This window comes from Lissotriton helveticus, chromosome 8, assembly GCF_964261635.1.
Source record: "Lissotriton helveticus chromosome 8, aLisHel1.1, whole genome shotgun sequence".
Taxonomy (NCBI): domain Eukaryota; kingdom Metazoa; phylum Chordata; class Amphibia; order Caudata; family Salamandridae; genus Lissotriton; species Lissotriton helveticus.
The window spans coordinates 638,995,241-639,067,329 of record NC_136069.1 but is presented as its reverse complement, the minus strand read 5'-3'; positions in this window follow the sequence as shown (position 1 = coordinate 639,067,329).

The following is a 72,089-nucleotide window of genomic DNA, read 5'->3' as shown; positions in this document are numbered from 1 at the left end:
GTCAAGGAACATAGCAGAGCCCAGCCCACTACCAATTTACAGTTCTATGCAGAAACATGACTGTGTATGGTGTTCACTCAGATCATTTATTTTGTAGTAGTGGATGACAAGTGTCCCAACAAGGACCAGAGTGTCCATTGTGTCAGGGATGATGCTCACTCAGTACAGTGCCTCATTTGATGTTGGCCCTCTGATATGTGTGATAGCATGTAGGGCACTTTTGATACAGACACTGAGCAGTGCTTCCCCTCTGTAAGTGGGGAATCCAAACTGAACCAGGATAACAGACATCGCTGGTGCCATAACTATTAGACTGCACATGATGTCATGTGCAACTTTCCCTCGTGTATTGTTTGTGCCTCCATTTATTCATGGTTCATTCCATGTCAATTGTGTGGGTAGGCCAATCGGTATTGGCAACTATGTTACTGTACATATAAGCATGGCACTATGACTTGTTCATCATTCCATCAAGAAGTGATATTACGTTTATGACCATTTGATTGCTGCTGAGCCTTGTGTAGAATCTATATTACTAAATTTCACTTTGAGGGCCTAATTGGAGAAAGCAGGTTACTATGGTTACTATGGTATAAAACAAATCTCAAAATGTACACGGTGTTAAGCTATCCTCCTATTTACATGAGGGTGGAGATTTTACAACTTCAGTGATGCAATTGTAGTTGTCTGGGGGTATAACTTTGCTGTGAGGACGTGTTGAAATTTGGGGTAGCAAACATGCATGTCCTCATGCTAATTTATCCACGAACATACAGGCACTTGTAGGTTGAGTCTTCTGAACATTTGATAAATGTTTTGTGATCAAAGCTGTTAGTAAAGTGTGTCCTGGCACTTGCAATAAATCAATTTTGTTTTGGATTTCAGCATCATCCCTGGCAGGTGGAGGGGGCAAGGCTAACATCAGGTGGGGAGCAGCTGGCCTTAGCGCTTGTGGTAAAGAAATATCAGAAACAGACGAAGCCAGTGGCCCAGAGGGCGAGGGGGCACCACGGAAGACAAAAGCTCAATTACATCATCTTCTTCTGAGTCATCCTCCAGTGGATGCTCCCTAGCGGTGACCACCAGCAGAGGTCAGTGGCGAGCAGAGCGGATAACGGCCAGAGGACGCCACACACCACGCTGAGAGGAACCCTGACGCGCTCTCCTCTCGAGAAAAGGTCCAGAGGCCGAGCCAAGAGAAGCTGCGCGGCTCGCGGGAGACCGCCAAACTTAGGAAGAGGGAAGGAAGAACAAAGACGGTGACCAGGGGAACGCTCTCCTGCCATTTCTTACTTGCTGCTTGCCTGCTTACCCGCCGCGGGCCGGCGGTCGGGAGTAGGTGTAGACTGGAAGAGCAGGCATAGGCAGACGCAGCGGGTGCTGGTCCCCGCCCCCCCCCCCCACCCACGGTCTATCAGCTATTGGCTTAGCCCCGCAGTTAGGGGTTACAGCTAGAGGTTCCAGCGGTTCGATCAGGCGGGCTGGTAGTGCCCTGTTCAGCGGATCGGTTTGGTTGGCCAGTGAACCTCCTGGGGACACCGGAGGCAATCGTCATCAAACCAGTCGCTGATTACTCAAGCCTCAGGACAGAGGGAGTGCGGGTGTGCAGCAGGTAGTGTGAGCGCTGGAAAGGGAATAGCGCTGTGACAACAACACTCCAGCACACACTTCCAAACACACTCCCAAAACGACGTTTTGTCAGCAGGCCTGTGGCAGCAGGCAGCGTGAGCACTGGAAGTAGAAGCAGAGGAGAAGCACTGTGACAACAACACTCCTGCACATACCCCAAACGCTCAAACGCCGCTTTCCTCAACTCAATCACCACCAATCCCCGCCACAAAAAAACCCCCAAAAAAAACAGCAGGCTAGCGGCCGCAGGTAGTGTGAGCGCTGGAAGCAGAAACAGAGGAGAAGCGCTGTGATAAAAACACTCTTGCATACACGCCAACGCCACTTCCCTCATCTTAACCACCACCACACAATCAGCGCAAACAACAACAGCGACAAGCCCTAAACAAGCCCTAAACAGCCAAAATAGAAGGACAAAGCGAACAGCAGACAGGAGAAGGTTTTGCACTGCTCCCGATCCGTATCCCGTCTGAGACAAGGCAACCAGGACAGGTAGGGACCAAGAATCCCAGTGTCGATAAAGGCACAGGCCACTACTGATTTCTGCAAGTATTCCAGCCAGCACTCGAACTAGCGGCGAGAAAACACGAGAAATAATAAATAAGTAAAACAACAACTAATTTACAAAACAATAAAGCAAACCACCAAGGGTCCAATTGAGTGGAAAGATGAGATCAGGAAGGCCGAGAGTAAACCCACCAAGAAACATCAGGAAGAAGGCCAAGGCTAGGACCAAATCGCCTGCCCACACCCAGCCAGCCGACCAACCCCCCAATCTAATATCCCCCACCTACTCAATTTTTGGATCAAAGAAACCCTGTGGGAAATTCACATTCACGAAGGACCCGATGTCAGTAATTTACTCAACGCCGACAACTCCAAACGGCTTACAGAAGCCAATGACTCCTAACATCTGTAGTATAACGATAGAGAAAAAAGAATCGTCAGTAGCCCAACCAGACCAACTAGTCATACCTACAGCATCGCACGGAACAGAGCAGGCTCACAACTGTACGGAACCAGCTTATGAGTCAACGAAACGCACAATGCAATGCCATGCCCTAGTTCACAGGAACAACAACACGCACGAACCAGTAGCAGGAACCGACGCAGAGGAAAAAATTGCAACAACGCGAGACTCAAACACAGCCTTGGTCAACTTGCTAGAGGGTCACACGTGTTATGTTACACCAAAAAACCAGGAACCCAATTGTGACGCGGTTAATAACCAGCGACCAGTTAGTAAAAGGGACAACCTTCTTAAAATTCACCTGAGCGACCCACCAGACAAGGTTTACCTCAACAATCATTCAACCCCCAGAACGGTTCCACGCTCAAACGAAAACCTAAAATTGAGGACAGCTAACATAACAGTCTCAAATCAGGTATGGAACCCTGAAACATCCACAACAGCCAACAACGACAAGTCCACAAGGTGTAGGGATTGCCCGCCCACTAATACAACTGGAAGTGGTACGGAGCAACCCAACATAAATGACAAATCACTGCTTGCTGCACTGGAGGACTCGGTAATAATGATTCACGACACACAGTCAGTAATCTTACCCCTTTCACCAATTACAGGTCCTTTGAGCACCAACCAGGCAATGACCCTCAGTGGAACAAAACCGGCACATGAACTGATACAAGAAAATGCATTAGTTACACACGCAAGCATCTGCGGCAAGGATAACTCAAAGTCAGTGTCCATATTAGAAATTTCAAGTTCCTTGACACCAGACATTGCAATCATCGAAAGAAAATCCACCATTAAACAGTTAACCCACGAATCAAAACACACAACATTGCCAAGTGGTCAGACCGACCCGGACCCGGTTACTATTTATAACAAAGAACATAGCACACAACTAGTAGTAGAAACAGATGTAAAAAGCAATCTAGAATCCATACTCACGCTACACCAGGCGCTGGGTCACATACTGGAAACATCGATAAAAACCCTGAACATGCAGTCAGACAAACTAGATGTACAAATATACTTAATGGGCACAATAGCGGAACACATAGCTGGCATAAATAAAAAAACTTGACGCAATGGCAGGCACATTTAACTTCCTAACAGAACAAGTCTGCCTAAGTAAGCCAATGCCCCCCTACACTTGTCATCCTATATTGGAAAAACTTCAGGATTTGCCACTTATTCTGAAGGACATCCTGCAGGAATGTAAGCAGACCAACTTAACCGCCGCCAGTATTCAACTGAGTAACGACTTGATTTCCTTCGATCACAAAGAGATTCAAGCATACAACGCAAGCAAGCCCATGATTATAGAGGCAGCTAACACAGCTGTCCCCTGCCAACAGCTGATAGAAGGAAACGACAAATGCATCAATCCGACCTTTACTATACTCAATCACCCAGAAAAGCTAAATCCAAAACCTGACATCGCTGCGATCAACCAGCAGAGCAGCTTTAAACTTCCTATCACTGACCAACCCCCTGATCTTGACTCCGGGACAAGACTCACCAAACGTAAAAAAAAAAAGGCTAGAAAAAATAGAAACCAACGTCACAGCAGCAAGCTTGATCATAAGCAGACGACATCAAACTTCCCTATTTTTGACCAAGCCAAAGCAAAAATTAGGAGTGCCATAACTACTGGCTCACCTCAGACGACGACGCCGAAAGACAAAAACACCATGGACCAGAGGACATCAGTAATATCTGAGGCACATGCCGTGAGAATTGACCCCCACAACACGTACCCTCAGAAAAATTCGCCAAACAGAACATCACACCCAGCATGAGTCACCCCGCCAAAAGCCTTGGGTACAGGGAATCTTCCGGGCACAGAACTCTGTGATTTAATGGGATCAAACGTCACTACCGTCCAAGAAGACACTCTTGAGGGTCAGTCTAACAATCCACCCGTAACTAATCTATCCATATCGGGAAAACCCGAATCACTCCCCAAACAGATCCCAGGTTCACAGAACAAGCAGAACCAGTTAACACGCATTGAGGAAGAACCAACTACTGATAAGTTCGGAAAATACAGGCCTAACAGAGAAGTTGCAAAAAAGACAGCCACTAATGACACAGCACCTCCAATTTTAATCACCATTTCCAGCGTGGCCGCAGAACCTGACAGACAAGTGGCAGCAAATGCGATTAGGAATAACCTTGATCTCATTAAAGTAACCTTTCCAATTGACAAAAAGGGGCCAACTTCGAAACAAGTAGAGAAGTGGGGGAAAGTCGCCGCTCGGTGAATCTGGCTAACGTAAACGACTGCTTACGAGCAACAAGGCATGCGATAAACTCAGAAAACGAAGAAAAGCCACTAAGCATTCCACACAAGCAATCCCTGAACGGCGTTCATCCCCCTCTTGGAAACAGCCATATCGTCAATGTGAAAGATTCTGGAAGCCATAATCGAATGATCCAGCGCAAAATCGTCAGTATTTGCGACAATCCACTAATGGACAAGGAGGATGCCCCCAACGTGGGGAAACTTCTTTTCATTCTTGAATATGAGCAACAAGGCCCGCAAGACTACCTAAATCGCGGGAACATACTTCGCTTAACATCAGCTGTCCCCAGCCTTGGCTATCTTACTTCAGCTGACCTCCTGTCGGTTGAGTTTATAACCACGAATGACGAGTTAAAGTGTGATGTATTCTTATAGGTTCTGTATCGATCCCCCTATTCCTGACCCTGTTCTGGTTAACAAGTTAACTAGCAGCCATCCCATGATGCAGAAACCGTTATCTGATTAAGCCACACTACGGCACAGGAACGTGTTATCTGATTAGGTCATAACGCTTGCCATCTAATTAGACAAGCGATATTCCTCCAGCCCCTGATAAGGCATATGGAGTTCTCAAAACAAATCAAATCTATGAAAACCTGGGAAAAACCCTGCGGCCATTGTTTTGATTTCATCGAGAACTTCAGCAAAAGAATGTGCTAACGACCAAGTCGTATGACATCCTTATTGACGTATCTATGTCCATCCTTACGTCAATCTCGGCACCTTACAGGTATATATATTACCGGTATTGCCTTAAGCAAACACACGCGGTGGTGACGAGATCGGAGCAGCCAGACTTGCCGAAGCCCAGAGCAGAGCAGACCCCGCTGGCGCAGCCCCGCCTTCCTGACGCGCTGAGAACGAGACGCTGCTTTCTCCGGCCGAGAAATCCAGCTCCGGCGCTTCCGGGTAGCCCTCGCAGGCAGCCTGGAATATCGAGACCAGAGACGAGAGATACCATCCCTCATTCATCCTAGATTCAAGGTACAGAACTGAATAACCCCTTGCAGAGAATTCTTGAGTCAGTCACTTGGCAAAACAAACTTAACTTAAACTGCTACTTTCTATTCCCGCCCACGTATTAGGCTTAGGTCAGGTACACCGGGGTAGGCGTAGTTAGAAACACCACTTTCGCCAGCCTGCAGTAGCGCACTGAACTGTCAGCTGCCACCACAGGCCGGAGTACCTGGGGAACAATTTGCTCTTCAGACACCCACTGACACCTAACAGATGTCACGCTGGCCCCTGTGTCTCTCAGAGCCTCCACCACCTGTCCATTGATGGTTACCTTCTGCCCGTATTTCTTAGTGTTTTGGGGCAGCAAGGTTTCCTGGGCCATCTCTCGGTCTCCTAGAGAGACAAGGGTCATCAATGCTAACCCCTCCTCCCCACTAGAAATCAAATCCCCTCCCAAAGCTACACTGGCTATCGCCGGAGCTGGAGCTGGAGCACCAGTGGGTGCAGATTTCTTCTTTGGACAGTTTGGAGCAATGTGCCCCACCTCCCTACATGCATAGCAAGTGAGGGTCTTCTTGTCCTGCGGGCCCTTATGGGGCCAGGACTTCTTAAACTTGGGGGGTTGAGACACCTTCTCTTGGGAACTACTTTGGGGCCCTTTAGAAGACTCCTTTTGATTACCCGTGTCCCCCCCACTCTTCTGCTGGGGACCCTGTCCACCTTTGGCTGGGGTACTTACCACCCCCTTGTGGACCCTGGTGCTAGTCCACCGGTCCGCCTCTTTAGCAAGCTCACTGGGATCAGTTAACTTACTGTCTAAAAGATGCTGGCGCAGCTCTGGGACACACAAACTACTTAAGTGCTCCCTACTAATCAAGTGACACAACCCCACATAATCAGTAACTTTGCTGCCCTTCATCCAACCTTCCAGTGCACGCGTGTACATACTCACACACTCCACCCAAGTACTTGAATCAAGCTTCTTGAAGTTCCTAAACTTCTGGCGGTACTGTTCAGCAGTGAGCCCATACCTGAGGCACAAAGCCTCCTTCATGGCGGAGTAGGACAAAGCATCCTTTGCTTCTAAGGGTGCCAAAACATCCCTCCCAGAGGCCTCAAAATGCTTCCACAATCCTGCTCCCCAATTCTTCTCAGGCACCTCATTCATCTTTAAGGCAAGTTCATACGCTCTGAACCACGCATAAATATCCTCAATCCTCTGATAATTCTGTACCAGATCCTTTGGTATGTATACCTTACCCGCCTGTACTGGTTGTGCGCTGCCACCATTAGAACTGGACCCCCTCTCTTTATATTTGAAATCCAATTCCTTCATGCTCCTCTCATGAGCCAATTGGAGCTTCTTCTCCTCCAAAGCGAGAGCATGCCTTCTCTCCTGTGCCGCTCTCTCCTGCGCCTCTTTCTCAACTTCCAAGCGCAGTCTCTTCTCATCGGCTTCCGCCCTGAGCTTCAAAAGCTCAATCTCATGGGCCCTAACTCGCTGATTCTCCTCTATTTCCTCTGGAGACATAACCCTACTGGAGTGGTCGCTGCCGGTCCTAGACCCTGGCTTCCTCACTGGCAATTCACTGGGCAAAAACCCGTTTTCCGGTGTGTCTCCCTCTCCAGTAGCAGCTTCCAGGGCACCATGTTTGGCCTCCCACCAGGCCCTCAGAGCTGTCCGTAGCTCTTCCTTATTTGCGCCGCCCCTTACTGGGCATTCAAGCTGTCTGCAGAATTTTCTCAGTTGCTCCTTGTTATAGGTGAGCAACTCCTGGCTTTCAAATTCCACTTCCCCTTCTGCATTCATGCTTTGCGCGGTCTGAGACATGTTACCTCCTACCCCTTTTCAACGAAAAAGGTTTCACCAAAAAGAAAAAATCCTGCGCAACCTGTTCCGCTAAACTAGACTAGTGATGTACAAGAAATCACTGCAGGTCAAGTGCAATCATTAGTTCAAAATCCCACCGCTGCCACCAATGTTAGAACCGGGAGTCTCTGGTTGGCAAAGGTAAGTACCTTGGCCCAAGTAGGGACCCCTAGCTCCGGTCAGGGCGACGGAATAACCCTCTGAGATAACCCCTGCTCACCCTCTAGGTAGCATGGCGCGAGCAGTCTAGGCTAAACTCGGAGACAATGTGGATAACATTTGCACTTAACACAACAGCAATTCCCAATCCACCACAAACTGAGACCACACAGGTAAGTATATATAAAATATAACTTTATCTAGTTTCAGCATGTAAATGAAGCAGTTGCACGATAATCACTTCAGTGTAGTAATGATGCACTTAATCTTAATTGGTGTTTCTTAATTTCAGGAAGTTCTCAAAACAAATGTCTCTAGTCTCTTCAAGTCAGCAAAAAGATATGCCAACGATTTTGTGATCAAAAACGCTCTCAAAATGAGCCAAGAATCATGCCAATGTTTTATAACGTAAACGGGACCCGGCCCCTAGCGACAGGAACCCTTCGCGCTTCTAGCGTGTCTCACCGCAATGCTGTTGGGAGGGGGGATTCCCTTCCAGGCGCACCTCGCGGCGAGCGCTCACTAGCGCTCCAGCCCGGCCGGTCTCAGGACGCTCCACCGCCCGCTCTCGGTTCTCCAGGGAGCAGCGGGGAGCAGAGACGGCAGGCCGGGGGCTGGAGCACTCTTTCAGGTCCCTCGGCGAGGTCAGGTCAGTCTTCCCCGGGCCCGGCGGTGATCGCGGTGAATTCTCGGCTCCTCCAGTCGAGCGGGCCAATCCAGACGCGGCAGAAAGGGCGAGCCTCCAAAGCACCCGGGAGTCAGCCTATGGCAGTGCGGCTCCCGGGTCAAGCCTGCGATGACGCTCCTCGCCCTAGCCAATCACCACACGACAACAGTGATGACGCTGCGCCGCACGGGCCAATCCCGTCGCGGCGTTTGGTGAGGGGGCCCGGCTCTCTCGTCCAATCGGAGAGCAGCAGGCTCGTTTTCGGTCGCGTTGGTACCAGCAAGGTACGGGGCCCTTCGTCGGGGGTTTACTGACCCCGGGTCGCGGTGGTGAAGCTGCACACAGGTTGTTTTAGTGCGCTCTGCTCGGGGAAGGCTCACAAACCTTCAGTCTGCACATAACACGTGTCGATGAACACGGCGACCTCACAGCACGGCACAGCAGCCGGTTGGGCAGACAATGCACAGCGCAGCACCCTCCAGCCAAACAGAGGGCCGACGGTCAGGCAAACAGCAGGGCTTCACGATCTCTTCAGCCCACAGCAGCTTCAGGGGGCACCGCAGAGTCTTGTTTCCTGGGGCAACCTTTATGTTCCTGGGTTGCAAACAGGGAGCCAGCTCTTCTCAGGCCCTTGGAGATTCAGTTGTAGACACAGCACACAGCAGAGTCTTGGCAGTTTCAAGTAGGCAGGGTCACAGCACACAGCAAAGTCCCTTTCCTCTCCTTAGCTTCCAGGTGGACAGCAGAACAAGTCAGCCCTTAGAGCACACAGCAAGGCAGTCTTCCTTCAGTTCTCTAGCTGTCCTCCTTCCAGCGAGGGTTCCTTCTTGCTTGCAGAATTTCAGAATCTAACTCTCTGCAGACAGGGGTCCTTTCCTTATACCCCCCAATGTCTTTGAAGTTCTTTGTGCATGGAGGCCCTGGGTCCAGTCTAAACCAGTTCTGGGGGTTGCGGAGCACTGAGGTGTCTCTGGGTTTCTTCTTCCTGTCAGCTTCAGGGCCAGTGGGGTCAGTTGACCACCAGGAGAGAGCTAATGTGGGGGAGGTAGGCAGGCACAGCCCAGCACTTATCTGGCATTCCTTCCTCCCTCCTCCCCAGCAGGCAGATGTGCCCTTTCATCCCCGGGATGGCTCCGACCCTCTCCTCTGGGGCTCTGCAGCCCCTTCCTGTCACATCCAGACCAGGCAGACATTCCACAAACCCAGGCACACAGAAAGGTTTAGACAAGAGAACAGCCACTTTCTAAAAGTGCTATTCTCCAACACAGGATTTAAAAACACCCTTCAATAAAAGATGTGTCATTAAATTCTGAGTCCAGGGATATCTTTCACTTATGTCCCATCTTGTTCCTATGGGGAGATAGGCTGGTATCACATGGGCCCAGCCCCCCTCCATGTTACTCTATGGAGCAAGATAGCCTTACAGCAGTGAGCACACAAAATGGCTGTAGCCCACTACCAGAGCATAGTACCTGCACTAGCACATGCTCTACCTTATCCATACACTGCACCCTGCCCAGGGGGGTACCTTGAGCCTCCCATAGGGGTGACTGATGTGCACAGACAGGGAAGGATTAGGCCTAGCCAGTGGGGACACTGGCCAGGCTGACATGGCAGTCATTGACTGCACACAGGCCCTGCGCTGGCAGGCCTGAGTCACCTTTTAAAAGCTACTCATGTGGGTGGCGCAATCTGCGCTGCAGGCCCACTAGTAGCATTTGTCATCACCAGCCCTGGCACACACAATGCCCTCTACTAGGGACTTCGTGGTGATACAAATATGCCAATTAGGTATACTCAATCAATATCACAATTTACAGAAGGAGCACTTACACTCTGACACTGATCAGCAGTGGCAGAGTGTCCAAAACATCTAAATCAGCAAAAACGAAATCCAGCACAGCATCAAAACACATGAGTCAGAGGCAAAAAGATGGGGGAAGAACCACGCCAAAAGGTGTCAGGTCTAACACATATGGAGTTCTCAAAACAAATCAAACCTATGAAAACCTGGGAAAAACCCTGCGGCCATTGTTTTGATTTCATCGAGAACTTCAGCAAAAGAATGTGCTAACGACCAAGTCGTATGACATCCTTATTGACGTATCTATGTCCATCCTTACGTCAATCTCGGCACCTTACAGGTATATATATTACCGGTATTGCCTTAAGCAAACACACGCGGTGGTGACGAGATCGGAGCAGCCAGACTTGCCGAAGCCCAGAGCAGAGCAGACCCCGCTGGCGCAGCCCCGCCTTCCTGACGCGCTGAGAACGAGACGCTGCTTTCTCCTGCCGAGAAATCCAGCTCCGGCGCTTCCGGGTAGCCCTCGCAGGCAGCCTGGAATATCGAGACCAGAGACGAGAGATACCATCCCTCATTCATCCTAGATTCAAGGTACAGAACTGAATAACCCCTTGCAGAGAATTCTTGAGTCAGTCACTTGGCAAAACAAACTTAACTTAAACTGCTACTTTCTATTCCCGCCCACGTATTAGGCTTAGGTCAGGTACACCGGGGTAGGCGTAGTTAGAAACACCAGTTGAGTACGATTAGTCAAATGTATATGTGTATGTATCTATTTTATCCATTTTAAACCACCTTATGGCTTAGAAACCATATAAATGTTTTTACAGTATTATTTTATACTTCTGCTTTTATTGTATGCACTTTACTTAACCATAAGTATTGCGATAATATCGATCCATTTCTCTTGTATGAGAAAAGAGACTGATCAATAAATAACATCTTTTACTGAACACGCCCGTCTCTTCCTTTTCTCTACAATCTGGTGAGACTAAGAATGCACGTACTGACTGAGTAAAATAAGTTGTCTTTTGTTTTCACACGACTCTAGAGATACACTCTTGATTAGGGGAGAGCAAAGTTGTCATGTTCTATGGTTGTCAGAAACTAAATCCCTTCTTGTCTATCCAGGGAGGTTCAACTCCTCCTTGCCTATTCGAGAAAGTTTCTAGTGAACTCTGAGCTAGCTGGCAAACCCAAAACTTTAAGTCTAATATCGACAATAGGAGACCTAGTTAACGTCTGGTCTAGGCCTATACTATTGAAGGTATTATTCCAATGCGCAGAGCCTATTGGGATAATAGGAACTACACTACATGGCGCCCAAACGTTTGGAAAGGCGATAAAACTAACGCAAGACATTAGAGTAACTCAGTCGTGCTTTTTCACTCAGACCCCTTTTTTCCCATAATACTCCAAAGACGTCTGGAGTGGGTGAAAGGTCATATCCGCCAAACCTCGCAGGAGGAAACTCCTATGTATGGTTCTTGGTTTAGTCAACATTGAAGGATACACTGTTCCAAAATATTGTGCATCTAATCTTTGTTTCCATATGAAACCTGATCTGCAAACAAACAAAAAAACCTTCCTGACAGTAGAATGTCAGACACTGAAGAAGAAAGAGAGATAGCTAGAGTAGCAGCTGAACTCGTAGCAGCTGATAATACTATGCAAGAAGCAGACCCGGATTTAATACTCATCCCGGTCAACATAAGAAAATCTATAACTATAAAACTTATAGAAAATGGACTGACACCTAGAGGTGGCACAGTCATATTCGTAATAGAGGCACACGAATATCGGCAGACAGAGGTATTCTATTCATGGATAAACTTTCCAGCAGCAAACGCTGTAACAAAGGTCTTCCACCATTACAAAACAGAGGAACCTCCTGAAGAATACACTCCTTTCGAGGAGGTGGAAGTACCACTCAAATTTCAAGAGCACCTGCTCTTGTTTAATGGCGCCCTAAAACACAACAATCACATCACCAGGCTCAGTCCATTAGGTAGACCAGGAGCAACGTGGCCGGTCCTAGCCGGATACACACCACATCCAGACATCGAAAGAATGTCTGCAGCAGATCTTCTAATACAACTAAAACAATTAATAAAAGTACATAGACAATTAGTCCAATATGTAATGCGGACTTCAACAATCCAACCAGCAATTAAAATTCCACAGCTGACCCCTCATCAGGGGAACACAAATAAAATTACACCACAGAACATACAGTCCTGCCTAGGTAAAGTACCAGCTAAAAGGGAACAAATACCATTCTGGTTAGCACAAAAAATCACCCAAATAGAGGCGGTGTTTCCAGACACCACCCCTGTGGATAAACACAGGATTCTGACTATCTGTCTTCCAATGGGAATCGCACCACACGTAGAGGACTGTGACACTTGGGGTACAGTCTTTGCTTCCATCTACACAAAAACGCATGGTGTTCCATCCATTTCGGTAATACCAGATGTGCTAAAACAAATTCAAGACGAATACGGTCCAGAACCCGCTTTAACTCTTGGTATGAAATTACTGAAAGACTTCAAGCAGGTCTCGGCTATATTACTAGCCAATATAAAGGGAGAAGCAGCAAACGTGGCGATCCGCCAAAGGTTAAAAGAAACAGATATAGCAGACCAACCAGCTGAAATTGCCAGAATTATAGAAAAATCCTATGAGGAACTAGGTAGAGATAGTTTAGGTGGAATACCAGTAAAACCCCAACTGATTGAAAGTCCTGAAAAAATATTTATTAAAAATCATCTAAACAGTCAAAAGAAGAACTGGGATGGAAACAAACAATCCAATCCAAAAGAAAAGAGATTCCAGTCCAGAGGTAGGTCTCCTCGGCGGAGAGAAAGATCTCCGGACCAAGGAACCAAGTCTCCCCAAAGTGAGCCCTCTGTGAAAAAATACAACCTTAGAAATAGGGATAATATAAAGAAACCGGATAGATATCAAGATTTTGATACACGTCCCTCTCAATCTTTTCAGACTTCCTCGCAGAAATCGGAAAGAAGAGGACGATCGGAACCCAGGGAAGGGCACGTCAAGTCCAAAGACAAGGAACCTGCTCATCCAAATAAGAAATTACAATTTCCAGAAAAGAAGGTAGCCAGTATTAAAGTAGTTAACAATGCCGAGAATACTGAGGACACAACTGAAAAACGGAGAATGGGCTCAGACAATGCTAGACAGCGCAGCAGAAGTGAGCATAGCTCGCAAAGTCCTTATGAATCATCTGGAGACAGTGGACACGAATGAATATCTTCAAGTGGAAACTGCAGACACCAGAGTTAGCAAACCTCACAAAATATATGAAATAACTTTACGTATAGAAGGGGATAAGACTAGAAAAATAAGGGGACTATTTTGGGATAATCTCTCCAAGGGCTATGACATCCTTCTAGCTGAAAAAGACTGGCCACCAGAGTTTGTCAGGGACTGCCCTCATGGCGAAGAAATAATTATGCCTGCCTTCTCAAATCATATCCCAATTCATAAAAAATACACACTTGCTAGAAAGTGGGCAGTAGCTCAAGCTCCTGCTTTATATAAAAATCACGTAGGATGGGATGAGGACTCTCCTCCTCACAAAATCCAGTTAAAATCACAACCTACTGCACAAAGACAGTACCCAATTAAGCAAGAATCTAAAAAACAGGTAAAAGAAATCCTAGATCAACTAGAATACCAGGGGGTGATTGAAACTTGCACCTCACAAATGAACAACCCTTTGTTTCCTGTCTCCAAACCAGACAATTCATATCGTCAAGTTTTGGATTACAGACACCTTAACTCATGTTGCAAAACTTTTGCAGTGCAAAACTCGCATAGTGCAGCGCTAATGAATAACATAGTGCGCAAAAAATACAAAACAACATTAGACATCTCTAATGGATTCTTTTGTCAAAATATAGCACCAGAGAGCAGATATTTGTCTGCGTTCTCAATAAATGGCGCTCAAAAACAATTCTGTCGGTTACCCCAAGGGTTCAAGAACAGCCCAGGATTATTCTCAGCAAGAGTAACAGAGTTACTACAAACATATGATGACGAAGCATTATCTTATGTCGATGACATATACCTAACAGATGATGACTTGGATACTCACTTGAAGAGAGTGAACACCATAATACTTGGGTTCGCAGCAGAGGGTTACAAATTCAACTTTAAAAAATCTAGAATTGCCCATCTAACAGTCCTGTTCTTAGGATATGAATTATCAAGTGAAGGCAAAAGCCTGGCTGACAATTTCCTAGAGAAATGTGCCGTACTCCAAGCACCTAGAACACTAAAAAACCTACAGTCAATTCTAGGCTTCCTAAATTTCGGAAGAACATACATTGCAAATTACGCAGAAAGGGTCAAACCCCTTTATGATCTAATAAAACCAGATTTTAAAAGAACCAATTGGACTCAAAAACACACAGAAATTTTGAGATCCTTACAAACAGACATGTTAATAAAAACAAAATTAGAAACACGTGATAACACACGCAATCTTGTGATTCGAGTCATCCCAGGAAGATGCGGATTCACATACCTGACCTCTAACGAGGGAGAAAAGGTACCAATTGCATTCAAATCACACTTGTACACTAAAGCTGAAATGAAATTTAGCCCAACGGAAAAAATTCTAACTGCAACACAGACAGCTATAGCAAAAGAACGAGCCCTGGCACAAGGTAAACGAATAATAATCGTGACACCGATACCAGCCTTGGAGGCGGTAACAAAGGCAAGCATTCCGAATGCTAAAGCACTACATCCGAGGTGGATACAGTGGGCTAATTCTCTTGCTGCAACAGACGTGGTATACAAATTTGATCCCAATTTAAAAACACAAGAATTTCTCCAATACGAATTCGAATGCCCTCCGCCGACCGAAATTCTGCCTCTTGATCATTACGGCTGTATAATATATACAGACGGATCAGCACAACCCGCAGTGGGGGGTAAACAAGCTTACAGTGCTGCGTGCGCGATTGTTAAAGGTCGCTGGCATGAAGGAAAATTTAAACCAGCTATCACCAAAACACAATCTCTGGGAGACTGTACAGCTCAGCGAGCTGAACTGCCAGCATTCAAGATGGCGCTTGAAAATACCGATCGAGAATTCCCCACACTCATAGTGTGCGATTCGTATTATTGCGTCCAGTCTTACAATGAATACTTACAGATCTGGCTTCAGAATGGTTTTAAGGATGCAAAAGGAGGCACAATAAAGCATAAAATGCTCTGGGAACAAGTAGTTCTTTTACAGAAAGAACTACCAAAGACTCACGTGATACATACACTGAGTCATCAACGTGATGGCGTTCACGTTGCAGGGAATTCATTGGCTGATGAGGCCGCGAAGGCAGCTGTGCAAACGGCTTCCGTAGCTGCCATCACACGGTCAAAAACAAAAATAGACAGCGAAATATTACAGGCTGTCAGCGCTACAGAAAAGGATTCGATAGAAACACTCCCGAAAGGCTTTCCAGTAAAATACTCATACATAACTGATGCAAACAATGTTCCTTTTGCTTGAATCCCTGGAGTGGGGGATAGGGCAATTCCAAACATGGAACATAGGTTAGGACTCATAATAGCGGCACACGAAGGGCTCGCTTCTGTACATGCCGGCGTCTCAGCCACAGTATCATTGTTAAAACAGAGATACTGGTGGCCACAAATGAGAAGACAAACAAGGAACTATGTTTTAGAATGTGAAATATGTCAAAGAATGAAAGTATCAACGGTGAGACGACCAGCGCAGACGCCCCTTCTAATCTCAGATAAACCATTAGCCTGTGTCTATCTGGATCACTGTGGTCCCTTACAAAGGGATGGTAACTATAAATATATCCTGGTCGCAGTGGATTCATGCACGAGATTCATATGGATGTGGCCCCAGCGCTCGGCTGACGCCAGAACTGTTATAAAAGATTTGCGGGTCTTTATCGGCACATACGCAATTGGCATGCTGCATTCTGACCAGGGTCCTGCTTTTAGCTCTCGAGCTTATAAGGAGGCCATGACCAGCATGGGCATTGCATTGCGGTACTCTTGTCCATTTCACCCTGAGGGGAACGGAATTGTAGAAAGAAAAAACCGTGACATAAAGCAATCTATAACAGCAAAGGTATTAGGTTCGGGAGCTGGGTGGGTCAAACATCTAATAAGTGTCCAACGTAGTCTAAATAACCTGCCAAGAAATTCTCTGAAGGGATTCAGTCCGTACGAATTATTGTTTGGAACTAGGATGTTAGTCTTAGATCTTGACAGTCAGACTTCAGTGGTAAAGGAAAAAAGCTTTGATATCAAAGATCGTTTGGCTATTTTGCAGGACTTAAACAAAACAAGAAAAGACCTGAGCAACATAAAGTTGAAACAGCAGCCAACAACCACTGAAGAACCACCACCTGTCCCAGCAAGACCTGTCTGGATTCCAAAAGTCGGGGATCTAGTCAGAGAAAAGATCGCGGTAAAGAAGGAATTTGGGCCTTCTTACAGAAAAGCAGTTCCTGTCTTGTCTATCAACGGGACAAGATCAGTTGTACTACCGCCGCTTGCTGGTAAAAAGGAGAACCGAGTTGTATCCATCGACCTGGTAAAACCACAATCATGTGGCCGATAACAAACAGTAGGCCAAGTGGACTCCCGATAAGTAGTAGAACACCAAGATTTGCTACCAATACAGAGGTCCTAACTAAGAGGCTAATCACATTCGAAACGCCTACAAAAGAACAACAAGGACTATGCAACAATGCATTGGAACTTAAACCTCTGAAAACCCAAATAAAAACATTTAGTAGAGACACACCAACCTACAATGAAGTAACAAACGAATATGCAAGAAACAGTAATCCTGAAGCAATTGGAACAATTGACAGAACTGCATCCGGCTACTTCATAAACTTCGATGATTCCTCTGAAGACCTAAGTGAATCAAAAACACAGCCATCAACAAAAACCTTTAAAGATAAAGCTAAAGAACTTTTGAAACAGCTGAAAGAAACATATCTGATTTCTCCATGGATTGAATTTTGGGTGGGCTTTGGTGCATTTATCCTCATACTTTGGCTCATCATGGTACTAACTTTGGGACGCTTCATTGAGGGAAAATACGCTAAAATGGACACAGCAAGTCAGAAAATCAACTTGATCCTCAAGCCACACACATCTTCACACGTCGAGAAAAGAGAACTTTCTTCAGTCAACTTCACAGCCAATCCTATACCGGGTGGGGTAGCATGGGACAATACTGACTACGAAATTTATGGTCCGGTTGAGATCCTGAAATATCCACACCAAATTAAGATCTCGTTGAGTGACTTTGTAAAAACAAGCTCATTTGCTGATGATTGGGACTTTGAAAGTATAAATAATATGATGTCTGACTTAGTGATATCTGCTAAATTTACCAAACATGATTATTTGCAGGGTTTGACTAATTATGATAGTATTTACTGTTACAAGCACTATGGTAACCATTTTCTACATAAATCTGCACAACCTAGAAATGTTTTAAATTATAATCAATGGGAACATTGTGCAACCCCTCCAAAAGGAAGCTCAAGAACCTTTTACGACAAATATTCATACTTTTCAGGGTTCAACACAAGTAATGCTGAAACATTTTATTTTAAATTGTCGAATAAGACAGGGACAAAGACCATGCTAACAAACACAAAATTGATATATTCAGACTCATTTTTTGAACACATGAATACTTTTGGGTTTGATTATTGGGACAAAAATGTTGAAGTTAAAAGTGTTTGGGGTACAAAAGAATGGCAAGTACAAGGTAAAGAATCATTGTTTAGAGCCTGCATGATCCCAGAACAAATTATATTTTTAAATGACACTGTTCAACAAACCACCTGTCTTGGCTTAGCCAAAATCAAAGACTTAAATAAACCGTCTATTCCAAAGCCAACAATGGACAGCAATAGCTCCACAGATGAAGAGATAGACGTAAACTATATATTAAACCAAAACAGAACACATCCTGATTGGAAACAGTGGTTGATCTGGCCCAAAGATACTAATAACTGTCAAGACAGATTCCTGAACAAAAACAGGGGTTCAAATTGACCAGGCCAGACCCTAGATATTCCCAAAGACAACACCCAGGCATAATAACCACCTGCAGTGTGGGCAAATTATGCCTTCAATGGCTACAAACTTCCACACTGACAGAAATTAAGCAACACCTAACTTTACTTACTGATGGTGCTGACTTGCGTGATTTCATTATGGGACCGCGCAAACAGCGTCAAAAACGCTTCATAGCAGCCTCTGTATATGCAGCTTACAATGAGGCCTGGAAGGTAACTCAAATTGAGACAGCAGAAAGTATACGGGAAATTGACCGTATTAATTTGGAAAAATCACTTTCTGTAGTGGACAATGGGTTAATGACTCTGTCCTCCAGAATTTTTTCTTTGGACAGCATTGTGTCTTCAGCAATCGACATAATATCGCAAGACTTACTGTTGTTACAACACGGTCAGTCTCAATTGCGTTCTATTGTACAGCTTGGCTGGACGTTACAAAATCTGCGTTCAGGCTATGTGCCTTGGCGTTTAATCAACACAACGTCACTATTCAATATCTTTAACCTTACTGATAAACAAATCAGTATGGCACAAAAGGGTGCTGATTATACAATCCTGAGCATTGAGAAACTCGAGAGATTACCAGTGACAATGTCAGAACGACCTATCAGTGAATGGATAATACATGGGATAATTAATATTCCAATATCAACCTTCAGGTTTCAATACTGCCAAAAATATATACAGGCTGGCATGTATGAAAAATTGGGAAAGGGGTACATTAAGACAACATGGAACTTGCCCTATTCACATGCATGTGTCAGTAATAAAGGACAGAAAGTGTTTCTTAGTGGCAATAATTGTGCGATGTCACTAAGCGGTACACTTCTGTGTAATGGAATTAGTTTGCATGGAGCCTGTGAAGGGAACTCAAATAACCTTTCATGTCACCAGCTAGGCGCACCTGCAACAGAGATAGAACCATTCCTTAAAAGACTCTATAACGGGAGTTACATTCTAATTGTGGATCGCAGATGTTGTAGTCTTATGCCCGGGACTCCTTATCTCGTAACTACGACTGCGAAGGTCATGTGCTGTGGACACTCATTGTTCCCCAGCTCCTTTCCAGACAGGGAGGCAAGGGCATGGCCTAACTTGAAAATTACTTCTATTCGAATAGATACTTTAAGCAGAATGAAAACAGTGCTTCTTCAGACGCCAACCAGACTCACGTCATCAAAAGAAACGTATGATCTCCTAGTCGCAAGGACGACTGCAGAGATTCACTCATTGTTATCAACTAATTCCCCCATACATTTCGCAGAAATCCTGAATGAAATCTTAAATATTTCTGATACCAGTGGAGTCTCAAAAGTATTTAAGACAGTATTTTCAATGGCATTAACACCATTCAAAGCCATACTGGGTATTTTTCCAGACTTCGTCCATTCGATTTTTGGCGGACTTCCCCTCATTTTAGGACTAATTGCAGGAATCCTATTCCTGGTCCTGATATTTCGTTATGGCAAACCATGTCACAGACAAAACACCTGCGACAAGGGAAGAAACAATCCGAGCCATTGGATACCGGGACCGGATATAAAAAATCCTGGGACTATCCCGGCTTAGAGACCTGAACATGACTTGGTTTCTTTCATTTCGACCAATGTGGCATCGATGTGTTTTACCTGTATTAAGGTGCTTGCTGTGCGGAGAAGAATGCGTGTTGGACACCTGTCTGACGCTACAATCGGATGCGCCTATGGATGCAGAAACATTGTTGGGTCCGATAAAGGCTCATGCTTTGTGCTGCCCTCAACGGCTGCCAATCCTGATGACGGCATTCGTGGAAACTTCACCACTACGATTAAGGGGTAGTGGAGTTCAAGATGAAAGCAGCATCGATCAGGTACGACCTTCTGTCAGCAATACTAATCAAAACGTCAATGGAGACAATCATGCGCACGAATGCATGGTTACACCTTTTTCCGAGTTAGTGGAACTCTCCCAGGAAGCTGTTGACAGCTTTTTCGACAGTCTAAATGATATGATGTTCTCACCAGAACAGAAATAGAGACTTTTAAGCAAGCTAGCACACGGCGTTCCCAACACCCTGAATTTGGCCTTCAACTTAATAGCAAAATAACATGGACAATTTTCCCTCCAGTTCACGGACAGCGATTTTTTCAGCAGCCCCAAAATATTTTTACGATTTTTCGGGACACTTATCTTCTGCTTAAAGTAAGAACGATTCTTAGAGAACTAGAATTTTCTATTTTTTAGAAACTTTATAGACATTAGCTGCCCGCTGGTATGTTCATAATTATTTTTATTCTGTGATGAAATGGTCTCGAACCTTTTTCTTCTGTATTAAGAGCCATTTCATGCGTAAATTCTCATATACCAATTAGCAATAATGTATACGTGATTACTTTAGCATTATTCTACAGCTTGAGTGCATATAGTACATGTGAATATTTTTTCCGTATATTACATTATTCGAAATGCATTATATGTATTTTGGGGTGGTAAGGTATACACGATACTCTACAGTATGTTTTACTATGCCTAGATTCGTAAACATGGCCATAGTTAGCGTGGAGTGGGTGTGATGTATTCTTATAGGTTCTGTATCGATCCCCCTATTCCTGACCCTGTTCTGGTTAACAAGTTAACTAGCAGCCATCCCATGATGCAGAAACCGTTATCTGATTAAGCCACACTACGGCACAGGAACGTGTTATCTGATTAGGTCATAACGCTTGCCATCTAATTAGACAAGCGATATTCCTCCAGCCCCTGATAAGGCATATGGAGTTCTCAAAACAAATCAAACCTATGACAACCTGGGAAAAACCCTGCGGCCATTGTTTTGATTTCATCGAGAACTTCAGCAAAAGAATGTGCTAACGACCAAGTCGTATGACATCCTTATTGACGTATCTATGTCCATCCTTACGTCAATCTCGGCACCTTACAGGTATAAATATTACCGGTATTGCCTTAAGCAAACACACGCGGTGGTGACGAGATCGGAGCAGCCAGACTTGCCGAAGCCCAGAGCAGAGCAGACCCCGCTGGCGCAGCCCCGCCTTCCTGACGCGCTGAGAACGAGACGCTGCTTTCTCCTGCCGAGAAATCCAGCTCCGGCGCTTCCGGGTAGCCCTCGCAGGCAGCCTGGAATATCGAGACCAGAGACGAGAGATACCATCCCTCATTCATCCTAGATTCAAGGTACAGAACTGAATAACCCCTTGCAGAGAATTCTTGAGTCAGTCACTTGGCAAAACAAACTTAACTTAAACTGCTACTTTCTATTCCCGCCCACGTATTAGGCTTAGGTCAGGTACACCGGGGTAGGCGTAGTTAGAAACACCAGTTGAGTACGATTAGTCAAATGTATATGTGTATGTATCTATTTTATCCATTTTAAACCACCTTATGGCTTAGAAACCATATAAATGTTTTTACAGTATTATTTTATACTTCTGCTTTTATTGTATGCACTTTACTTAACCATAAGTATTGCGATAATATCGATCCATTTCTCTTGTATGAGAAAATAGACTGATCAATAAATAACATCTTTTATTGAACACGCCCGTCTCTTCCTTTTCTCTACAATCTGGTGAGACTAAGAATGCACGTACTGACTGAGTAAAATAAGTTGTCTTTTGTTTTCACACGACTCTAGAGATACACTCTTGATTAGGGGAGAGCAAAGTTGTCATGTTCTATGGTTGTCAGAAACTAAATCCCTTCTTGTCTATCCAGGGAGGTTCAACTCCTCCTTGCCTATTCGAGAAAGTTTCTAGTGAACTCTGAGCTAGCTGGCAAACCCAAAACTTTAAGTCTAATATCGACAATAGGAGACCTAGTTAACGTCTGGTCTAGGCCTATACTATTGAAGGTATTATTCCAATGCGCAGAGCCTATTGGGATAATAGGAACTACACTACAAAAGAAAGAGTGCACAGTCACGACATGGAGGGAGATGGGAATAGCGACCCACATCCTCTCAGAAACTGCCAAATTTAAGGAATGGGGAATTCTTTTGATGGAAATGGTCAAGCCAGCATACCCGTCCCCGCTCCTAAGAAGGCACACCAAGAGTGCAAACTTAGTACTGAGGAACCAACCAGCGCGCTCGGTCCTTCAAGGAGCTAGAGGAGCTGAAATCTCAGCCTATGAGCCCCTACAGCCGCAAATGTCACTTCCAAATTGAACCCCCGACAGATGATCAGTCAACACTGAAAGCCAGGTCATAAAAATCCTCTCCTGGAACATTGCGGGCGCTAAAGACATTGTGAACAAAAACGGCAAAGCCGCCACTTGGGACCCATACGCAATAATAGCGTTACAGGAAACGTGGCTAATTGATCCAATCGACATCCCAGGCCGTTTGTGCTATCATGTAAGTGCGACTCGCTTACAGTGTTTTGGGCGAGCCCGTGGGGGCCTTTCCGTCTACATATCAACAGCCCTAAAAATGAGAACAATACAAGTTTCTGACTCAAACACGGACATGCAAATCTTAAAATTAGAGAGCACAACAATGGTCACCACCAGAACGCTGATCCTAATAAACATATACGCAAACCCAAAAAAATCTCTCAAAAAAGTCCTGTTCCAACGTATTATTTCTGTGATCTCAAATACGCGTTTGGAACACCCAGACTGGGAGATAATTCTTACGGGTGACTTCAATTCAAACCTTCTGCAAGAACCGGAGGATGAGGTCAATATCAATGCCGCAAATGAAATCTGGAAAGTTTTGCCGCAGGTGATCCCTCAGGTAAGGAAGAACGACAAGGAGGGCAAACAACTCATGCGGGACCTTGAAAACCTTGGCCTAAGAGCATTAAACGGAAGAACCAACCAAGACAACCCCCCTTCCACGACCTACATAGGCCACAACTCCTGCTCTGTACTGGACTACACATTTGTCACACTACCCCTGGTTATCCGAATACAAGACTTCCACATTATCTGCTCCTTGGACAGCGACCATTCTAAACAATATTTTGAGATCATGACGGACATACCTAAACTCGCACCTGCTTCTATGCTACCAGGTAATGTCACAACCATCAACCTGAAGCGGCTCAAGTGGACAAGTGAATCTCTCCCTCGTATAGCAAACAACGCTAAAAACTTACTAGAAGAGTTCCTGACAGAGAACGCCCTGAGTCCAGACGCCTGGAATAACTATTGGAAGCAACTTCCAAGGACAAACTTAACCAATAAAACAAAATTACCTTTTAAATCTAACATCGTACTCAATAGATAAGTACTACTATTAAAAAGGCATCTGAATAAATTAAAACACCAAGCACATGGCCAAACCCAACATGCCAGTGTCTGGGCAGCAGTACGCAAGGCCAGGACTCAATATAAGAAATTAATATGGATCGAAAAACAAAAACTCCAAAATGAGTTCTGGTCCAAACTACTGCATAATATAAAGAGAGCGGACTCGCGGGCCTTCTGGCTACAAATTATCTCCGTAAATCGGACAGCCCAACCAACAAGTTTAGCCTGCATAACCGAGTCTGTATGGTCCAAACATATAACGGAAACATTCACCAAGAAACTGTGCAAAGGCTTCCGGAACAACTGCATTATGCCTCAGGCAAGTTGACGTACAAAGCATTACAAAAATAATCAGAAAAAGTCGACAAGACAGCGCCCCAGGTCCAAACGGCGTTCCGCAAACCATCTATAAGGAGGATCCACAGTACTGGGCTAACAAATTTAACTTACTGTTTCGATCGGTAACCAACACAGGCGGCATCCCCGAGAGCTGGAGGGGGGCGATCATAACTCCTATCTACCAAGGAGGAGACCACAAGGATCCGAACAACTACCGTCTGATCACCCTCCTCGACGCAGAATCGATACTAGCAGATCTGATCGAATGGTCTGAAACGAACAGTAAAATACCACCAAACCAGACCGGATTTCGCCGCGGCATGAGTACAATGACGAACGCCATGGCCCTATGCCTGATCGCTGAGAAAAGTCTACAGAATTCCCAGGAGCTTCACACGTGTTTCGTGGACTTCAAGGCGGCCTTTGACCGAGTCAACAGGCAAACGCTTTGGGCAAAACTAAAACATCAGGGCCTACCGGACTCAATTCTCTTGCCCATTATCAATTTACATACCGGAACGTGGATGCAGGTAAAAATAGACAACGGGCGCCACTTGACCAGGAAGATCTATACCGATGATGGACTAAAGCAAGGCTGCGTCTTGGTTCCACACTTATTTAACTTATTTATGAGTGATCTGACAGAATGCTTAGACAAGGTCAATGCACATCCTCCCAGGCTAGGTACCCTTCGTCTAACGCACTTATCATACGCGGACGACGTGGTACTGTTGAGCCAGACAAGAATCGGCCTTCCACGCCTGCTACACGACCTGTCCAGCTATACAAAAAGGAACCTGCTAACAATAAACATCAGGAAAACAAAGACATTGCTCATAACACGACGTCGCAAAAATCAGCCAATTTTCCAAATAAATAATGATCATCTGGAAGCCGTGAACAGCTATAAATACTTGGGGGTATACCTAGATAAGCGCCTAAACTTCCAAGAGCATTTTAAAGCCGTAGAAAATAAGGGGGCAACCCTACTGCACGCCTTCGCCAGACTGGCAACCGAGCTAAAGGGTCCTCTCGTATCCCCTTTGCTAATCGCAATGAAAGCAAAATTACTGCCCACAATAGCATACGGCAGCGTCTTGCACCACGGAAAAAGTGCCACCCTCCTGAACAAAATACAAACTAAAGTCTTCAAACGGGTTTTTGTGTTACCAAATAGTTCTTCTCCAGCTCAAGTTAGACTTCAGTTCGGACTACAATCTCAAGTTCTACTCTACTGAAAAAATATGAAGCCATCAAATTCTGGTACAATGTCTGGAGGAACAAGGAGAATATAATGAACGACGCACTCTGGGAAGCAATCCAGACTAGTCCGAACTCTGACTATTCAAAGTACCTAAAACTTTCACTAGAGGCAACCGAGCTGGGAACCTTGTGGGAAACAAAACTGCCAGTTCCTTCGTTTAACCAGGTGGTTAAAAGGATTGCTAGGAAACACTGGTTTCTTATTGACAAAATAACTTTTAGCACCCGAACCCACGCCTGGATGACTATTAAATCGTACACAAGGCTCGCTCCAGCAGTTTACCTAGACACCGCATTCTCGCTGACACTTAAACGTAAATTCCTCCATTTACGGATGGGCATTCTGCCCACAAAACTAGACCAACCTAAATGGAGACCGCAATAAACAACGGAATGCGATCTTTGTGGTGCAGGTAAACAAGACATTATGCACATAGTTTGTATCTGTCCTGCCATGTATCAAGGTCGGAGGCACTGGCTGAAAGACAAATTTAACGAGCAAGGAGTCCGCACCTGTCGATCCGCGATAGTCCAGATTCTATGTTCAGCGGAACCACAACTGATCTGCCGATCAGTAACATTTTTGGACAGCTTTGTGAAAAAAACGAGGCCCATAGCCATCGAACCGATCCTCGTTGAGACCTAAGAACACTGTTTGAATGACAAATTTGTGCTTCAGCAAAGCTCACTGGAACCAGTGACAGCCTTTTTGTAACATAGTTTTTATACTCGTCTTTTAAATTCTCTTCCCCTCCCCTTTTACTACTTATTATTCCTTCCCTATTCCTTAAAAGTTGTTTTAAATGTCACAGAATGTTATACATTGTAATGGTTTTAATTAACCGAACAATAAAGAATTTACTAGTGGTGGAGTGGTGGAGTGCCCAGTAGGACACCATGTTGCTCCCCACCCAGTTGTCCAGCCCCGCTCGCTTCATAGGGTAGCAGTATCCTTTGCACCAGGCACCTCTGCCCCAGTCCCCCATGCTGCCCTGAGTGAGGAGGATATTTACCTCCTGAGAACCATCTCTGTAGGTGAGATGGCACTACAGAGCACCATCCAGGGGCTATGCATCCATCTGCAGCAGATGGTGGCCTACCTGGAAGGCATCCATAGTGCTCAGTCTGCCCTACAGGCTCTGATGTCCTCCCTCACAGCAGCCTTCCACCCGCCCCATTCTTCCACACCCCCTCCTTACTCTGACCTATTCCTATCCACATGCCCTATTCTACATCCTATTCCAAGCACACTCACACCTTAGAATCTACACCAACAGACACAAGTACAACGTGCAAACATAAATGCCACAAGTGATACAGGCATGCATCTAAACATTACACACTCACTGCCCTCACCACACCACTACCCTCAGCATACTCACGAACACCACACCTGCAAACACAGACCCATCCACCACACCAAGCATTCCCCCAAGCTCCCATCTGCACACACAGGCACATTCACCACACCCAGCATTCCCCCAATCACCACACCTACATGCACAGACATCTACCACACCCAGAATTCCCACAAGCACCACACCCGTACACACAGACCCATCCACTATACCCACATTGCCCCAGACACCACACCCGCACACATGGACCCATCAACCACACCCAGCATTGTCACAGACCCATCCTCCATACAAACATTCCCTGAGCACCATACCTGCACACACAGACCCATGTACAACACCCACTATACCCTGTCCATCCACCTCACACACCCAGAAAGAAAGCACACCCACATACTCACCCACCCAACACACATCTTCACCAACAACACTACCACCCACAACTGGCACTTTCACTCCCTTTGCCTCCCAAGCCCAATACAATATCCTAAACCCAGTTCACGTCTCGCATACTTCTTTGCCCATGGGCTTATGCCTGTGAGCCACAAAACCCCCCCTCCCAAAAGATGAAAGCCACCAATTCCTCAAAGAACAACCCCACCAAAATCCCAATCCATCACAACCCAAGAAAAAACCAACCCCTCCTAAATCCGAACCCACGACTCCCAAGAAAAAATCGACCCCTCCCAAATCCGAAACCACCACTCCCCTGAAAAAACGACCCCCCCTAAATCCCAAACCACCACCCCCAAGAAAAAATTAACCCCTCCTAAATCCAAACACACCACTGCCAAGAAAAAATGGACCCGTCCTAAAGCCCAACCCACCAGTGCCAAGAAAATAACAACCCCTCCAAAATCCCAACCCACTACTCCTGCAACCCAGTACACCCCCAACCCACATCCTCCCCAGCCAAACCAAGCCCTCACTCCCAAGTGATATCTAAAAGGTGCCTGGATTGCCAACTCGATTCCCCTTCCCGGGGAGGTTCCCCCGGCAGTGTTTTGGTAGGCAAGTTATGTCGCATAGCACTGTGCTTGTCCATAACAGGACACATTTGGACTAGCCAGTGGCCTTTTTTTGCAACTATTCTATCAGTTATGGGACAGTAAAAATTAGTGTTTGATTTGGAAGGCAGTTGTCCTATCATTACTTTTTTGCTACTTAATGTTCAAGTATACTTGGGAAAGTGTAACTATAGTTGTGCTTCTTTAACCCTGATTGGAGAGGATTGTATATTCTGGCCTTGCAAACTGTGTTGGAGTCACACAGGACAAGAGGACAGGTTCAATGGTTGGATAAGTGGGGTGGATTAAAATAGGGCCTGACATTGAATTGTATGGGATATCGTGTGGTAAGCGCTTATGGATGTTTGTCAATGTGGAAATCATTAAAGTTGAAGTTTTTCCAATGAAGTATATTGTATATGTTTTTGATGTGTGCAAGCTAGTAATTTGTTTCACTGCATCTGGGTTTCTTTTTTTGGCGTTGGCATTAGTATTGTGGAATTACTTCTTTCTCAGAAAAGTAAGAAACATTTATGATGTTTTATTGGGTTTAGGAGATCACAATGACAGGCCAGAATATAGTCAATAATAGTTGAACTGAATTCTCCATGTTTTCACAAATGGTTAAAGAGGAAATCATTGAGGTGGCAAGCTCACTGAAATCCGGTTCTCCGCCTGACCCTACAGTATAATAGTTATTTTTGAAAAAGTGGAGATGTTGTATTTTCTGCTTTGACAGATATATATGATTTGTCTCTAGGAAATTTTAGTGTACCAGAAGAATGGAAACATGCCATTATTTGCCCCATACCTAAGAAACCCACACTGGACTCTGAATTGGTAGAAAACTGAAGACCCATATCATTTCTACCTGGAGTCAGCAAGCTCTTGGAGAACATAATAAATAGGCACCTCACAGAACACCTGGAAACTAACAACATCCTTCATCCACCCAAACATGTTTTCGTTCTGGCTGCAGCACAGAAACAGTGCTGTTAAAGGCAACAGAAGATCTTAAAATGGTCTTGTACCAAGGTGGCTCAGCGGCTCTGATCCTCCTTGATATAAGTGCTGCATTACACACGGTTTCCAATCTGATTCTACTTCACAAGCTGACAGAAGCAGGCTTTACAGGGCTTGCCTTAGATTAGCTTACTTCTTTCCTGGAGAAGCGTAGTTTTCAAGTAACTGAGGGGCCTTTCCGCTCAACCAGTCATTATTTAAACTGTGGGGTACCACAGGGCTCATCTTTCAGCCCTATGTTTTTTTTTAAATATATTTCTTTTTATTAAAGCAAGGCATCAAAAATAAAGACAGGACATGGAGGAGACACTCTCCCATATTGCACACCATCACATAAGGGGGGGGAAATAGGGAACATGGTAAACAATTATAAAACAATCACGGAGAGGTAGGAACATCAATAGAAAAAATCAATAGGTGGCACACAGATGTCTCCCCTATAACGGTTCCACAGTTCCCACACCGATGCCCACTTACGAGGGCGGCCTCTCGCCATATAAACAGTCTTTTCATGGAACATTCACCAATCCATGTTCCCTTTCCATTCTTCGATGGTCGGTAGCCTCTCTGATCCCCACCGCTGTGCTATATTCCTTTTCTCTATCATATCACCTTGAGTTACCCATTTGGTCTGCGCTGTATTAAGATCAGTGGGTTCCCATATATTTAAGAGGCATCTCCTCGCCTCTGGTAACACAGCTACTCCCAAAACCTCCTGCGTGACAACATGGATCCCACTCCAATACTCAGCTACAGAGCGACACTCCCAAATAATATGGAGGAATGTACCCACAAGACCACACTCCCGTCTGCACAAATCTGTATCCGACAACCTCATCCGGACCAGGCGAGGTCCTGTGACATAAACTCTGTGCAATACCTTCAATTGAACAAGCCGCAATCGTGTTGGGATCGCAACTACCTTCGGCGAAGATACAGCAGACTGCCAGTCCTCATCATCTAATTCAACACCATCATGCGACCATTTTTCCCTCAATTCAACCAGGAGATCAGCCCTATGATTAACCAACTTTTTGTAAATCAGGGAAATAGTTTTTTTCTGGCAGATTGGCAGCTAAAATTCTGTCTTCAAGAGGTGACGGCTCGGGCAGGTCCGCCACCGCCAGCAGAGCTGCCGTCAACGCATGCCTGATCTGAGCATATCGAAAGTACTCAGTCCTTCCCAATGTGTATTCAGTTTGCAATTCTTCAAACGTTTTAATCCTCCCCTTAACCCAAACATCACCGATAGTCGAAATCCCAATCAGGTCCCATTTGTCAAAACCCCTCGTATTCCAAAGCTTGCCCAACTTTTCAGAGTCAAATTGTGGGGTAGCCTGGGTCAGATGGCCCTCCATCCCAAAGAGCTAGTGGCATCATGCCAGATCCGCACCGCATGCCTAGTTGACCCGTCAAATTTTTCCCGGCCGACCTAGCATATAGTGCCCTATTATAGTTGCCTCCAGGAAGAAGCCATCTATCCATCGCATATCCAGGTTCGGAGGGCGGTCCATAAGTATCCAGGTTAATAGCAGCCAACTGAGAGGCCCAATAATATCGCCTAATATCGGGAAGTGCAATCCCGCTGTCATACCATGGAAGCGTCAGTTTGGCCAATGCGATCCGGGGTCTACCATCCCATAACAGACTACGTTGTAACCCTTCAACCTCACGAAAATAACTAGCTGGCACTACATCTAATGTATTTTGAAGGGCATACAGAAAACAAGGTAAAGACATCATTTTAAAAAGGGTTGCATGCCCCAAGAGGGAGAGAGGGAGCCTCTTCCAGTCGGCCACATCGCTTCTGAGTCTGACCAAGGGGGGAAGGAGATTCCTCGCATAATGGACTGTGGGGTCCAATGAAACAAATATCCCTAAATACTTAAACCCGTCTGTAGCTATTTGAATCGGACAATTTCGCGGGAGAAGCGGAGTTTCCCCACTGAGAACGAACAAGAGCGATTTTCCCCAATTTATAGATAACCTCGAGTTCCTACCAAAAGAGGCCAATACATCGCAAACAGCATCCAGGGATTTCCTAGTTGAGGCCAAATAAAGTAAAATATCATTCGCATACAGGGAGCTCCTGTCCTCCCACTGTGGTGACCACCTGAGACCTCGAACAGAGGACTCCCAGCAGATCCAGGCGGCCAGCGGTTCCATAGCTAATGAGAACAAAAGGGGACAACCCTGTTGGGTGCTCCGTCCAAGACAAAATGGCGACGAGACCCGTCCATTCACCACTACCTGGGCAAGGGGTTCAGTATATAACAAGCAAACCCAGCGGATAAAATTAGAGCCAAAGTCGAATTTAGCCAGGACAGCCCACAAATAAGGCCATTCTACAGTATCAAAGGCCATTGTCGCATTGAGCGATGCTATTATGGTGGGTTCCAGCAGGGTGTGGGCCCTAGCGATCACATCATGCAACCTACGCAGATTGAGGGCCGTGTTCCTATGAGGGATAAAACCCGATTGATCGGGGTGTATCAATCCGCTGATCACCTTAAGCATGGAAAGGATCTTAGCAAGGATATTGGGTTCAGCATTTAATAATGAGATAGGCCTATATGAAGCGCAACTCGATTTGGGTTTGCCCTCCTTATGAATAACCACTATAGAAGCTACTCTATGATCAAAGGGCAGTATCCCCTTCTCCCGGGCTTCAATGAACATACGTCTAAGGTAGGGAGCAATCTTATCAGGCCGAATCTTGTTCAGCTCAATTGGGATTCCGTTAGGACCCAACGCCTTACCCGAATTCAATGAGCGCACCGTCTGGGCTACCTCGTCTACGGTGAGGGCACTGTCCATAAGCTCACGGTCCTCCCTGGTCAGGCACGGGAGCTGCAAGTCTTGCAGCATCGACCGGGAGTCCTCCTCTGGAAGGTCCGAGTCCGAAGTTTATACAGTGTAAAAATAACCCGCAAAGCTATCTACAATATTCTGGGGGTCTGTGAGGTGTAGTCCGCTGTTCGTCACAATCTCTGGGACAACCCAATCCGCCCTATCCTTCTTATCCAACCAAGCGATAAGCTTTCCCGCTTTATCCCCGACGTCATACAGCCGACCCTGCTGCTCTGTACTCAAGGCTTTAGCACTATCTGTGACCAACGATCTATACTCATGCTGTTTAAGATTAAGGACATGTAGCTTAGCACAAGTCACCTCCCGCTCCAGTTCCACCTCCAGGCACCCTATCTCAGCCTCCACCTCAACAATTTCCTTATTGCGGTCTCTTTTAGCTCCTGCGATCAACGAGAGTGCCTGACCCCTAAGAACCGTCTTAAAGGCTTCCCAGAGTGTGATCGACGAGGACACCGACCCCTCATTTTCTAAGAAATAGTGATGAAGCGACTTGATCAGGTCCCCCCTGATTTTGGGGTTACGCAGATGCCAGGGATTAATGGGGGCCACCCTACCCCCAGACCGCAATACAACACCGAAGCAGAACCAGAGCGGCGAATGGTCAGAGATACCCCTAGCAAGATGTGTCGCCTCCACTACATAAGATGCGTGAGCTGCAGGCACAAGACAGTAATCTAATCTAGACAGACTACCATGAGCCCCCGAGTGGAAGGTGTACTGTTTTTGGTCCGGATGGAGCAGTCTCCAGCCATCGACCAAACCCATGGCTTCGAGGAAGTCAGGTAACCATCTCTGAACTCATCCCATATCCCGCGGAGGGTGCCTGTCCATAACTCCAGAGGCCACATCGAAAAAGTTTCCTCCCAAAATCAATAGGCCGCGTGGGAGATCTATTAGAGCTTTCCCCAAATCGGCAAAAGTGAGAGCTTGCATGCCTGGAGGCACATAAACCGACAACAAGGCGAGAACATGTCCCTCCCAGCGACCGGTCGCTACAACATATCTGCCTCTGTCATCCTCGGAGACAGAGTCAACCACCAAAGGAAGCGCCTTACGTGCAAGGATTCCCACACCCCTGGAGCTCGAAGTAAAGCCCGCATGCGCCACCAATCTGTATCCCATTGTAAGCATTACCTTACACGTATTCCCAACCAGATGAGTTTCCTGTAATAGAACAACATCGGGAGCGTACCGTCTAAGATACTGAAGAACCACACTACGCTTAATTTTGTCACCCAACCCATTCACATTCCAACTCAAGACCTTTAGTTCCCTACCCCCATCATCAAAGATGCAGAAGGAGTGGCTGCCCCCCAACCACTGACCACTTTCCAATCCGATACCTTGATATACAATAACAAACAATACAAAAATATAACAAAAAACGCCACCCCCAAACAAACCCCACTCACCACCCCCCTCCCTGCACCTCTGCTCACGGTGTTCATCCGCCCCCAACTCGCAGTGTGCCTGTCGCCCCATAATCTAACTACTGAACTATCGAAAAGTAACTCTGAGGAGGAGTACGACCCCCGATTACCCGCCTGACCCCAAAATTATCATCGGACTTGTTTAAGTCATTTCTACAACTAACTTGTCTGCGAATTCTTTTCAGCCGGATTCCACCCCCCAACTCGGTCCAACACCACCTGCAACAATGTTAGTCCTTATTCTTGCTCTTGCGCGCCTTCATCTTCATCTCCGCTCCGTCACCGCTGCTCATCCCGAGAGGAAAGAGTCTCCAAGCAGTCCGAGGCAATTTCGGGATTGTCAAAGGAAAACACCTTGCCCGCATGTTCAACTCGCAACTTGGCAGGGTACATCATGGCATACTTCAGCCCTTTATCCCGAAGTTTCGTTTTGACACCCATGAAGGTTTGCCGTTGTTTCTGTACCGCCTGCGTAAAGTCAGGAAAAAACTTAGGGTGGAGTTTTCATACTTCAGAGGTCCCCCGGTCCTGGAGGCCTGCAGGATAGCGTCTCTGTCCCTGAAGTTAAGCACTCTCGCAGTCATCTGCATAGGATACCATTGGTATCCTATGCAGATGACACTGAGATGATTGTGTCCTTGCCACCAGACATAGAGTCTACCTCCTATGCAGATAACACTGAGATGATTGTGTCCTTGCCACCAGACATAGAGTCTACCTCCATGAGAATAAACAGCTGTCTAGAGAAGTTCTCTAAATTTGTGGTCACCAATTGCCTAAAGCTTAATGGAGAAAAAACTGAGGCCCTGATGGTTGGCAATAACCCAACACTCTGAGACCAGATAAGTTGGCCTCATTCCTTAGGAGTACACCCACCCTCCAAGCTCGAGATCAAGGGCTCAGGGAGTACTTTGGATAAACACCTCTCCATGGTATCCCAAGTAAAGAGGGTGGATGGCAGCTGCTTTGGTCTTTTGAGTGCCTTAAGGAAAACTCTGAAATGGCTCCCGATGGAATCAACTGTGACCCAAGGACTGATTCTCTCGCTCCTTGATTACGGCAACTCACTCTACTTGGACAGTGCTCTGTTGGGTATCAACAAACTTCAAGTCATCTAAAACGCTGCATCTCAGATTCTGTTAGGCATCCCTAAAACAGTGTAAGCTGTGCAGCGCTGAAAAGTCAACCCTGGTTGCCTATAAGATGTTAAGTACAATTCAAGGCACTATGCATCACACATAGGGCAAAACATAAAATGGACCCTCATGTTCTCCATCAGCCGGTCACCTCCCATCAGATCAGCAGGTATTTCAGGTCCAGCAATCTTGAGCTTCTTGCTGATCCCAGAGTTCAGAAAGCTAGGCATGGAGGGCATCCCTTTGCTTTTCTGGCACCTAAACTCTGGAACTCTCCGCTGATTAGCCTGAGAAAGGAAGACAATGTTATGAGGTTTATAAAGAAACTAAAAACTTACCTGTTTCCTTATCTCGTGAATTTTTAACTACCCTCACTCCTGCATTTATTGAAAGCACAGGGAAGCCTGATGTCGGGTAGCAAGGTGCTCTACAAATCAGGTGAATAGAATAGAGCAAGATATGGAGTCTAAAAGCATGTGAATTAGAGGGTATTTTTCAAAATGACTGATTATTTACACACTGTCTTACATTTGGAAGGCAGAAACGCATAGAAAGACAATTGGTAACACCACTGGTTTTAATATTCTGTCTTCCCCTCAATGTGAGTAAAATTAGATCTTTTAGCTAAATTTGAGGTTTGCAGGAGATTCTGGGTAAGAAAACATTGGGGGATCCATGCAAGACACACATCCCTGGACTCTCCTGGGTATTTATTTTTCAGAAATATCTGAGTTTAGTAGGTTTCCCTAGCTAGCTGCCGAGCCCCTGAATCAAAAATGCAGGTGACTTGCTTGCAAAACCAGATCTTTTTGTGATAAATTTGATGTCTCTACAATAGGTTTTGGGCCCTTCCCTGTCGTGGGTACTTGGCCCACCCACACAAGTGAGATAGCATTTTTACCACGAGACATGGAGGAGTGCTACATGGTAGGAAATTTGTGTCAGTCCGGTGATCCCACAAATCTCCCACACATAATGTGAGGAAAATTACTTTTTTTGCTAAATCAGAGGTTTGCATGGGATTCTAGTTAAGAAAACATTGAGTGATCCACGCAGTGTTCCCTGGACTCCCCCAGGTGTCTAGTTTTCAGAAATATATGGGTTTGGTAGGTTTCCCTAGATGCCTTGTATGGATCCCCAACATTTTCTTACACAGAATCCGCTCCAAACCACAAATTTAGCAAAAAAGTCACATTATCCTCACATTTTTGTGTGGGAAGGTTGTGAGATCACCTCGTCGGTACAAATTTACCATCACTCAGCATTCCCCTCAGTCTCCCGATAGAAATGTTATTTCAATTTGATTCCCAAAGCAGAGTCAGCCTAAAAACGTATGAAAAAAACTGGCCTGTTGGACCCACTTTGGTTCCCCCTCAATTTTTCATTTTATGCGTTTTAGGTTCTCTGCTTTGGGCACCCACACAAGTGAGGTATTATTTTTATCAAGAGACTGAGGGGAACGCTGGGTGGTGTGAAATTTGTTCTGGCGTGGTGATCCCCAACTTTTCCACACAGAAATGTGAGGAATGAGTGACTTTTTTGATAGATTTGAGGTTCGCTGGGGATTCTGCGTAATGAAACACTGGAAGACCCACACAAGCCACACCTCCAGCCAAGCACCATGCATTCACACCACCAGCCAAGCACCATCCATGCACACCACCGTCCAAGTGCTATCCACGCACACTGCCAGCCAAGTACCATCCAAGTAAATGGCCAGCGAAGCAACAGTCCATGAACACCACCAGCCAAGCGACAGTCCATGCACACCCTCAGACATACGCCAACCACTTAGACCTCTAACCAAGTGACAGTCCACGCACACTGCCAGCCAAGCGCTAGTCCACACACACAGCCAGCTAAGCACAAGTCCATACTCACCACCAGCAAAATGCAGGTTTACACACAGCTAGCCAAATGCCAGAACACACAGACCATCAGCCGAACTCCAGTTCACTCACACACACACAGAAACTTCAGCTAGTGTCCAATGCTTTTCTAAAAATATTGCTGATCTGCCCCTGAGCATGGAAGAAACAGTCAAAATGTGACTTCAAAAAAAGGGGCACAACCCTTGCCTAATAGGCCTCTCTCTGACATGCAGATAAACATATCTCTTGTGCCTATTGAGCTTTCTGCCACCCGAGGTGGGGGGGGGGCCAGATTGGTGGCTATTGCCCCATCTGCCCTATGGGGGGCAGAAAGAATGTGGATATTTGTTTGGGGGCTGGGGGCAATGGCATCCCCATTCTAGGCAGCCCCCATCCCTGAACTACAAACTAGTTGTCCCTGGCTTCCTAGTCGGTATTCTGACCCACCCTGGGGTGCATATGGGGGGCTATTGCACCCATATGCCCTTGGGGAGAAAGACTGTCCATTTGTTTTTGACTGGGTGGAGGCATTGGCATACCCATTTTGAGCAGCCCCCACCCCTGCTCTGGCTAAAGGAAATATTCCCTGGTGCTTAGTTGGCTTTCTGCCCCCACCAGGATATATCAGGGGTAATTTAAAATGCTATTGCCCCACCCGCCTCCTGGAGGGGCATCAAGATGTAATCCCTGGTTCCAATACTGTGCCTATATATGGGTGGGATGGGGACATTAAAATGCCTATTCAGGGCAGCCCCACCCCTAAATTTACATTTTAAGAAATCCCCAGTTCCAAGTGAGCTTTCTGGCCACCAGGGGCAGATCGGGGGCTATTGTCCCATCTTCCCCCCCATGGAGGTAAAAGACTGTCCCTTTTGTTTTTGGAGGGTGGGTGCATTGGCATGCCCATTTTGGGCAGCCCCCACCCCTACATATTCAAATAAAAAGAATCCCTGGTGCCTAGTGTGCATTTTGCCCCCAGTGGGGCAGAAATACTGAAAGTGTCCAAAATAGTGGAGGGGAAACAAAGGCCCTTGCTCAAGGGGCCGCTCCCCCCTCCTTTGTGTTTAGTGATCGATCCCTGCTTGGGGGGTGGTCTCCTGTGGTGATCCCCAAGCAGAGATCCACTAGGGAAGTATACCATTGGGAAGGAGAGAGTAGTCCCTTTCCAACAATTACTCTCACGTATTTTTCAGTGCTCAGGGCTGAGAAAGCCCCAGGAGCACCGGAGCAGTAAAACTAAAATGAGCCAATAGGCTCATTTAAATTTCAATGTATTGACTTCAGCACTCCAGGCACGCAATCGTCATTACACTAAAAAAACATTACATGCCTCGGGAGATGGGGGAATCTCCTCTCTACCTCTCGAGGCTGAAAAAATGAAAATGAAATCCCTTTGCTGTTTACAGCAGGAGGATTTCTGAGTGGTGTACCGAGGACATAACGGTATCTCCTCGGCACACCAGCGCCACAGTCAAGGACGTAACCCTTATGTCCTCCACACAGAAGGGGTTAATTTATTAACTGAAAATATTAAACTTGAACATATATATAATTTTGATATATTTTTATAAACTAATAAAAATGGTAAATTATAAGTTGCAATGAATTTAATATAAAACCTTTACAAAATGTATTCATTCATGATAAATAATAAACCTAAATATGAACATCTATAATTATTTTAAAATATATACATACATTTTACTTAAAGTAAACCATAGTGAACATTTTTGAAAATATGTAACAAAAATGAATGTTTTTAAAATTCTAAAAAACATAGTGAAAATAATAAACAAAAAAACAATAAAACAATAGCAAGATATCAAAAATATGATCTAACAAAACTCATTTTAAATTAAATATGCTTAAAACATCTTTAATACATCTAGGACAATGCAACATGTAGTAACCTAAGAAACTAATACAATTCAAAAACTCTATTTTAACTACAATCCTACAAACATTGGGAAAAATGCATACACCTTTGGCAGGGGAGGTCAGATTTATTATTCTACCTCCAGACGAATGTTGGGGAAATTGCATATATTCGGGGGCAGACTTATTATTCCAAGTCCAGCTTTAACAAATATTGGGGAAGTGCATAAATTGGGCAGGATCAGGCTTATTTTTCTAACTGCAGTCTAACAAACACGGGGGTAAGTGCATACATTGGGGCAGGGGTCAAATATACTATTCTAACTCTAGTCTAACAAACATTCGTCAGGCAGACCTTGACTTTGTGCTTAGTGCTAACGCTGCTCTAGCGCTGCGCGCATATCGCTCCTTGCTTGTAGAATTTTAAGCTTCACTTGCCTTGTTTTATGCAAATTGCGCCGAGCGCTTCGCGCTTTTAACTAGTATTCTTCTACCGCTTAGGGGGAAATAAGGGAGTCTTACCCGCACCATAATTCGACACACACCCACATTTGTGGGCTAGAAGGGACTCGGGGGCTCTGCAGCATCATCGCGCCGGTTGTGAGCGCCATCTTGGAGTGGGGAGAAGTCCTTCCACTCTCAGCGCCATCTTGGTGAGGGAGAGACACTCGCCCTGCCAGGACCCACGCATTGGAGGAGGAGGTATTATCAGTAGGACCTCCTACCTCGTTCAGGCAGACCTTGACTTTGTGCTTAGTGCTAACGCTGCTCTAGCGCTGCGCGCATATCGCTCCTTGCTTGTAGAATTTTAAGCTTCACTTGCCTTGTTTTATGCAAATTGCGCCGAGCGCTTCGCGCTTTTAACTAGTATTCTTCTACCGCTTAGGGGGAAATAAGGGAGTCTTACCCGCACCATAATTCGCCACACACCCACATTTGTGGGCTAGAAGGGACTCGGGGGCTCTGCAGCATCATCGCGCCGGTTGTGAGCGCCATCTTGGAGTGGGGAGAAGTCCTTCCACTCTCAGCGCCATCTTGGTGAGGGAGAGACACTCGCCCTGCCAGGACCCACGTGACACCCTGCTGGCCATTTAAGATGGCCGCTAGACAAGTGCGCAGCGACGGTGCGCAGCGGGGGCGCCGTAGGGGCGCCGGAGGTGCGCCAGAGGTAAGCCCGTTTGCGCCCGTTCGCGCTACGGACGCGCTTAGGGCCGCTGCCTCTGGCCCCTCCGGTCTAAACCGTATAGCTTACACTCGGAGTGAGCTTATCGAACTCAGACCTGGGCAGGACCCGGTCAGACCTTCTACCTCCAAGCCAATCACCTGTGGTTTGCTTAATGTCAGATCTCTCTGTAAGCACCACACGGAAATAGCCTTCCTCATTGAGTCTGAACAGCTCGATGTCCTCTTTCTCACAGAAACGTGGACTCGGGAGGACTGTGAGGTCGAGCTGGGCTTAGCTTGCCCTTCAGGATATAAAATTAGTCACTCACCGCGCCCACTTAACCGAGGAGGGGGAATCGGATTCATTCATAGAGACTCGCTCACCCTCTCCCAGTTAAAGATTCGAGAGGTACCGGGATTTGAACTGATGGGTTTCTCAGTCAAACAGCAGGAGTCGATCTGCTGCTCGGGTGTTCTTTGTTACCGTCCCCCGGGACCAGCACCATCCATTCCTCTTCTCATTGACCTGATCTATGAACTTGCCAGCTCCCACTCCAGGTTATTAGTTCTTGGAGATTTCAATCTGTGGGCAGGCAGCTCGCTGGACAATGCATTTTTCTCTCTTAGCCAAGCCTGTACAGATATCAACTTAGTACAGCTGGTGAATGCCTCCACGCATCGGAAAGGCCACACTTTGGACCTGGTGTTTGCGGATCCTCAATGGGCATCATTCGTGGACATCAAGTGCCAATATTGGACGGACCACTTTCTGATCAGGTTTTCCCTTTGGTCGGAGGACCCTTCTTCGCGTAAGGCTGGACTACCTCTAGCTAAGCTAGAGAGACCTTGGTCCCGCATCCTAAACACTGTCCCATTGCCGAACATCTTAGATGAGGACTTCAAACTTGGCAATACAGTCGAAGATAGTTATACCCTTTTCTGTCAGTCCATAGCTAGCTCGCTGGATAAGTTAGCGCCCCTTCGGAAGTCGCGAGGGAGAGTGAACCGAGCTAGTCCTTGGTACACGAGCGAACTTCGCCAGCTCAAACTCGACTGTAAACGCGCGGAAAGGGTCTGGAGGAAGCAGTACCTAGACTCCGAGAAAATTGCATTTAGGTCTGCTATGCATAAATATAAAGCTCAAATTAAGATAGCGAAAGCGACCTTTCTTGAACTCACTCTGAATCAGGCCCAAACAAGGCTCAGGCCCTTTTTAAAATCGTTAAGGACCTGGCTCACCCTACGTGTGTGGCTAGTGCCGTTCCCTCGTCGCAAGCTCTCTGTGACTCTCTTGCGGATGCCTTTGAGGAAAAAATCCGTAAAATCCTAGCAGGTCTGCAGGACCCACGGAACTCCACCACTGAGGAGGGAGCTCCGGAGGAAATGGCCAGTCGACCCCTGCAGAGGGCTACTAATCTCTGTCAGGAAGCTCCGGTCACGCCCTCCAGTCGACCCCGACTAGATGAGCAGCCCCCCAGCTCGGGAGCTCCGGCGGCGGAAGCCAGTCGACCCCAGCTGAGTAGCCCTCCTTTCTTTTTTTTGGATCAGGCCCTCAGCTTGGGAGCTCCGGCGACTGCGGCCAGTCGACCCCAGCTGAACTGCTCTTCCCTTGCAGCCCCTGATTCGGCTCCCTGCTTGGGAGCTCCGGCAATTGTAGCCAGTCGACCTCAGCAGGGCAGCCTTCTCCTTCTTCCTGTGGAGTCAGCTCTCAGTCTGGGAGCTCCGGCGAGCGAGGCCAGTCGACCCCAGCTGAGCGGCCCCTCTGTCCCCACTTTGGATCAGGCTCTCTGCTTGGGAGCTCCGGAGACCGTAGCCAGTCGACCCCAGCAGAGAAGTCACTTTTCTCCTTCCTTGGAGCCGGCCCTCAGTTTGGGAGCTCCGGCGAGCGAGGCCAGTCGACCCCAGCTGAGCGGCCCCTCTGTCCCCACTTTGGATCAGGCTCTCTGCTTGGGAGCTCCGGAGACCGTAGCCAGTCGACCCCAGCAGAGAAGTCACTTTTCTCCTTCCTTGGAGCCGGCCCTCAGTTTGGGAGCTCCGGCGAGCGAGGCCAGTCGACCCCTGCTGAGTAGTTTTCCCCTTCCATCCTTGAAGGAGTTCGGCGACTTAGCCCTGACGATTTCTTCTGGCTCGCCTTTGGATCCTCTCCCTCCAAGACTATGGAGGGTGTTTCAAGAGGACCTCTTCCAGCCCCTGCATGCCATCTGCTGTCAGTCATTCGAGACAGCTACTGTTCCAAGCTGCTGGAAGAAGGCAGTGGTATCCCCGCTTTTAAAAAAACCTACGCTCGACCCTGCCTGCCTCTCTAACTATCGGCCAATTTCCCTGCTCCCTTTTCCGGTTAAAATTATGGAAAAGCTGGTCACCCGTGCTCTGTCCAGTTTCCTAGAAGGGAACAGCTGGTTGGATGAGACACAATTCGGCTTCCGCCCAGCGCATGGGACGGAATCCGCGTTGGTGACCGTGCTAGACAATCTGCGGGCGCGAGTCGACAGTGGTCGGGCAGCATTCCTGGTGCTGCTCGACATGTCGGCCGCGTTCGACACGGTCAGCCATCCCACCCTGATTTCTAGACTGGAGGAATGCGGGGTCAGGGACAAGGCCAGGGATTGGTTAATCTCCTACTTGGACTGCCGTCAGCAACGGGTGTCGTTACCCCCCTTCAGTTCAGAGGAGCGGAGAGTGGGACAAGGAGTACCTCAGGGCTCGGCCATCAGCCCCATACTCTTTAATGTCTACCTCCGCCCCCTAGTCCAGCTCATTAAAACCTTCGGTATCTCTGCATTTAATTATGCAGATGATACCCAGCTGGTCTTCTCTCTGGAGGGACAGGATGCAGTCACACTGGAGACCTTTCATCGGTGCATGCAGGCGACAGCGGAATGGCTCCGGTTGAACTCGTTACAGTTCAACGGAACAAAGACGGAGGTTTTACACTGTTCCACTGATCGAGTTCCTCGCGACCTCCCAGTAGACTTCTGGCCTCCGTCCTTCTCAGAGACGGTGCCTGCGGCACAATCAGCGCGCAATTTAGGCGTCACTTTTGGGCCTAACCTGCAGTTGGATCTACATGTGAATAAGATCTCTTCAACATGTATGATGCTGATTCGTATGCTGCGCAAGGTCCTTCCTCTCCTCCCTGCGCAAGCCAGACCAGAAGTAGTGCGTTGTACCATCCTAAGTCGACTTGACTATTGTAACGCACTACTTCTGGAGGCCCCGGTAACACTCTTGGGCAAGTTGCAAAGGGTGCAAAATATCGCTGCTAAACTCGCCCTTTCTCGCCCCTATCACAGTTCTTCTACGGCAGCACTGCAAGAACTTCATTGGCTGCCAGTTCATCTACGGGTGCGCTACAAAGCAGCGTGTATTGTGTTTAGGGCTATTCATGACCTGGGCCCCATTCCTTTGCGGCGAATGTTTGCCTGGTATTGTCCATCTAGAGCTTTACGCTCCTCGTCTTCCAGGCTACTGGTAGTCCCACGATTCCAGAGAGTGAGGATGGGGGGCCGCTCTTTCAGAGTAGCGGCAGCCAAACTCTGGAACTCTCTGCCTATATCCTTGAGAAGCCTTGGAGATCTTTTATCTTTTAGAAAGGCTCTAAAAACTCATCTTTTTCCCAGGATAGGCTGAGCTACTGTTTTCATTGAGTACGGGTCAAAGCGCCAGGATGCCCTTGGTGGTGACAGGTTGCGCTATATAAGTATGCCACAATACAAACATTGGAATAGGTTATATATTGAGTGGGGTTAGATTCACATTATAACTCCAATCCCATGAATACTGCGGAAAGTGACTACATCGGGGGAGAGGGTTTGATTTACTAATCTAACTTTGGTCTTATAAATATTAGGTAAAATAAATACATTTGAAAGGTCAAATGTACTGTTTTAACTCAGTCTAATGAACCATGGTGAACATTCATATGCTGGGGTAGATGGTATAGGATTTACTATTTTAACTCAGGCAGAAAACAAATACTGGGAAAATGTCATACAATGAGAGGAGTCAAATGTACTTTTCTAACATCAGTCACAACAGTATTGAAGATAATGCATATATGGTGGGAGAAAAAATGATTATAACTATTCTAAAATTCATTAGGAAATGCATAAATTGGTGGGGAGGCTGGAGGGTGGAGGATCACATTTACTATTTGTACTATTCTAGCTGCAATCTAATCAAGAATGGGAAAAGTGCCTACATTGAGGGTGGTGGGGGGGCTGAGATTGACTGATATAATCCAGAAAATACAGGAGAAATTGCATACATTGGAGATTCAGGTTTGCTATTCTATCTCCAGTCTATCAAATATTGTGGAAAGACTTTTTGTTAGGGTGGGGGGGTCACACAAATTTACTATTTTCACTCCAGTCTGACAAAAATTTTAGAAGTTACAAAATTTGGAAAGAGGGAGCCGGATTCAATACACCCAAGTAATATAAGTACCCTTTAAAAAAGATTTAAAATTTAAATAAACTCTTTAAAAAAATGATATTTCAATTAAATATCTGAAAAATTATTAAAATAATTTTAAAGGTTTTACAAATGTATAAGCATTTTAAAGCAAAATTATCAAATGCTTAAATAAATCATTTTTAAAATGAACCTTATCCCTCAGACTTTTCCAAATACACACAAACCTAAAATCAAAAGTAATCAAATATGTTATGATATTGAAAACTTCCTTTAGCAACCAAATAATAATGTACACGTTTTAAGGTTGTCCTATTTCACTTTTTAATTAATTATATGTTAGTAATATTTAAAAGAAACATTGTATGGCAATTTTCTTTTTTAAATAAGGATAATAGGACATAATTAAAAAAACATGTTAAAACAAGAAGAGTTAAAATGAATCTAATTACAACATTGATCATTTAATATACATGAATATGTATGATAATTAAAAAACTATGCACCCCATCCCCTCCCACAAAAACATTTAAAATTCAAATACAGGTAAGCAAATAAATAACAATGGCAAAAAACATATTATAAACAATTCACAATAATAATATACTACCCATTCAATACACCCGTCCCCATAACAAAATATATGAAATAAATATATATACATATATGTGTGTAGAAAAAAAATATATATATATACACATCTATTTGTTTACTATAGCTCCATCAGAGCTGCTGCTCTCACTGCAGCGGGTGCCATGGCTCGTGAGGACGGAACTCACGTATATATTTACATTTTCAAAACAAACTTACATTGTGCACTCTCGTGCTCTTGTTAATTGATTAATTAACAAGAGCCTGAGACGGCATGGCGTACTTTCGTGGGAAAATTTAAATATAAACATATATTATATATAACATGAAATGTGGAATCAGCACCCATCAAAAAAAGTCTCTTCCAAAATCTTTTAGTGTCCTTTAGTAAATTTGACAGAATTTACTCCAAATGAACAGGTCCGAACTTGAGTGTAGTTACTTTTCAATTCTTTATTGTGGTATTCAAACAGTAGAAAAATGATCCGATATCATAGCAGATTTTTCTCTTTTTAGCCTCTTTTTTAGCCAACGCGTTTCGTCTCAAGAATGAGACTTCTTCAGGGCTAAAGATAAAACACATAAAATATTACAAATCCACATATATATGTACAAACATAAACTATTTACAGAAACAAACAGAAAGATTTTTTTAATTAATATAATATGTATATGCATAATTAAAACTGAGTTGGATCCATCCGAGTTATTTCAGGATAAGGATGAGTTATATTCTACTTCATTGAAACAAAATCAGTATTCATATATCTATAAATCAACATTTTAAAAGTTGAGAAGTTTTCTACACTAAACTTCATTTTCAACTAGACATTGAGCATCAGAGAAGAGATTTTTAATTCACACAAATAGCGATTCCTTTCCACTTAGCATATAATGTGAGGGTTCAAAATGGCGTCTATATTTGACTTTAAATATAAGGAGAGAAATAATATCCCTGCATACATACTTGAATTTTTTCGACTCTTTAGATGTTCCAAGATGGCGACCAGAAGTGATTTGGGACATAATTTACGAACGACGGTCTTCTTAAACTATTAGGATTATATGACTCTATGTCTTTTACTATTATTTCCCCCATAATACTTAATGGTGAATTCCTTTGATACTTAATTCTTGTTTAACAAACCATATACATAACTATTATGTGTCTAAAAGACTTTCCAATAAGGCCGATCTTTGTCTGCTTACGACCTCATGTCCTTACACTCTTCTAAGGAACACAGTTTTTGACCAATTTTAGGTCTATCATGTCTGTAATTCTGGTCAAATGGGATTAATATTTTTTATTAGTGCAAATATGAATCTTATTACAATTAGATAAGTACATGTTTTTTCCTGTTTTTTACAGATTTATTTATTAGAATAACACACTTTCATTTATACTTCTTTGTTTATTAAAATCACTACGAAGGAGAAATGTTTGACTAATAATATATGAATTACGCATTAGAGAATGGACAGTGTAAAATGGCCGCCGAATTAGCTAAGGTTTTCAGATACTAAGACCTACTTCCGGTTACGGGATCGAGGCATAGTCGAGTACACAGGTTACACTAATTATTCAATTAAGCCATGTATATAAGTTAGTGGCTTTTTTGTCTTTTTTCTGTTGCTGCACCGCGTTTGTCGATCGAGGTTCTCTGGCTACCATGCCGTTTCTCCGGTGAGTTTGGCCGCAGGCTCTGTTGAAATATTGTCAGAACAGACTTGTATTCTTTGTCCTGTTCTGGTCTTACATAGTATGTAATTCAAGGATATTTTTTCACCATATTGCTTTTTCTATCAACTAGTGTTATACTTTATTGAGTTCATATAATAAGATCCAAATATGTCACTCTGAACGATATTTCAAGATGTCTGACAGCTAAGTCAGTTTTCCGGTGACTTACACACGATCTGGATTTTCCTGACGATCTGTGGAAAAAAATCTAACTAGGACATTAGCACCTTGTGTCACTTTATTTATTCTATATTATTTATGTTAAAAAGAAAAGCTCATAGGAATAGGTCATGAATTTTAGTCAATTTTCAAATTTAGAGATTCAACTTGAAACGCAACAATTTTGTCTTCTTTTTCCAATAGTCTCTTCAGGAATCACATCTAAATTGACAGGTACCCTTTTGATATAGTCTTCAAATACATTATTTAATTCTATTTTTCTTTTCGACAATTAGGGCTATTTTTCTTTATTTTTTAGTAAAAATAGATGTGCTATGACCGTTTTGGAATTGTTATGATTATGGAATTGTGTTTATATATACAATTTTACATTTATGTTCATATTTAAGCAGTATCTTTTTATACTGAACCACTGTATTATTGTCTGTCAATTTAAGGATAATTTTTGGATTCATAACTAGAAATTAGTGTCATCTTGAGACATTCTCTCAACATGCTCAGTTTATTTTTAGTTTATGTGATTAATAAAAGAGGCAAAGATTTTCATCTGGATAGCAATCGATATTTTACATTAAATCGGAGGAATTCTCTTCTTCGACTGAATTGTCTTCCAATATACCTGCTTAGATAAATATATCATCAAAGGTTTTGCTTTGATTTCAATATGTGCAGTATCATTACTAGCTTAATATTATTTATGTATATTTCAGATTTTCTAAATTGTGCTCGAATTATGGAACTTTCCTGTCTGTATTAGGTTCATAAAGACAGTTCTTTAAGGTATGGTTGTATTTATGTTTTGGATTTGTGTCATTTTCATGAATTTCTTGAATTGTTTACATAATTTGACTATTCTCTATGGAAATCTCTTCTCTGATGCTCAATGTCTAGTTGAAAATGAAGTTTAGTGTAGAAAACTTCTCAACTTTTGAATGTTGATTTATAGATATATGAATACTGATTTTGTTTCAATGAAGTAGAATATAACTCATCCTTATCCTGAAATAACTCGGATTGATCCAACTCAGTTTTAATTATGCATATACATATTATATTAATTAAAAAAATCTTTCTGTTTGTTTCTGTAAATAGTCTATGTTTGTACATATATATGTGGATTTGTAATATTTTATGTGTTTTATCTTTAGCCCTGAAGAAGTCTCATTCTTGAGACGAAACGCGTTGGCTAAAAAAAGAGGCTAAAAAGAGAAAAAATCTGCTATGATATCGAATCATTTTTCTACTGTTTGAATACCACAATAAAGAATTGAAAAGTAACTACACTCAAGTTCGGACCTGTTCATTTGGAGTGAATTCTGTCAAATTTACTAAAGGACACTAAAAGATTTTGGAAGAGACTTTTTTTGATGGGTGCTGATTCCACATTTCATGTTTTGCATTTTTGGGTTTTCCCTTAAAGTTATAGACAGGGTTGTATTCCTTGGTTTCTTGGGCACCATCGCCACATTACAAAGTCACGGACTGTAACAGGTGCAGGTCTTATTGCCTCAACCCTTGTGTATATGTTTATATATTATATATATATTCACTGAAAAAATCATAGGTTTCAAGTACCTTATAGTTAGGAATTAGCATTTAAAAAACCTTAGATATTCACTGAAAAATCTATAGGTTTCAGGGGCGTTATAGTGAGCTGGACACTTCACTCATACAAAACCATTGAAATTCCTTAGATATAGTTAGTTCTACTAACTATCACTCACGTGCCCGCAATCCACTGCTGATGATGTCACATATTACATCATTCATGACATGGTTAGTGACATCACTGATGACATCTCAAATGACATCACTGATGACATGATCCAGTGAATGTGTTTGGTTCGATATTGAAATATGTATTATATATATATATAGCACTCTGCATTGAAGAATGAGTGGATGTATAAGTGTCTGGATGGAGGATTTAGGGCCATATGTATCAACATCCTGATTTGCGATTCTCAAATAGCGATTTTTTAGAAATCGCTGTTTGAGAAATGCAAATAGGGATGTATGTAAAAAATCGTGATTTTTTTGCGATTTCTTAATATTCCATAATTGCGATTTGCAGATTGCGAATCGCAATTAAGTCATACTTTCCCATACATTTCTATGGGCCAGGAGGCCCATAGGAATGAATGAGAAGTTATTCTCAATTTGCGATTCGCAATTTGAGAATCGCAAATAGAGAATAATTTCAAGGGTGCACGGGTGTCAAAAGGACACCCTGATGCACCCCTGAAATAAGCATGGGTGCACATGTGGCACACATACATGCCCTAAGGGCATGTATGTGCTTCACATTGCACTTTGAAAAATGCAAAGAAGTGCATTTTTCAAAGAAATCGAAAATTACCACCAACTTGAAGTTGGTGGTAATTTGCGATTCCTTAAGGCCAAATTGCAAGTTTTGTGGTGCTTCTTACATTGCATTTAAGGAATCACAAAATGTATGAATCCTTAAAAGCAATCGCAAAATAAGGAATCGCAAATTTTGCGATTCCTTATTTTGCCTTAATACATACCATTTGGCAAAATTGCATTCGCAAACGCCGAAATTCTGCGAATTTCGGCGTTTGCAAATGCAATTTTGCTTGATACATATGGCCCTTTGTAGCAGTGTGATTGACTGTTTAAGTGACTAATTTAAAGTGTTTCATTAAATATATGGAATAGTGATTAAACTGAGTGACTATCTGTATCACTGTCTCTTGTTGTGTAAACTACTGCATAAGTTGGTTACTAGCTACGTGAAAGTCTATATTAGTTATTGATTAGTTAACTGAGTATTTGTATGGGAGAGTGAAAATGTGTGTAGTTGGGTGCGGGGTGTGTGACTGTCCAAAGATGTGTAAATAGTTGATTTAGTAGGTATATGAGGTTAAGACTGCATGTGGAAACATTTTTTTGTGTGAGTGAATGTCTTTATGGGTGTGGTGATGAGCAAATATATCTCTCAATGATACATGTCCAACAAAGTAGAAAAATAAAAGGCAGTGCATGTGTCAGTTGTTGTATAAAAATAAGTATACATAAGAGTTAGTGGTTGTATGAGTGACTGTATGGATAACTGTATACTTGTAATAGTGATTTTATAAGACATTAAGTATGAGTCATTATCTAAATGAATAATAAAAGTGGTGTTTGTATAAGTGTGTAGCTGAGTAAATGTAAGTATGATCAATTGTTTGCATAAGTGAGTAGGATGACTGCATAAGTGAATAGGATGTGTGCTGGTGTGTAATGTCTATATAGGTGTATAAGTATATTTGATAGTTGTGAGAAAGTGCCATCTTTCTTGCATTGGTATGCCCCCACTTTTTTCTGAACTGTTGATGCGCTTTGACTGAGTGTGCCCTGGGCTCCTGCCAACCAGGTACCCAGGGCCTGTGTTCCTTTCTAAAACTGTATTGAAACTAAAACCCAATTGGCAGCTCTGGCCACCTGTCAGCCCCTAGTAAATAGTACCCTAGGTACCCAGGGCATGGTGACAAGAGAAGACCCCTGAGGGCTGCAGCACTTATTATGCCACCCTCAGGGGCCCTGTACCCTGACACCCACACACTGCCTTTGCAGGCTGAATGTCTAAGTACAGAACTAAACAAAGAGTCAACATGGCACACATCCCTGTGTGCCATGCCCACAGAACCAACTGCCCTGGCATACTTCAGTCCCCCTCTAACTGGGTGCCCTATGCCAGAGGTGTGGGTGCAGGTGCATGAGCCCTGTGCCCCTACAGTACCCAGGGCCATTCCTGGGCACTGTAAGTGCAGTGATGCCATTAAGAGTATATGGTGCTGGGAGGTTGTCATTACGAATTCCACAGCACCATCTTAGAGATGCCCCCTGAAAACCTAACCTACAATCCACGTCTGGGATGAGTGGCTGTAGAGGCTGCCACACAGCAGACACGTTGCTGGACCCCTGGGTGGATAGTCTCCCGCTCTCCTGGGCCTGCAACAATGCACATCCTGGGCGAGGTGCTAGGTCTCCTCCCACCGGATGGGCAGAGGGAAGCTTCAAAGGCATGCCACCTCTGTGAGTTTCTCCAGACCATTTGCTGTACTCAGCAACTGGCCCCCACCGGTTCTAACCCCCACTCTGGTGGGAAGATGGGCGGGAAACCCTACATCAGGAAGGGGGGTGTGCAAGCCTGTGCCAACCCCGCCCCTCAGGTGGGAGAGGTGAGGTGAAGCACAACCCCAGGCTCCTTCCATCTTGAAGATGGGGAGCCCTGCCCAATCACAGCTAGGCTCCTGCCCACCTCCCCTAGTAGAGGAGCAGGTTAGGGAGTATACCCACCCCAGGACAGGGACCTATTGGTCCCTGCCCTTGCCCTACCTGTAACACCCCTAAATTTAGTATTTAGGGGCACCCTGAACCTTCCTTCCTCAGATCCCGATAAGAAAAGAAGAAAGAAGATCAAGAACAAGAAGACCCGCCTTTAAGCTGCTAACAACAGGACGACACCCACTGACTTGGCCCAGCCCTACCAGCCTCTCGACCCTGCAACTTGCTAATGCTTAATCTCGGCGACACCTGCGGACAGAAACCTTGGGACACCCGGAGGACCTGCCTGCCTTGACCCTCTTAAAGACTGGGACTCCCATAAGCAGGATCTGCTTCAACAAACAACCCCTGGTGCCAGCCTGTAAGCTCAAGACCTGATCACTCTGCACCCGCCGAGCCCTGCCCGTGCCCGTGCCTGAGTGATCTAAGACCACGAGGACATCCCCCTGGCAACTGGGACCTGAAGTGCAGTGCCCAAAGACCCTCCTCGATGAACCAGATGACGCCTGCAGCCTCAGAACCAGAGACCCCTCCAACCGCGACCAGCCGAGGGTAAGATTTCCCGACACCCAAAGACACCCCAGCACCCAACGCCCTGCGACCCCCAGTGCCTCCCTTTGGGGTACCTACCTCTTCTTCAGGATCCCAACTTACTTCTCGAAGTGGTGGTCGCACCTGAAGAATCACTGTCCCCGAGTCTGCAGCCTTTGTTCCCTTTTTACCTTTCCGATGGAATAACATTGAGCGCCCGACGGCTCAAAGGCACCCTGCACCAGCCGCCTGAGTGCCCCTGGCAGTGCAACCTGTGCCCTATCCTACTAACCCATCTGCCCTGCGCAAGTGACCAGGAGTCCAGCTCCCACAGCCGCATGGCCTGCTAGCCAGCAGCCACCAACTCTCCAGTTCTCCTCCTGCCCCTCATTGGATAACATTGGGCCTAACTACCTCTGCACCCGGCCGCTCCTGTGCCGCTGAGGGTGAACCAACTGTACCTACCTGACCCAGGGAGACCCCTGAGTCTATGCCCAGAACCTTAACTTCACCAGTCGGTTACTCACCTGGAAACCGGTAACTCACTTACCTGCCATTGGATAACATTGACTGGTTTGATTCGAAAAATCTTTTAAGTGTGAAGTTTTGGAAACTTAAAATATTCATATAAAATCAACCGAATTCCGAATTCCGAAGTACTCATCTGTGATCAGGAGCAAAGCCAGTACTGTACCTTGTGGCCCAGTACTGAACTACAAAAGTAATCCTCACCGGGTTTACTAGTAACCTGTATTTTCTCCATAGGAATCCATTGTCTGCTTTTCTATAAAATTTCTTGTGTCTACTTTTGAAAAGTTTAAATATTCTTTAAAATTCATACGAAACACTGAAATGTTATTACTTACATGTTTTAAGTTGAGACCCCAGTGCTGGACCTAGGAGTCGAGTACTGGATTACAAAAGTAACTAGATCGTACTTTACCTGCAACCTGAATTTTCTTCCATTGGATAACATTGCCAGATTTCTGTTGAAAAGTTTCTAAGTGTAAACTTTTAAAATAGCTTTATATTCCTGAAAAATCACTGCAATAACAAACAATTTTACTAAATTGTTTTCAGCTTAGACCCCAGTACTGAATCTAGGATCCAGTCCTGGAACTACCAAAGTAATATACAAAGTATTCAACTGTGTTTATATAGAAAAACCCATTGAGCTCAATGCTAAATTGTGTGTAGAATTGTGTTGCCCACTGCAACACCTGTACCTATTGTGTTTACAAAGTTTATTGCCTTCCTGCAAAGTACTCATCTGAGACCTCTCAGATTGAGAACAGTATATTTTGATACCTGTTGGTTCTAAAAATAAAACAAGTATATCTTTGATATAAAAACAATTGACCTGGAGTTCAGTCTTTGAATGTGTGAAACCCTTTGCTGACTGAGTGTGTACAACAACTGCTTTACACTGTCCTCTGGTACTGCCTTACTGCTCGACCAAGCTACCACTTTAGAGACTAAGGTCACACCTGGATTTAAACCTCTGTTATACCTCTGGGGTTTGTGGACTCTTTACACTGTACCTTATTCTGTTCCAGTATATATAGAGCCACTTTCTCACAATAGTGTTCTATTGATCTTTGTCAGCATGCATGAGTGAATCTATAGGTAAGTGTTTAGATGTGTGTGTAGATCTAGGAATCACTGAGTGGGTTTTTAGAAACTAGTGTTGCTGTGTCAATGGTTTCCAATATGGTACTCTTTATTTTATGGTGAGTGATGAAAGGTTATTCTATTGTATGATGAGGTGTATCAGATGGTCACGTGGATGATGTAATCAGTGATGCCATTTGAGATATCATCAGTGATGTCACTGACCATGTTATGAATGATGTAAAATGTGACATCATCAGCAGTGGATTGCGGGCACGTGAGTTATAGTTAGTAGAACTAACTATAACAGAGGAATTTCAATGGTTTTGTACGAGTGAAATGTCCAGCTAACTATAACGCCCCTGAAACCTATGTTTTTTTCAGTGAATTTCTAAGGTTTTTTTAAATGCTAACTCTTAACTATAACGTTCCTGAAACCTATGGTTTTTTCAGTGAATTTCAAAGGTTTTTCAAATGTTCATTTCTAACTATGCCTACAGAGATAGGACATGTGAAGAAAGAAGAAAAAATGCAGAGAAAGAAAAAAAGAAATGCAGAGAGAAGCAACAGAAGTCAACAAAGAGGAAGAAAAGTGCAGGAAGAAAGAAAACATGCAGAAAGAACAAACAGAAGAGCAGAAAGAAGCCTTATTGCAAAATCATCCTGTACCCTCAACTTTTTCAGACGGGTACTGGTGGTAACTGACTCTGACTAACCAGTCCTAGAGCCAGTGCTATGTTAAAGGACACTTAGAATACAGTGAAAACACCTACATACACTAGGGAACACTATGCGTTGGGATCTCCCTGTAATTAGCATGACCTCCTCTGTAAGCCCCTAGTATATAATAGGGCAGGGGGATTAAAACTACCTCTTAAAATGCGCCATAGGGCGTGTTTGCACACGTCACCTCAGGCCCTGTCCCCTCCCTTTCCCACTGGGTAAACACTCCCTGTGGCCGTTTTAAGTTGGAAGATTGAGTCCCCTTGAATCCTGAGGGTCCCTAGGGTCCAACTAGCCCACTAGAGACCTCCAGTAAGCGCCACAGTGCTGCGTTGCAGAGAGATGTAAAATGGGGCACGGCCTAGACACCTCTCTGCAACGCAGTGCAGTGTCGCTTACTGTAGGCACCCGGTGGACTAGTTGGCCCATAGGGTCCCTCAGGATTGAAGGGGAATTATTTCTCCAACTCAAAACACGCCACAGGGCGTTAGCACCCGTCACCTCAGGCCCCGTCCCCTCCCTTGCCCACTGTGTAAACACGCCCTGTGGCCGTTTTAAGTTGGAAGATTAAGTCCCCTTGAATCCTGAGGGTCCCTAGGGTCCAACTAGCCCACTAGGTACCTCCAGTTAGCGCCACAGAGCTGTGCTGCAGAGAGGTGTAAAAAGGGGCACGGCCTAGACCACCTCTCTGCAATGCAGCGCAGTGGTGCTTACTGGAAGCACCTGGTGGGCTAGTTGGCCCCCCAGAGCCCTCCAGATTGAAGGGAAATTATTTCCCCAACTTAAAACGTGCCACAGGGGTGCTTGCACATGTCACCTCAGGCCCCGTCCCCTCCCTTCACCACTGTGTAAACACGTACTGTGACCATTTTAACTCGGGAGATTAAGTTCATATGAATCCTGAGGGTCCCTAGGGTCGAACTAGCCCACTAGGTACCTCCAGTAAGCGCCACAGAGCTGCTTTGCAGAGAGGTATAAAAAGTGTAACAGCCTGGACCACCTCTGCAACGCAGTACAGCGGCACTTACTGGAAGCACCTGGTGGGCTAGTTAGCCCCCAGGGTCCCTCAGGATTGAAGGGAAATTATTTCCCCAACTTAACTGTTGTCGCTCTCGACGCCGCTAAGGCGTTCGATCGTGTGAATTGGGAGTTTTTGAAGGCTTTGATAGTACATTTAAGATTGGGGGTCAACTTTGGTGGGGTTTTGGCCCGAATATATCAGTCACCTACATCGAGAGTCTTAGTTAACGAGGTACTAACAGAGTCAATAAAAGTAATGAGAGACACAAGGCAGGGATGCCCCCTGTCCCCCCTGTTATTTGATTTGTATATAGAGCCTTTAGCCTGTAAAATCAGAGAGGCAGGTGGGATCCCCCCATTTGAATGTCAGGGTTGGGTTAGAAAGATCGGGTTATATGCAGATGATATCGTTATCCTAACATCAAATTTACATCAAACATTGGACACCATAGGCTCCTTAACGAAGAAATTTGGCGAAGTTTCGGGATATCAGCTAAATGCTGATAAGACAGAAATTATGTTGTGGAATATGGTAGCGGAGGGTTTAGTTTGTAAATAAGAAATAAGGTACTTAGGTGTCCAAATTACTCAAGATATAAAAGATATCACTAAGGTCAACTTTGCTAAAGTCAGGAAGGAAATATCTCTGGCCTTGAGGGGGTGGGCCCATCTGCCTCTAACGCTTTATGGACGGGTTAATCTTGTGAAAATAATGGCGCTGCCTAAGATAACCTTCTTATTTGATACGTTACCTCTTATGTTTGAGAAAGAGGGTTTATCACGATTGCAGAGTGAGATTGGGTCTTTTATTTGGGCGGCCAAGGGATCACGCTTGTCCTGGAAGAAAATCAGGAGAAGACTTTTGAAAGGAGGATTAGCTGCACCGGATTTTCAGATATATGCTTGGGCTTTTGGGCTTAAAAACTGCAGAATGCTTTTGGGAATTCCTGAAAGCTTGGTGATCGGGGAACTATTATCTGTGATGCTAAGAGCTGAGAGCATTAAACAAGATGGGTTTATGTACAAATTCTCGGACCCAAAATACTTCAAAAAAGTGAGATTGAAAATTTTGAAGGATTTGGCAATGCTCCGGTATAGAATCAGGAGGGCCACAAAAATACCATACTTTAGCGCAAGAGCACCGATCTGGGAGTCACCAGGTGCTCCAAGTTGGACAAAAGATGCGTTGGCAAGAGGGTTAAGAGTAGAGGGTCCTCAGTGCTGGGGGGATCTCTTTTTGGACCGGAGTTTATTGCCGTGGTCATATTGCGAACAAAAATGGGGGCACCACTTTTCGAAATTTAAATACCTCCAGATACAAAGCTGGGCGGTGGGGAAAGACAATCTAATAGTGGTTTACAATGAATTCGAAGAGAAGCTTGCTGAAGAGGCCCCGATAAAGAAAGAAGTGGCGAGCTGGTACTGGGCAATTATTGAGATGGAGGACGGACCATTTACACTGCCGGATCACCTGTGGGGAGAGTGCTTGCCAAGGATCGCTACAGAAGACTACTGGAAAGTAACTATGTTGATACTTTATAAGGTGGTAAAACCTGCGAATTTAAGAAGGAACCACTTGTTCACTCTCCACAGGGCGTATTGGTCTCCAAAGAAGCTGGCTAAATTCAAAAACGGTGGGTTGGTATGATGTCCTAAATGTACCAGCCCAAATGAGGACGATATGCACATGTTTGTTACATGCCCGGCGATAAAAGGCTTCTGGGGAGATGTGAGTATATGCTTGTCCACGGTACTGGCCCAGGATTTTGAGGTAAGCCCTGAACTTGTCATTACTGGCAGGCTAGATATTCAAACCAGGGATGTGGACGATAAAGCTAAGTTGGTATTCTATGCTATTCTGTTGGCCCGAAGGGAAATATGTAAGCTATGGGTCTCTGCTGACTCCCCGACATGCTTAGCTTGGATTAGGGCTATGAGGGCGGTGGCAAAGTTGGATATGAGTGGTCGGCATGAGAAGAGATACAAATTTTGGACTCTCTTTTTAAATCATTATGGGTGAAGGGTATAGGTGAAAATTTAAGGCAAGGGTGTTAGTAAGTCCCATGATTAAGCTTCTCTGAAATCTCGGTGGAAATTTTGCTCTACGAAGGATAGTTAAGGGAGTGTTCTCCCCCCCAAAAGGGTAAAAGAATTTCCTATTATATGAGATGAAAACACCCTGTGGCGCAACCGTAAGAGAGAAGGGTGAAGAGGGGCAAATGAGGACAAAAAAAAAAAAAAGAAAGAAATTAAAAAAAAAGTGTAACAGCCTGGACCACCTCTGCAACGCAGTACAGCGGCACTTACTGGAAGCACCTGGTGGGCTAGTTAGCCCCCAGGGTCCCTCAATATTGAAGGGAAATTATTTCCCCAACTTAAAATGCACCACAGGGCATGTTTGCACACGTCACCTCAGGCCCCGTCCCCTCCCTTTACCACTGTGTAAACGTGCTCTGTGGCCGTTCTAAGTTGAGAGATTAAGTCCTCTTGAATCCTAAGGGTCCCTAGGGTCAAACTAGCCCACTAGGTACCTCCAGTAAGCGCCACAGAAGTGCATTGCAGAGAGGTGTAAAAAAGGGGCGTGGCCTCTGAACACCTGTCTGCAACGCAGCTCTCTGGCGCATACTGGAGATACCTGTTGGGCTAGTTGACCCTCAGGGACCCTCAGTATTGAAAGAGAATAAATTGCCCAACTTACAACTCGTCACGGGGCCCGTTTGCACAATGGTGAAGAAATGGTGTGCAATGTCTGCAAACACGCCCTGTGGCGCCTTTTAAGTGGGAGAATTAATTCCTCCTCAATCCTGAGAGTCCCTGTGGGCCAACTAGCCTACTAGGTACCTCCAGTATGCGCCAGAGAGTTGCGTTGCAGAGAGGTGTTCAAAGGCCATGCCCCTTTTTACAACACTCTGCAACACAGCTCCATGGCGCTTACTGGAGGTAACTGTTGGGCTACTGACATCTATACTGCTGCTCAGCGCTTCGCGCGCACGCTGCTAATTGATATTTTAAAACGACCTTGTTTGTTTAGAATATTTGTTTTTTAGTCATTTGTATTGTTTTTAAACCAGCCCTCTTACCTGCAGCCTAATTGTCAAACCACCGCTATTAGAGCCGGTCCGGTTCTCGGGGTAGGCTCAAATCGCGGCAGACATCTTGGATTGGGGTAGTTTGGTGTTGTTGCTGTTTGCTGGGCGCCATCTTTTAGGAAGCGCTTTAGGGCGCTTTAGTGCGCAGAAGCACACGGGGGACGCCTATTTAAGGCGAGCTGCCCCAGGGTCAGTTCTACTGACATCTATACTGCTGCTCAGCGCTTCGCGCGCACGCTGCTAATTGATATTTTAAAACGACCTTGTTTGTTTAGAATATTTGTTTTTTAGTCATTTGTATTGTTTTTAAACCAGCCCTCTTACCTGCAGGCTAATTGTCGAACCACCGCTATTAGAGCGGGTCCGGTTCTCGGGGTGGGCTCAAATCGCGGCAGACATCTTGGAGTGGGGTAGTTTGGTGTTGTTGCTGTTTGCTGGGCGCCATCTTTTAGGAAGCGCTTTAGGGCGCTTTAGTGCGCAGAAGCACGCGGGGGACGCCTATTTAAGGCGAGCTGCCCCAGGGTCAGTTCTACTGACATCTATACTGCTGCTCAGCGCTTCGCGCGCACGCTGCTAATTGATATTTTAAAACGACCTTGTTTGTTTAGAATATTTGTTTTTTAGTCATTTGTATTGTTTTTAAACCAGCCCTCTTACCTGCAGCCTAATTGTCAAACCACCGCTATTAGAGCGGGTCCGGTTCTCGGGGTGGGCTCAAATCGCGGCAGACATCTTGGAGTGGGGTCGTTTGGTGTTGTTGCTGTTTGCTGGGCGCCATCTTTTAGGAAGCGCTTTAGGGCGCTTTAGTGCGCAGAAGCACACGGGGGATGCCAATTTAAGGCGAGCTGCCCCAGGGTCAGTTCTACTGACATCTATACTGCTGCTCAGCGCTTCGCGCGCACGCTGCTAATTGATATTTTAAAACGACCTTGTTTGTTTAGAATATTTGTTTTTTAGTCATTTGTATTGTTTTTAAACCAGCCCTCTTACCTGCAGCCTAATTGTCAAACCACCGCTATTAGAGCGGGTCCGGTTCTCGGGGTGGGCTCAAATCGCGGCAGACATCTTGGAGTGGGGTAGTTTGGTGTTGTTGCTATTTGCTGGGCACCATCTTTTAGGAAGCGCTTTAGGGCGCTTTAGTGCGCAGAAGCACACGGGGGACGCCTATTTAAAGCTCCCTGCCTAGCGCAGCGGGATCGTGCAGCGGGAACGCCTCTCACTTAGCCTGAGTCGTGCCAGAGTCCTGCCCGTCTGCGCCCGTCCGCGCCAGACCGGGCCTGACTGGGCATAAGGACTCGGTTTACAGTTATGTCTACTTCTGCACTTCAGGCTGCACCTATAAGATCTTATACGGGTGAGTTTTTGCGATCTCTACGCCCTCCCTCCTATGACTCATGCTCATGTTGCGTCTTACCGATCCACAATTTCATCTGTGGAGGCTGTAAATTCCGTACTGGTAAAATGTCCACTTGTAGGGCCATGAAACCGGTCCATTCGCGTGGTCGAAGAAGGACTAAGGCACCTCCTGTTAAACACTCTGTTCTCCAGTTCTGGAATATTAATTGCCGGTCCCTACCCAAACATAAATCAAACATTTTTGATTTTTTGGTCACTGAGCAACCCGACGCCTTGTTCCTAACGGAAACTTGGCTACATGGTAGCTCTGGACCGGATATTGCGTGTGCTGTCCCCAATAATTATGTCATCCTGAGACAGGACCGAAACTCTGGTAAAGGAGGGGGTATTGCAATAATTTTTAAGTCTTGCTATGTCTGCAAACTCGAAACTTTTCCTCTTCCTGGATGTGAGGCGGCACTTTTTAAAATTGCTATTAACCCTCAATTTACTCTATCTGGCCTTTTAATATACCGCCCTCCCGGGAATGCTCAAACCTGGATATCTGCGCTCACCGACTCCATAGCCCCTTTACTTCTCAAAGCTGCAAACTTTACCATTCTTGGCGATTTAAACTTACATCTCGATGATACTTCTTGCGCCATCAGTAAGAGTTTCTTAAATGACCTTGAGGTGTTGAGTCTGATGTTGCGCAACTCGGGTCGCACTCACTCTGCGGGGCATCAATTGGACCCAATCCTTTCCAATCTTTCCTTTGACTGCTCACAGAGTGCTCGTCCTTTGGACTGGACTGATCATTATGCAGTTCACTTCGCCCTATCTGACATCAAATTGCCTATCTGGAATAGACAGGGTAAGGGCGAATTAGTCCACAGATGGGGTAAATTAGATATTTTAAAGTTCAATCAGTATCTTTTTGATACTCGTCCTCTGAACGACGAAGCCCCTCTTAAAGATCTGAACTCGGCAGTTGCATCATGGCTCACGAATGCTGTAAATATCGTGCTTCCCCCTACTCCGAGACTATCCAAACTCCATCGTTGTCCGGCCCCATGGTTCTCGCCCGATTTAAAGGTTCTGAGGACTCACTGCAAGGTCTTGGAAAGGAAATGGAGGCGCACCTATTCTGCTTCTCGGAAAACCGTTTACAAAGAAGCATTGAAGGGATACCACTCTAAGTGCAAAGAGGCAAGAGCTACTTACACGACAAACATAGTGTCGCAAGCTCAGAATTGCCCTCGCACTCTTTTTGCAGTGGTCAAAAAACTGACAGGTGCCGACACATTACCGACCCCCCCAGTCTTGGAAGAAGCCCAATGTAATTCCATTGCGGAATTTTTTATCGCTAAAGTTGAGCGTATTAACAATTCCATGAGTGCTTCTAACATAGCAACTCAGTCTCAACTGGGGTGTGTGACTACGACCGCCCCTTTGTCCTCGACGTCATCGATAACTAATTGGCTCTTGTTTGACGATGACTCGTTTTTCACCTGCTTGAACAGTGTGAGATCTGGTTCACCGCGCGATCCGGTGCCTGCTAAAATTTTAAAGTTGCTTGATCTTGAGTGCCGGCGCCTTCTCATGAGACTCCTAAATACTTCTTTAAGTGAGTCCAGTGTGCCACAAGACTGGAAGCATGCGATGGTGATCCCACTCCTGAAGAAGGCTGGTGCGGATACTTCTAACCTCTCCAATTTTAGACCCATTTCTCTATTGCCTATCTTCTCAAAGATACTGGAGAGGCATGTCAATACGCAGCTTACTCTGTTTATTGAAAATCAGGGCTTTTTACATCCATCTCAGTCCGGTTTTCGGGCCCACTATTCAACTGAGACCGCATTACTAGGGGTGACGGAGAGACTTCGGCACGGCATCGATCGCGGTGAAACTTCTGCTCTCATCCTTCTGGATTTGAGCGCAGCGTTCGATACCGTGTCCCACTCCATCTTACTAAATTCTCTCCGCTCCCTTGGAATAGCTGGCCCCGCACTTGCTTGGTTTGCCTCCTATTTAAGTGAGCGCACATTCCAAGTCTTCTCTCAGAAAGCTGCATCTACGATTTGCTCTTCGGCGTATGGTGTCCCTCAGGGGTCCATTCTCAGCCCGTTGCTTTTTAATATTTACATCAAACCTCTCGCTACCATCGCAGAGGAAGCCGGGCTGAGCATTTTTTCGTACGCCGATGACACGCAAATCGTCTTTTCCCTCTCCAGTGCCGAAGATGGCAACGTGTCTGGTCTAAAAATTGGTTTGTCACTTGTGGCTGAGTGGATGCAGAGGCATCTCCTCAAGCTTAACGGTGACAAAACCGAGATCATCATCTTGGGGAAGCAGAAGGATCTTTGGGGCCCTCAACATTGGCCGAGCACCATGGGTCCTACTCCTCTTCCAGCCCAGGTGGTACGTAACCTGGGTTTCCTTATTGATGACAGACTGTCTATGAGGCAACAAGCCACCAAGGTGGCAGCCATCTGTTTTACCACCTTAAGATGGCTCCAAAAAATTCTCTGGATGCTGCCCCTTGCCACGAGAAGAACAGTAGTCCAGGCTTTAGTAACATCTCGCCTGGACTACGGAAATGTTCTTTATCTTGGTGCAGATGCTGCGACTGTAAGGAAACTACAGGTCATACAAAATTCATCAGCCCGTCTCCTCTGTAACATCCCGAGGAGGTCTTCGGCTGCGCAGGCTCTTCGAGATCTCCACTGGCTCAAGATCTCGAGTCGAATTAAATTTAAAGCTTTATGCTATATTTTCAAAATCAAGCAGGGTTCTGCCCCATTATATCTTCAAAGCTTGGTTCAACCCTACAGGCCCTGTCGTACTTTGAGATCATCGGCCAACTGCGATTATGTCATCCCCAGATTTAAGCTAGTGAAGATGGGTGGAAGATCTTTCTCCCATCTTGGCCCCAAACTCTGGAATGCCTTGCCCATTGCCTTAAAGACTGAGACCAACATGCTCAGTTTTCGGAAAAAATTGAAAACCCTACTTTTTTTAAACTTACTTCTTATAGCTGTGATTGATATCAGTTTTCTTCTTCAGTCTATCCCTTGCGCCGGGAAACCCACTGCGGGTAGCTGTTGCGCACTATAAATTTTAAATAAATAAATAAAAATACTTGGCCCCCAGGGACCCTCAGGATTGAAGAGGAATTAATTCCCCAACTTAAACCACGCCACAGGGTGTGTTTGCACACATGTCAACTCAGGCCCCACCCCCTCCCTTCACCACTGTGCAAACACGCCCCGTGGTGCGTTTTAAGTTGGGGATTAACTTCCCTTGAATCCTGAGGGTCCCTGGGGTGCAACTAGCCCTATGGGAAATTGCATGGGGAAAACACGTTTTGGGACACCACTTTTTTCTCGGCCCCCGCTTGACGAATCACCCCGAGACTTTCAGGATAGGAGCAGACCAGAGCCACCCACAAGTTTTTAAAATTTCCCAAAGATTCTTCAACCGGGGCCAAAGTTATTGGAAATAGAATGTCGCGGATTTCCTATGGAAAATAGGTCCTAACTATAACTACCTACTGGCGACCGCCAGTAGGTAATATATATATATATATATATATATGCAAAGAATCCTCGGATAATTTTACCAAAGAAACCGAGCCCATATCCGTCAGCGTGGTTGCAAGTTAATTATTTAGTTAAATGGCAAAACTGCCCGAAGCGTTTCGGAGCAATGCTCCTTTCTCACTGGTCCATATACATAAATATAACAACTAATAGTTGTGCAATGTAAAATCAATTAAACATATGCAATGTATCACATAATTTAAAAAGAGTAAACGTAAACAAATAAATAATTTAAAAAATAGTCAAGTTAATCAATTTTCTTAGATTGATATATATAGTTAAAAGCATTCACTCAATCAAAATAACTACAAATAAAATATACAATTACATGGTGAAATAAAAACATAATATAATCCAATAAAACAACATCATTTTTTAAAAGAAAACAATTTATTCAGCTTTAATAATTTTGGCCACAATATTTCTGAAGTCACAAGGTTTGGACCATGATAATATAATACTTTGGAGTCGATATGTATATGGAATATTTTATTAATGATAGTGGAAATCCCAAAAATACTTTGAATATGTAAATATGTATTTGGGCTGGATAAAGAAAATGTAGAAGCGTAAATGGGATTAATGACCTGGTCCTAAATGTGCCAGAATTTACATATTACTATAGATGGAAGTTGTAACCTCTTTTAACAATTTCTGCTGAAAAAAACTGTGCCAGAATAGATTTTTTTCAGGAACGTGAGTCCATTAACATTGCTCAAAACTAGACAGGATTCTATACACCACATTGCATAAGTGGCATCCACCAAGGAATATTTCCATAATTGTTTATTAGCAACAGGCTGAGATGTAGCATTGAATGAACTATACTTAGGATTTAAATATAATTTGAGAGAATGGGTTCAGAATCTTTTGTGTTGTACATCTTTGGAAAATAGTCGTAAAATTGTGTATTTTCTAAACCAAAAAATTTGTCAAAACCTCAACAGATTTAAATACCCCTTTATATGAGAAATTAGGATTTAGATCCAATGGTCATCATACTTGATATTACCAAATTTCACAATGCCCAGAAATGTGATATTGACACTTTACACAGTGCCCCTGGGTTTGTGAAATTGTATATTTTGTCATTGCACAATAAACAATTATTGCTGTTTTCCACAGTGCTCAATTATGCAAACAGTGGCTTTTTCCACAGTACTTCAATGTATTGATGTTGTTAGCTTCCGCTAACCAATATGCTGATCTACCATACTGCCCCACTATGAAGACAGTGACTTTTTTTGCTGTGGCTCCTTTTCCCTGATAGCATTTGTGTCCTTTGTGTCTCAGTATGAAGATAACGGCAGTTTCACATTAATATTACTTTATACATTTAACATATTATGAGTTGAACATTTGAAGAATAGAAAACAAAAATAGAATCTACATGGCCAAAAGATAAAGTGATAAAAGCAATAAACTCAGAATAAACATGCAAAGAAAATGACAACAGGACAATAATGAGAAGAAAGAGTTTATGTAATAATGCAGTAAGAACTGGCAACATCTCATAAAATCATATGTGGAGTGTAGGAAACTGTGATTTTGTTGTAGTACCCCCCCACACGCACACTTTTTATCTGATATGTGATGCAACTTTGACTGAAGTGTACCGGCTTCCTTTTAACCAGGGCCCCAGTATCAGTGTTCTTTCCCTGAAAATGTTCAATTGTTTCTCCCAATTGGAAATACATTTAATACCCTCTATGTCCCTAGTAAATGGTACCCATGGTAGATAGGGCCTGAGGTACTAAAGAGGGTCCCTAAGGACAGCAGCAGGAAATGTGCCATCCTAAGGGGTCCGTCACCATGCACAGGCAGGGCTGCTATCACAGGCTACGTGTCTTTTTTCAGACAATAGTGAAAACTCGACATGTCACACATCCCGACATGCCATGTCCCACAACACTGCATGTAATATTTGTAAGTCACCCCTACTGCATGCCTGATAACGCTAAGGCAGTGTGCTGAATATTACATGTGAGGGCATACCTGCACTTGAGTAGTTATGCCCCTGTGCTGCTCAGTCATATTACTGCCAGTTCAAGTGACCTGGGAAGCCATTTTAAAATAAACGAGTTACCCAGCTACATAATGGCTTCACTGAAAGCTGTAAGGGGTAATTTAATGCAACCTTTTCTAGACACTATCATCTGTGTTAATTTTATGGCTTTCTGACAAGGGCTACTAATTAATCCCTGCACTAGAATACGTGATTTTTAGCCTCCTTTTGTGGTCAGTAAATCCTTCCTGAAACCCGCACATTTTCTAAATGTCCTAATTTTTCCTAGTTATGATTTATAGTGGAATAATCAAGACTACACCTCCCAGAATTTATTTAAAAAAACATGGACTGGAGCCGCACATCACACATGGACCTGGGAAACTTGCCAGTGCTGAACAAAAGCTGCCTGAAAGTCACTTTCATGACATTGCCACGTGGAAGCTATGCCTTGCAGTAAAGCCTGATACAAAGACATTTATGCACAAACATAAAACTGAATTGATTCACACTCTGAGCGGCCTGAGTGTATGCTGGAAGGGAAGTAATATCACATGACTTGCCTCCGATGCGTTCCATGGATCAATTAAATAATTGTAATACGGAAATAAATGACTATTAAAGCTTTTGGATGAACTTCGCCATTTGTGTAAGTGCCTCGGCCTTTTCACATTTCTGCGGCATTGACTGGCAGGCGAAATCCGTGCCTGCTGGGGAAACAACATCCCTCACTGCTGATTGCCTCCGGTCCGACAGCAGCCAGACTATCGGCAGTAACATCTGCTGCTGTCCATAGGAAAGCTTTTTGCTTCATAATTGCATCTAGGTAGGAAGTGAAGCACGTTAAATCATTACAGAAATTGCTGCTGTCTTGTTGAATGCATGCAGTGTCCTAGTCTTTCCCTGTTGATTATTTGTGTGACAGCAGGGCAGCATTAGCACACATCCACATCAATCATAACCCTTTACATGTCCTCCTAATTAAAACAAACAAGCATTTTTCTTGAAAAAACACAGATATACGTCCTTATTTTCCTACTGTAATTCCTGCAATGTTCACCTGTGGTTTTAGAAGCCTGAGTATAGAACAGCAATTTGAACAACGTGAGAAAAAGCAACCAAGTTCGTAAACAGATTTTCTGAACCAAATGTAATTATGAGATAAATCAAAGCCACCATATATCATTTCAGTACGCAATAGAGTTTATTTTACACTCAAATATATGTTTTAGTGGCGTACAGTGCAGTGGTGCAGAGTAGAATAGAGTGGCTTAGCATGCAGTGGTGTAGAGTGAAGTGGCATAGAGTATTGCAGAGTAGAGTATAGTGGCATAGCGTGCAGTGGTGAAGAGTAATTGACGGAGAGTGCATTGATTTTTTTTTGTACAGTGGTGCATTGGCGCAGAGTACAGTGGTTTAGAGTAGAGTGGTGCAGTAGTCGGTGGCATAGACCAGAGTGGTGCAGAGTAGCGTAGAGTGGCGCAGTGTAGAGTCTAGTGGTAGAGAGTGCAGTGATGCAGAGTAGACTGTCGTAGGCAGAAGTGTATAGTAGAGTGACGTAGAGTGCAGTGGCATAGAGCAGTAAAGAGTGGAGTGGCGTAGAGAGCAGTCACGCGGAGTACAACGGCATAGAGTGCAGTGGCGTAAAGTGGTGCAGAGTACAGTATAGTGGCGAAAAGTGCAGAGGTACAGCGTAGAGTGGTGTAGTGCGTAGTGGTGTCGAGTGCATTGGTTTTGTGTAAAGTGGTGTAGTGTGTATTGGCATAGAGTGCAGTGATGCAGAGTAGAGTGCAGTGGCGAAGAGTAGAGTGGAGTGGTGCAGAGTAGAGTGGAGTGGCGCAGAGTAGAGTCGTGCTGAGTGCAATGGCGTCAAGTGAAGTGGCACAGAGCGCAGTGGCATAGAGTAGATTATTTCAGAGTAGAGTGTTGCACAGTAGAGTACAGTGGTGTAGAGTGGAAAGTAGATTAGAGTGGCGTAGAGTGGATTAGCACAGAGTGAACTGATGTAGAGTGAAGTGGTGTAGTGTTGAGTGGTGCAGAGTAAAGTGAAGTGGCGTAGAGTGGAATATGCATGGTGTGGTAGCACACTGCATTACAGACAACACTGCTTCAATTGAAATGGCAGTTACATATGCACAGACATACAGTTTTACTGATAAAAGTGTACAGCACACAAATAATATTGTGTGGAAACGTCATCACTTAAGGCCCGCAACCTCACCGCCAAAGCCATGGTCAAACCAACTGCCAGATTAGGAGTTTCCTCCTGTCTGGCGGGCTGGTTTTTGGCATTCCACAGTCGTGCCTCAGAAAATGGCAACAGCAATTGGAACGCCAAAAACACCTCCTGCATGGCATGGACTGAAAATGTCATGCTGTGCAGGAACTGGGGTGCAAGCACACAGGGGGACACATGTAGTGCCCCCCTACATGCATCCCCAAGCAGAGGTGGCACAGGGGCCCTGCAGGGCCCCCATTATTTTGTCTCCGCAATGGTGTTCATGGAGTAGGAACCTCCATGACACTGCCGTTGGAGAGAAAACTCATAATATGCTTGGCGGGAGCCACAGGGTCCCGCCAGGCATATTGAGGCTTCCTGACCGCCACAACACCAACAGGGAATGGTGGTTCCCTGGCGGCTGTGGTGGGGTAATGGCAGTTTAACCGCCCTATTCATAATAGGGTGGTAATAAGACAACCGCCGCTGCGCCCCTGTTGAGAGTCTGGTGGTCTATGGACTGCCAGACTCATAATCGGCCCCAAAGTGTCCTGCTCTTTTTTGATTTTATTAAATATTTCTGTACACCACGCTTCTGAATTACCATAAAATGGCTTAATTTGTACTTTCCTTATTCTGATATAATCTGACATTTCTGCATAGTTCATTTACAGACATTTACATTTTGTTATGTGCTAGAAAAAATAGATAACATCATGCAAGCCCTTCCCTAGTAGCCAGCATGATTGTCACATAAATCCTCTCACTTTGAAGTTTGAGAAAGAAAAGCAAACACCAAGCTCCATGGAAGGCAGAGCTTGACATTTGGCCTCTGTCTTTAAATGTTTAGCAAATTTAACAAGATAAGAACAAGAAATAAAGACCTGTTTACAGAAATAGAGTACTGGTAGTAAAATACAGTAAACAGAATTTGGGCAAGGAAGAGATGAACTTAAGCTGGACAGCCTAAAACAAATAGAGTTAGCAAACAGAAAACAAGCAAATTAAATCACAAACCCAATGGTTATAAAGGTTGGAAGGCATTCCTATGAAAGACTTCCGAATGTACCCAAGATGTAATTAGCCGGTAGGCTTGGCCTAAAAAAGCTGTCCAGGCTCTTGTCATCTCCAGACTTGATTCTGAAAATCAATTCTTCACTGGGTTTCCATCCAGATAGGACTGGTCCACTAAAAACCAATCTTTATACAGCTGATAGACTCATCACAACACAACAAAATGTGACCACATTTCCTCACTAATTAAAACACTCAAATAGCTACCACAAGAGCTTACCCACACCTTCCCAATGACATTCATAATCTACACGGCTCTGAAACTGATTAAGTGAACACCGTTTGTGAGCTTCTAAAATGACTGGTGTTTTCTCTGATGTCTGTTTGTATGAAAATAAATTAAAAAATAGTTCACTAAGCAATACGTAACCTTAATTTTTGAGGCAAAGCATTTGAGGTAATTGAATGCAAGCCAAAATTGTCACATCAGCACCTTTTACTTTGTGCTCACCCATGCCAAAAAGCCAAAGCACAAGTTGAGTCCTCAAAATTTGTCTTATCACCCTAACTTAGGGGTCGATTAGGATCGCGGACGGACTTGAGTCCGTCCGCAACCCCTGAGGAGGAGGGAACGTCCGCATGGGCTGCGGCGTTCCCTCCGATCAAATTAGGATGTGACCGCCAGGGTGGCGGTCACATCCTCTATCTCTAACATTGCGGCGGGTGCAGCTTCAAGCTGCACCCGCCGCAATGTAAAAAATCCATGCACAGCATTTGCGTGCACAAAGCGGCAGGCACCGCGCGGTGCCTGCTGCATTGTGCACGCAAATGCAGGGGGGTACCATAGGTACCCCCCATGTGCACCCCCCACCCCACCTTCACCCAGGGGGCCCGCAACGGGCCCCCGAAGTGAAGGTCCGTATGCTTTTCCACGGCGGTAAAGCCGCCGCGGAAAAGCATATATTTTCAGACATCCTAATATGCCTGGCGGTGTCTGATAGACACCACCAGACATGTTAGTGCTTTTCCGCCGCGGTCGCCTTCCGACCGCGGCGGAAAAGCGGCGGACAGATTATGAGACCCACCAGCCATCCTAATTTGGCGGTGGGTCTTTGGAGTCTCCGCCGCGGTTTTTCCGCATCCTCCAGGCCGGCGGACACTTCCGCCGGCCCGGAGGATGCGGAAAAACCGCCATCCTAATCAGCCCCTTAATGTTTTCATGAATTTCTTTAACTGCATGCTACCTCTCTGTTGATGTAGACTGTGGTAGGAAAACATGCTAAGTGTAAAAAGGAGCCTGGCTTAGCCTCTTATACAAAATATAAACAAATCCAAATAACAAAGAGCTGAAAATGCATTCTGAAGTTGTGTGTTTTACTGGTAGTTCAATAAAATATTGCAATAAAGGATGCATGCTGGGAATTCTAATCCCACTTATAATGACATTGCCAAACTACAAGTCCCAAAACGCAAAGTGTAGTTAGGCAAGAAGTGTGGATTAGCGTTTTTGCCAGGTCTAACTCTGCCCATTTAACAGGCTGCAATTCACTGACGTCAATTGAAAATAAAAGGTCAATTTACCTCATCCCTTTCCTAGACATCAGCTAAGGTGAATGCGCAGGAGAAGTCCAGCTGTGTCAGAGGGTTATGATTCTGAAACCGTTCCCAGGATGCTTGTTTCCAGTCCAGGGGAGACATGGCTGGGCAGTTCGGGCTGGACTGTTCCCATGAGGCACAGGGTCAGACTGATTTGCATATGGCCATGTCTGAACTGGGGTGGTGGAGTGAGCTAAAGAATGGTGATGAATTAAACCCAGATCAGTTGACTGGGGGTGAATGTTTGATTTGCTCAAACGCTCCGTCCATTATCCACTTTGGTATCACTTTGTTCGCCCTAAGTTGGCAGGGTATGCCCAGATGTGGGTCCCTTGCTCACTTTGCCACCGGATTCAAGATAGCCTGGCTGATGAGGGTTATGAACCCGAAACCGGTCCCAGGATGCTTGTTTCCGGTCCAGGCAAGACTTGGCTTGGCAGTTCCTGCTGGACTGTTCCCATGAGGCGCAGGGTCAGACTGATTTGCATATGCCATTTCTGAACTGAGGTGGTGGAGTGAGCTAAAGAATGGTGATTGATTTAACCCAGATCAGTTGACTGGGGGTGAGTATTTAATTTGCTCAAATGCTCCTTCCATTATCCAATTTGGTATCGCTTTGTTTGCCCTGACTTGGCAGGGTATGCCCAGACGTGGGTCCCTTGCTCACTTTGCCACTGGATTTAAGATAGCCTGGCTGATGAGGGTTATGAACCCGAAACCGGTCCCAGGATGCTTGTTTCCGGTCCAGGGAAGACATGGCTTGGCAGTTCAGGCTGGACTGTTCCCATGAGGCACAGGGTCAGATTGATTTGCAAATGGCCATGTCTGAACTGGGGTGGTGGAGTGAGCTAAAGAATGGTGATGGATTAAACCCAGCTCAGTTGACTGGGGGTGAGTGTTTGATTTGCTCAAACGCACCGTCCATTATCCCCTTTGGTATCGTTATGTTCGCCCTAAGTTGGCAGGGTATGCCCAGACGTGGGTCCCTTGCTCACTTTGCCACTGGATTCAAGATAGCTTGGCTGATGAGGGTTATGAACCCGAAACCGGTCCCAGGATGCTTGTTTCCAGTCCAGGTGTGGCTTGGCAGTTTGGGCTGGACTGTTCCCATGAGGCACAGGGTCAGACTGATTTGCATATGGCCATGTTTGAACTGGGGTAGTGGACCGAGCTAAAGAATTGTGACGGATTAAACCCAGCTCAGTTGACTGGGGTGAGTGTTTGATTTGCTCAAACGCACCGTCCATTATCCCCTTTGGTATCGTTATGTTCGCCCTAAATTGGCAGATTATGCCCAGATGTGGGTCCCTTGCTCACTTTGCCACTGGATTCAAGATAGCCTGGCTGATGAGGGTTATGAACCCGAAACCAGTCCCAGGATGATTGTTTCCGGTCCAGGGAAGACATGGCTTGGCAGCTCAGGCTGGACTGTTCCCATGAGGCACAGGGTCAGACTGATTTGCATATGGCCATGTCTGAACTGGGGTGGTGGAGTGAGCTAAAGAATGGTGATGAATTAAACCCAGATCAGTTGACTGGGGGTGAGTGTTTGATTTGCTCAAACGCTCCGTCCATTATCCACTTTGGTATCGCTTTGTTCGCCCTAAGTTGGCAGGGTATGCCCAGATGTGGGTCCCTTGCTCACTTTGCCACCGGATTCAAGATAGCCTGGCTGATGAGGGTTATGAACCCGAAACCGGTCCCAGGATGCGTGTTTACGGTCCAGGCAAGACTTGGCTTGGCAGTTCGTGCTGGACTGTTCCCATGAGGCGCAGGGTCAGACTGATTTGCATATGCCATGTCTGAACTGAGGTGGTGGAGTGAGCTAAAGAATGGTGATTGATTTAACCCAGATCAGTTGACTGGGGTGAGTGTTTAATTTGCTCAAACGCACCGTCCATTATCCCCTTTGATATATCTTTGTTCGCCCTAAGTTGGCAGGGTATGCCCAGACGTGGGTCCCTTGCTCACTTTGCCACTGGATTCAAGATAGCCTGGCTGATGAGGGTTATGAACCCGAAACCGGTCCCAGGATGCTTGTTTCCAGTCCAGGGAAGGTATGGCTTGGCAGTTCGGGCTGGACTGTTCCCATGAGGCAGAGGGTCAGACTGATTTGCATATGGCCATGTTTGAACTGGGGTGGTGGACCGAGCTAAAGAATGGTGACGGATTAAACCCAGCTCAGTTGACTGGGGGTGAGTGTTTGATTTGCTCAAACGCACCGTCCATTATCCCCTTTGGTATCGTTTTGTTCGCCCTAAGTTGGCAGGGTGTGCCCAGATGTGGGTCCCTTGCTCACTTTGCCACTGGATTCAAGATAGCGTGGCTGATGAGGGTTATGAACCCGAAACCAGTCCCAGGATGATTGTTTCCGGTCCAGGGAAGACATGGCTTGGCAGCTCGGGCTGGACTGTTCTGATGAGGCACAGGGTCAGATTGATTTGCATATGGCCATATCTGAACTGGGGTGGTGGAGTGAGCTGAAGAATGGTGGTGGATTAAACCCAGATCAGTTAACTGGGGGTGAGTGTTTGCTTTGCTCATACGCTCCGTCATTATCCCCTTTGGTATTGCTTTGTTCGCCCTAAGTTGGCAGGGTATGTCTAGACGTGGGTCCCTTGCTCACTTTGCCACTGGATTCAAGATAGCCTGGCTGATGAGGGTTATGAACCCAAAACCGGTCCCAGGATGCTTGTTTCCGGTCCAGGGAAGACATGGCTTGGCAGTTCGGGCTGGACTGCTCCCATGAGGCACAAGGTCAGACTGATTTGCATATGGCCATATCTGACCTGGGGTGGTGGATTGAGCTAAAGAATGGTGAAGGATTAAACCCAGATCAGTTGACTTGGGGTGAGTGTTTGATCTGCTCAAATGCTCCATCCATTATCCCCTTTGGTATCGCTTTGTTCGCCCTAAGTTGACAGGGTATGCCCAGGCCTGGGTCCCTTGCTCACTTTGCCACTGGATTCAAGATATCCTCGCTGATGATGGTTTTGAACCCAATACCGGTCTCAGGATGCTTGTTTCGGTTCAAGGGAAGATATGGTTTGGCAGTTCGG